At 32.6% G+C, this 72,089-nt stretch overlaps 3 protein-coding genes across 7 annotated transcripts; 1 reads left to right on the top strand and 2 right to left on the bottom strand.

Annotated features, from left to right (window-relative positions):
- Nucleotides 1-15,276: 15,276 nt before the first annotated feature.
- On the bottom strand, nucleotides 15,277-17,603 carry LOC127733461 (uncharacterized). The gene is made up of 2 exons (XM_052242818.1): nucleotides 16,536-17,603; nucleotides 15,277-15,693 (listed from the first exon to the last, which is right to left on the bottom strand). The coding sequence occupies exons 1-2, from the start codon at nucleotides 17,601-17,603 to the stop codon at nucleotides 15,436-15,438; spliced, it is 1,326 nt and encodes a 441-aa protein (XP_052098778.1). The 3' UTR covers nucleotides 15,277-15,435.
- A 6,305-nt stretch (nucleotides 17,604-23,908) lies between these two features.
- Nucleotides 23,909-35,732, top strand: LOC127734435 (uncharacterized). 2 transcript variants are annotated; one of them, XM_052244286.1, is made up of 5 exons: nucleotides 23,909-24,230; nucleotides 27,403-27,488; nucleotides 32,249-32,866; nucleotides 33,455-33,540; nucleotides 34,191-35,732. In XM_052244286.1, the coding sequence occupies exons 3-5, from the start codon at nucleotides 32,349-32,351 to the stop codon at nucleotides 34,412-34,414; spliced, it is 828 nt and encodes a 275-aa protein (XP_052100246.1). In that variant the 5' UTR covers nucleotides 23,909-24,230; nucleotides 27,403-27,488; nucleotides 32,249-32,348; the 3' UTR covers nucleotides 34,415-35,732. The 2 variants fall into 2 exon arrangements, with proteins under 2 accessions (XP_052100246.1, XP_052100247.1); XM_052244287.1 differs by lacking the exon at nucleotides 23,909-24,230 and adding an exon at nucleotides 24,413-24,453.
- Nucleotides 35,733-37,290: 1,558 nt separating this feature from the next.
- LOC127734434 (cubilin-like) lies at nucleotides 37,291-66,237 on the bottom strand. Of its 4 annotated transcripts, none has more exons than XM_052244285.1 (9): nucleotides 66,180-66,237; nucleotides 48,378-48,465; nucleotides 45,487-45,595; nucleotides 44,844-44,953; nucleotides 41,335-41,493; nucleotides 40,494-40,584; nucleotides 39,625-39,743; nucleotides 38,789-39,007; nucleotides 37,291-38,064 (listed from the first exon to the last, which is right to left on the bottom strand). In XM_052244285.1, exons 2-9 carry the CDS (start codon nucleotides 48,454-48,456, stop codon nucleotides 37,796-37,798), a joined length of 1,155 nt encoding a protein of 384 aa, XP_052100245.1. In that variant the 5' UTR covers nucleotides 48,457-48,465; nucleotides 66,180-66,237; the 3' UTR covers nucleotides 37,291-37,795. The 4 variants fall into 4 exon arrangements, with proteins under 4 accessions (XP_052100245.1, XP_052100243.1, XP_052100242.1 ...); XM_052244283.1 differs by lacking the exon at nucleotides 66,180-66,237 and adding an exon at nucleotides 54,419-54,510; XM_052244282.1 differs by lacking the exon at nucleotides 66,180-66,237 and adding an exon at nucleotides 53,922-54,271.
- Nucleotides 66,238-72,089: the final 5,852 nt, after the last annotated feature.

Raw genomic sequence — 72,089 nt, 5'->3', positions numbered from 1 at the left:
CCTTTTTTTAGATTTTTATCAGAATATTGGAAATTACTATTCTCACCAACCGCGGATCCAGTAATCTGAGTTTTTGAAAGAGTAGGCGCTAAAGATTTAGGTTTTATTTAATTTTAATACTTGTTTTTGCTTTTTTTTTTGCATTGCATTGCTTTGATCTTGGTTATTGTTTTTTTTAGTAATTTGAAGTTATTAATATTCTCATAATAACGTTAACGGTACAAATGTTACTGCACCTGTAAACTCATCTACTTTTGATATTTTTGTTTGTTTCAAAATTCAACTTTTAGTCAGTTTTAATCCCAAATTCTTTCAAGCTGATAACTGTGCTTCGGGGCATTTGTAACTCATTTAAAGAAACTCTTTGTTTTGAAATGTAAGTAGGCCTAAACAATAGGATAATCCCTTACTAAGAACATGATTTCATTCATTCTTCACAATTTAGAAACACCAAATCCTACAATTTCATTGGTCGAGAGCACTTTGCTATATTCTAATTATACACAGTGTTTACAATTTCACGGGTAATAAGGTCAGATCGATTGTATGTTTTACTTGAATTGTGAACGCAGTGATTCATATAAGACCCATAGAGATCGTTAGGATTAAAGATAATATAAACACTAACTGGATTCATTTGGATTGATTCAAATTTAGATCGATTCAAACAATTAAAGGGGTCTACGTCAATAAAACACATCATATTCTAGTCCCCTGTTACCATTAGAACACAGGGTTCTCACTGAGGTGAGTACCAGGAGTCCAGGACTTTTGAAAATCTGTCTGGATTCATCATATTTAAAAGATTGTAAAATGTTGTATCAACTGATCACACGTACCATCATTTCATATAAAAACATTACTGTGACTTAACTGACTGTAAGTGATGCTCTCCACCTATTGCAGTTCATTCAAAATTCTAACCCAATTTTATCAAACCAAACTGTTCAATAGATCATAAATTTTAACCAACTGCTGTAGAAAACCACAGTCAAGTCAACAAAGTGCAAGGTGATTAAGTGAAGCATACTTACAATCCTAAGAGACTTTTTTCCTCTTGGTATATTTATTAACACCTTATACAACATATCACTGACAGAGATACAATAGAAAACAATATTTTGGAACTATCTTGTAATTTGTTTTGAAATGTCAATCTTTATTTTCCTTCTGGACACATATTCTTAATGTTGTCAATGCAATTCTAATTAATGTATGCTGAAACACTTCTGCCCAAACGATTATCTGGTATATTTTCCACGTCCAACACTGCCGAAATGTAAAAGACGATGTGGCCGGTTAAGGCCATTTCACGTCAGTTTTGCCTTTCATATTCTGTAGGGTAAAAACGCGTAAACGCGAAAGCGCGAAGTCGAAAACGCAAAAACGCAAAGTCGAAAATGCGAAAACGCGAAATGGTTTCACTTTTCGTTTCGCGTTTTCGACTTCGCGTTTTCGCGTTGTCCACTATGTGATTTCGCGATTTCGCGTTTGTCAATCACTGCCAACTTCTGTCAATCATCTTGTATCTTTGATCCGATTGGATAATGATTAACAACTTGAAGATAACCTGACTGGATAGTATTATTTTCAAGTACTATTAGTTGTTACAACGAGTACTTACGTATGTACACTATTTTGTAATGATAACAGGTTGCACTTGTCGGTTTTATTTTATTACATGTGGGCTGTACGAAATTCCAACTCAAAATGATTTATAGGATAATAACTTTCGTAAACTAATTTCATTTACGATTTATAATATTTTCAATATATTTTACAGAGAAAAAGAATGATCATGATTTTTTTCTTTTATTTTTGACTATTTTATTAAATTAATACTGGTTTTTTTTCGTAAGACCATTGCGTAGGGACAAGTGCTGCAAATATTATTCACATTGCTATTTCAAAGATTATTTTATCAAGTTGAATTGAAACAAGAAATGCCAGTTGAAGATTCTTATACAACCATTTCGCGTTTTCGACTTCGTGTTTTCGTATTTTCGCCTTATAAAATATGAAAGGCGAAATGGCATTAACTGGCCTCCAATAAAAGACGAGTTTCGTTTAAAACTCTTAGTAAGACATAGACTGGGACCCTGGTCCCACCTGCTCCTCGCGTCAGTAAGTACTATTGACCAGTGAACATGGACCCCAGGCAAAATAATACGGGCGTATGACATTTGCGCCAATTTTGAAAATATCATTTTTTTCATTTGCGCCAAAACAAAGTTTTCATTTGCGCCAATTCAATTTGAACAGTTAAGATCTGGTACATTTCAGATAACTACCGTTACTTAGGTTATGAATAACCCAACGTATAGTACAGATTACAAGGAGAAGTCAAGTGAAACTGGGAAATACGATAGATAATGGAAATGGGAAATGTGTCAAAGAGACAACAACCTGACCAAAGAGCAGAAAACAGACCAAGGTCTCCCATGGGTCTTCAACACAGCGAAAAAATCCTGCAACCTCAGTTGGCCCCTAAACAATAATGTATATACTAGTTCAGCGAAATGGACGTCACACTTAACTCCGAAACATACAAATGAACTAAAATTAAAAAAAAACCACACACACAAGAATAACAAAGGCTAGACGTTCCTGACTTGGGGACAGGCGCAAAAATGAGGCGGGTTTAAAAGTTTTGTGAGATCTCTCTCCCCCAGCAGATCCACCTCCCTCTCAGATAGCAGACGGAAGCGATATTTTTGTTATTATATCAAAATATTCTGTACAACTTGTACATCTCATGACTTGTGGTCACCTCTAAATTGGCGCAAATGAAAAAAAAAGGAAAAAATTATTGGCGCAAATAAAAAAATGGCGTAATTGAAATAAAAAATTAGCGCAAATGGAGTGCTGCAGATTGGCGCAAATGCAAAACGCTGAATAATACATTTATTTAATAGTTATTGTTCGTTCGAGCTGCAGTCGTATGAGAGATCTATTTTTATTTCTTATTGTATTATACTTACAAACTATTGTACTTGTTTGACCGAAAAGACTACTGAATTTTTGTTGGATATACGTCTAATAATATTGATCTTGTAGCTTGGTTGATTTATTGATAATTATAATACTAAAATGGAATGTAGGGTATATCTCAACCACACAGCAATCCAACGACACAAAAAACCAAAATCATCTAAAGACAAATATATTGTTTTCAAAATTATAAAAATTTCAGAACAATATGTATCAAAGACCCTAGATGACAAAACGATACGATATATCTAAATATAATCAATGACGAAGTTCCTGACTTTTGGACAAGCACATGATCATGTAGCGGAATTAAACTACTAGGTATGGGAGGTCACAACTCCCTTTTTATATCTCAATTAGGGGAATGAAAAAGGACATATAAGAGAGAAATATAATAAATCTTCAGAAAAGAAAATAACTTTAACCAATGGTATAAGTATGGAATGTGTCCTCCGATGGACAATGAGCCCAAACAACGAAAATCATTAAACGGCTGCGTCTAAAACAAAGGTGTAAGAAACATCGGTAATATTTGTCTTCGTGTATTTATCAAGGTGAGTGCGTAAATCGACCAAGTTCACGATGATAAAGGAAGTATGCAGTTGATGTGTAATCTGTACATGATTATAAACAAACTGAACTAGTAGTAAAAGACCCCTTACACGTGTTCTACTGACATACGGAGCAAGAACAAACCTTGTGTTACTTTTGAATGAGTCAAGGCCCTCGAAATCATAAATAATTAAATTTCATAAATTCTAAGATTAATTATTATGCTATGTGGACTACAGGACTTTGAATTCAACCTAGGGAAGAATCGAAACAAGGAACCGTAAAATAAAATCACCATTCATTTAGAATATTCAAATTTTTTAGACAAAATATTTAACCGCATCGTAATTTCAATTTTCACCTAAAGTCTTTATTAACAAATAGCCTTAAAAATTGCAGAAAAAGTATTGGTGCTTTACATGTACACCTATTTACCAGTATAGTAAGTGCATGATCGATCATTTAAAATAATTCTGATTAAGAACTTTTGCAAAAGAAGCAACAGAAATCTTATTTATTTGGCTTATTGGTTTTTAATGAAGATTAATTTTATTTTAAATACAGACGACGCATACCTTTTGTACAGATAATTTCATTTTTGGATAATGTTAAACAAATCGCTCCAGCATTTCAAAATCAAGGATCGCAAATACCTTTCCTTATTTATAAAACACACACGCAATGCCCGTATATCTTTTATCAATTTTTTTATTAAATTTAATATATATTTGCAAATGTTATTTATTCAACTGTCATTCATACAAGTGAGAGGTTTTAGTTAGATATAAAACCAGGTTTACAATTTGGAGTTTAGTATGGCGTTCATTATCACTGAACTAGTATATATATTTGTTTAGGGGCCAGCTGAAGGACGCCTCCGGGTGCGGGAATTTCTCGCTGCATTGAAGACCTGTTGGTGGCCTTCTGCTGTTGTCTGTTCTGTGGTCGGGTTGTTGTCTCTTTGACACATTCCCCATTTCCATTCTCAATTTTATTAATCCACCATTTTCTACATAGGAAAATTTCTGTACCAAGTCAGGAAGATGACAGTTATTTTTCATTCGTTTGATGTGTTTGAGCTTTGGAATTTGCCTTTTGATAATGGACCTTCCGTTTTGAATTTTCCCTGGAGTTCGGTATTTTTGTTATTTTAATTTTAACTGTTGTATTTATTGTTGTGTTTGCTGTGGGTGTTTGTGTAATTGCGTGATTGTTTTTTTTCTTTTCTTTTTTCTGTTTTGCTGTTAAAGTAAATCGAAATTCCATGATGAACTCTGCCAACAGAACACTTAAAGATACTTAACCATGTAAAGTTATTTGAATATAAATAAGTAAAAACAGCTGATTGTTCAAAAATGTCCGACAAATAGAAAACAAATATTTTCGCGACTAATCTTTACTTAAACCCAATCCTCTACCCTCAAACTCAAAAGTATATCATCCACTACTGAAGAGGGATACGATTTTTCACATGAGCTTCGCCATTTATTTATAAGTTAAATGACAAGTTATACTAGGATAAAATATAGGATAGTTTGTGTTGTTATACTTCATTTTCAACTGCCAGATTTTGATTGGTTGATAAGATGGAAATATTTTACTCTATCCCATGGCTCAGCGGGAGACACTTTTTGGAATGTTACCCTCTCATGCAAATTTCTATCAATTATTTTAAAGACAATGTTAAAGTTCTAGCCTTTCATAGACTGTCAACATAAAAATACATTTGGTTTCACTTTTGTTACTTTTCTAATGACTGTTATAGTTACATGTAACGTCCAATTAAAAATCTAAAAGACAACAATGACAGAACATTCAGAATAATAAATACAATAACACATAGCTAAGAGGGTGATAGAGCCAATTGTTACCCCCCGAAAACACATTGTCAACCTTAGCTTTGCCTCGTGGAAACAATCTGCTATATCATACTATGATATAGTTACGATACTATTGTCAGGTCATTAAGGATTGCATATTTTGGTATTAATATTGATTCACTCATAGGGTCTTTGTATCGGAAATAAACACATTTATTCTAAAACCAGTTGTTGGCATGATACGGGTTATGTTCTTCTCATATATTTTATGATGGTATGATACTAAACCCCTAACGGGAGGAATTGTACTTGATTTTCATATGATGAAGACATAATCTTTCAATCAGTTTAATTGAGGTCTGGAGCTAGCATGTCAGTAACTGCTAGTAGTCCTTTGTTAATTTAATTACCATTGTCATTTTACTTAGTTTCTTTTGTTACCTATTCTGACATCTGACTCGGAATTCTTTTAAACAGAGTTTTACTGTGCGTATAGCTGTGTGCTTTGTTTATTCTACATTGGCTAGAGGTATAGGGGGAGGGTTGAGATCTCACAAAACATGTTTAACCCCGCCGCATTTTTTGCGCCTGTCCCAAGTCAGGAGCCTCTGGGCTTTGTTAGTCTTGTATGTTTTTTAGTTTTAGTTCATTTATATGTTTTAGAGTTTAGTGTGACGTCCATTTTCACTGAACTAGTACACAATTTTATTTAGGGGCCAGCTGAGGACCACCTCCGGGTGCGGGATTTTCTCGCTGCATTGAAGACCCATTGGTGGCCTTCGGCTGTTGTCTGCTCTTTAGTCGGTTGTTGTCTCTTTGACATATTCCCCATTTCCATTCTCAATTTTATCAGCTATGTTTTATTTATATAATGGCGACGTAAGTTGTAATATTATATGAAAATAAATGTTGGGCATACGTCAATGGTCAAGTAACCTAACAACACAACAAAAACATATATGTCATCTATAGATGATTGTTTTAAAGTTTTGAACAGTAGACTACCAAATATCTACAAAAAATATGATTGCACGGACTTCTCCAACCTACCAAAAAACTAGAGAGTGACGTCTCTTTAACTGTACATGATGAATAAATCAAAGCCTTACCAATCGAACTGGGTACATTTAATCTGATGCCTCGTTAAGGGATAGTGCCACGTTTTTATGGACTTCCTCTTTTTGTCGAACCTGCGAAAATTAAATTAAATTTCGCGAAAGCGAGACATAGCGATCCTAGATTCCGTCGTCAGCGTCGGCGTCGGGGCGTCAACATTTAGGTTCAGTCTGTGGTTAAAGTTTTTTATAGACATCAATTACTTTGTCAAACCTACATGGAATTTAATGAAATTTGACATAAGCTTGTTTATGACCAAAATACAGTATCCAGAGCAAAATTTTGAAAATATTTATTTTTATTTTTTCCGTATTTTACTGATAAATGGACTTAGTTTTTTTACAGTTAACACAGTCAGATTTAGTCTAAGTTAAACTTTTCAGTCATCTACAACTTTGTCAAACCTTCTTGAATTTTATGAAATTTGGACAGAAGCTTTTATAATTATGACCAAAATACAGTATCCAGAGCAAATTTTTGTAAATATTTATTTTCATTTTTCCGCTTATTACTGATAAGTGGACTTAGTTTTTTTACAGTTAACAAGTAGATATAAAAGTCTAGGGTTAAAGTTTGTTACACATCAATTACTTTGTCAAATTTCCATAAAGTGTTATAAACTTTGGCAGAAGCTTTTTAATGATTAAGAGATAATGTCTGAAGCAAACCTTTGAAAATATATATTTTTTTCATTTTTGTAATTTCCGATAGATGAACTTCATTTTTTACAGTTAACGTTTACAGACAATATGAGATTAAATTTTTTTGACATGATAAATTTGTAAACCTTCATGGATTGTTATGAAACTTGGACAGAAGCTAATATCTTCAAGACCAGGAAATAGCAACTAAAGAAAAAGTTTGATTTTTTTTTTAAATTCTGTATTTCACTGATAAATGGACTCACTTTTAAAGTCAACATTACACTTTTACACTGACAGCAGCAATCGCAGGCAGGCGAGACACAGGGTTCCGGGGAACTCTTACAGTGTTTTTCAATTCACCTTGGAGTTCGGTATTTTTTTGCTATATTTTTTTGTCCAGATACGGTTAACTTTCAAAGATCTACCACTCATACAAAATTCCCTAAATGACAAAAACATAGACTGAGATACAAAAAAGGTAAACCACTAACGAGGTTCCTGATTTGATATAGACATCAGGAATCTGATGTTCAGTAGTTGTCGTTTGTTGATGTGGTTCATAAGTGTTTCTCGTTTCTCGTTTTTTATATAGATTAGACCGTTGGTTTTCCCGTTTGAATGGTTTTACACTAGTAATTTTTGGGGCTTTATATAGCTTGCTGATCGGTGTGAGCCAAGGCTCCGTGTTGAAGACCGTACTTTGACCTATAATGGTTTACTTTTATAAATTTTTACTTGGATGGAGAGTTGTCTCATTGACACTCATACCACATCTTCTTATATCTAATCACTATGATTCATTAATATACTTCTTTTTAATATCAACTTCCCCTTTGTTATCTTGATAAGTTAAAAAAAAAGGCACGTTCTTTACGTACAATAAATATTAACTCGGGGAAAGTTAATATTTATACCAGTTGTATGCTTTTAACATGACGTTGCCACATGATATGACACTGGACGTTAAGAAACCATCAAACAGTCACATGATATGTCTTAGCCAGTTCGGATTAGTATATTCATTAAAGGAGAAAATATTTATAAGTAGATTATGACGATAGGAGACAAGACTTTTACGTGATGACATATATTGAAGGAGTTGTCTCCCTCGTCGTCTTCATTCATGTCCCCTTGTCGACTTTACAGTGATTCTGAGTATGGTAACTAGAACAATATAAGAGCGACAGAGAAAAGCTAAAATTTAAATAACATATCAGATCCAACGGCGATAAATTACACATATTCATGAAGTATACAAAAAAATTCTATAACAAATAGTACAACTCAAAAAGACCCTATAATCAGTATATGATGCCGAATAGATTCTATAAATGCAGTACTTGCTAGACATCACATATAATTGGTGTCTTCATGCAAGCCGTAAATTGTAAAATAGGAGGAATCATTAACTGATATAGGCCGTAAGGTGACTTATAGTTGCTTGCATGCGTTAGGACTCTGGTGTATAGTTGTCTCGTTGGCAAGTATACCGAATTTCCTTTTTTATATAGTACTATATTATCAGATTGAAAGGATCCAATTGGTATCATACTGATTTATCTACTTAATCGACCATTCGTGCATGATCACAATTGAAACACAACTTTGGTAAAATATGCACGTCAATTTAAATTGAGCTAAATTTCAAATAAAAGATAAACCGATGATGTTTAATGTCCGGTGGCAAATATTATATGCATATGCAGGACATAACATAACATGTCAATATATTATGTTTTTGAACATCGATTAACTACTGTATGGCATGGTATTGGTTGTAAAAATTTGATATTTTTCATTTATATGCAATATTTTTAATTTAATTGGTATATTTCTTCATTTAAATGCAATATTTTTTATTTGAAAGGTATATTTTTTTCATTTAAATGCAATATTTTTTATTCAAATGGTATAATTTGTTATTCAAATGCAATATTTTTTATTCAATTGGTATAGTAGATTTTTTATTTATATGCAATATTTGCATTATGGGTAATTTTTTGACGTCACAAGGTCAAATTTGCAACAACGTTTGTTTGGATTTCTCCCCTTTCTTTCTAAACATGAGTGACCAAGAATAAAAAAAAACGCGTCGGAATATCGCCCCTCTAACTAAATTTGGCGTTCGTGCTGTTAATGCCAATAATGGCCAGGTCGAGCAAAAAATGCGAGTGACAAGTAATAATAATTAATTTGACAAGTAATAATGATTAATTTGACACACAACCTGTTCATGGATAGAAACAGATGCCTGCGTGCATGGCAAAAATGCATCCAATGAAAACCCTTTCTGAAGAAACTCCCTTACAGTCTAACACATTGAAGTAAAAAAAAATACATAGATAGCCCCCCCCCCCCCCCCCCCTCTAAGTTCAGATACATGTAATTATGACGTGTTCTCTGATGCTATATCATTTTTTACTTTTCTTGATCCTCAGAGACGTTGCAGGAAGGCAAACATAAAAAAGAATAAAAAGCCTTCCAGGACGTTATAATTATTTAGACTAAGCCCCCTCTTTTTTGCTACTTGTAGAAAAAAAATCACCTAATTACGACAGCAGAACCAGAGACCCACAAGAAGAGACCTGAACTGTGATACTCCGGAACTAATTCTTTAATAAAGACAATTCGGGATATTTCAAAACATATTTTTTCTTCAGGACTTTTAATTGATTTACTTTTCAATGCTGCATTGGGAAGGGGGGGGGAGGCTATACAAGTTTATTTTGTGACACAGTATATAATATAATAAGATACAAATCTCTAATGATTTGTAATTTTGTATCCAACAAATTATAGAATTGTACGTTTAGCTATTATCTAGACCCGTACAAAAAGTATATAATATGATACATTTAACAGGGGCGGATCCAGAACCTCTGTGTCTATGGGGGGTGGGGGAGGGGGTTCAGATTTGATATTTGTATAGAGATGTATATATGCGAGTATTGGCAGTAATGGTTATGGTGTGTGTGTGAGGGGAAAGGGAGGGGGGTTCAGATCAAAGATCGTTTTTATAATTCTATATCTTTTAGTTTTTACCATTTCACGCTTTTCTTTATCCTTTGATCTCTATTATATTTGTCTTAAACATGCGTGAAATATTTGCCATTGGACATAAGGTAACCAAAAAACAATCAACGTATTCTTTATATTTCATCATTTTTTTTATTATGTTATCTTTAGGTTTGGTCCCGCCCCTTATCTATTTTTTGCACATTATTCTCTCTATGTAAACCCAATTCCTGTCCTGATAAATGGTGACTCATGCATAGCATCATATGCGGTTATTAAAACAAGAAACATATTCATATTATAATAATTTACTGTATGCTTGGACTTAGAGATAGATGTCATTAGTCCCAGATCATGTAATAAAGTAGGTCTTATGAAAATACAATAGCATTTTAATGATGATTATATATATGTATATATATTTAACAATGCCATTTTTTTGGAAAAAAGGGTAGGGGCAAGGCGTTTTTAAAACATATTAATAGGGCGCGTTTGTTTGTTCTTCGGTAGTGAGCCAGAAGAAGTCCATTTCTGTTTTTTACATCGAGATGACCGTGAGGGTATTCCGATGTATTGCTATCGCCTAGATTTGCACACATAACTTTTGTTTTGGGTTTGTAACCGATCTATAAACATGATAAATACGCGGAAATTAACTAGTGCAAACTAACATTCCTTATCGTTTGTTATAAATACATCTCTTCAATGAATACTGATAAAAATATTTTTGTTTAGAACATAAATTAATAATATGAAAATGTTTTGTCGTTAGATATATATATATTATATATAAGTAAAAAATCATTAATAATATCTATGCACACGTACCTAAAAATTGTGTTAAAGCATGCGGAAGAATATCTCAAGAACGTTTTTGCGACAATCCCGACAAGGACCGGTAACTCTGTAATTGTTTTTACGGGAAAATATGAATGCCTACTCATATCCAATCTTTTAGAAAAATCGAATTTTTACAGAAGAGTGTCCACCATGCAATTGCACTGCACTATTATTAGAATAGTTGAATAGAATGATATACAAACGGATGAAAATTATATATACATGTAACTGTTATATTAATATAATATATAACAACAAACCAGTGTATACTGATTTGTATCACCACAATATAATAGTTATTACTGTGCGGTTGAATTTCATGTCATTTATTCATCAATAACGCACGAACTTGTTTCAGAAAAAAATATATCTCTGTACATTTACCTCAGTTTCAGGTATAGAGATGTGATCTTTTTCTGTGACAAGTGCTTTTGACCACCCACAAGAACTTGCAGTCATCCGATGTTCAGTACTTCAGTACTTTGATTTGCATTGGGAAGATGTTCTGGCTCTCTTCCACCTCTTCTTTTTTTATAGGTTGTTTAGACGGCAGAGGCACATAACAAACATGGCGTCGTTTAGTCTAAATGACGTTAATAAATTTATGAATCCTAATATCGTCTTACGAATATAGTCCCTAGTGTGGACAGTGTGTTACTTGCTAATTTTTTTTATACCCCTTCCAAATTTATTTCTCCATGTTTTATGACTCAAATAGCAAGTAGGGGGGTGAAATGACACTGTAAAAAAATTTGGGTCATGAATTTTAAAGTAAAGTAGTGATTTGGTCCAGCTGAAAAATGTTAAAAATTAGCACTTCGGAAGCTGTCGAAAGATTTGAAGACCCCCTTAACATAAAATTGTCCATATTTTGAGTTAGAGCCGATGAAGTTTTCTATAATTTTGATATAATTTGTCCCAAAAGTAGTACAACACACTGTAAAAATATTATTGAGAAAGCGCAGGTGGGATTTTTTTAATTTTCATTTATTGTCTAAAAGAAATGCACTACGAAATAACTGTGTAATCGGACCATATATTAGAATGTGACCTGTGTTATAAACGTTTTTATTATATACTAGTCTTAGTAGTAAAAACATATAAATTGTATGAGTAATACAATCATTGGCAAGCGTGCTGTATCAGCCACCCGTGATGATATCGATATCAGCACGGTTGCAAAGGCTTTATCACACCTTTATTATGTATGACGTCACGTCATCGATTGCAGTCACTGTTGCAGAGGCTTTATCAAACCCCTAATCTGTATGACGTCATGTCAAACCTATAATCTGTATGACGTCATTTCAAACCTCCTTACCTGTATGACGTCATGTCACATAAAAAACATCTACGTGAGGTATATGTATATAATAAAATGTATATGATATGGCTTTTTCAATATCACACACCATATCAACCCTCAACCAATATAATCCCTCGAGCAGAGCTCTTGGGATTATATTGGTGTCTCGGGTTGATACGGATGTGATATTGAAAAAGCCATATGATATTCTCTATTTATGGTATGCCAGCCTTAGTATGATATTCCTATAGGACGATAAGCTGGATAAATATAAGAACTACACGAACAATAACAGTTAAGGGACGATTATTTGATATTCTAGGGAAGGGATTTTGATTAATTGGTGTTTAACACTACTTTCAACACTACTGGGCTATTCCGTGGTGGTCAGTTTAATTTATAGATGAAGGATGGGGAAGGGAAGAGAGGGCATTATTATTAATTTTAATCTGTCGCTAATCATGCCTATTTTCAGCTCTTTTACCAGGCAACCATATTCATATATTAAATCCTTCTGTCCCCCACCCCAACAAATAAATAAATATCAAATGGTTTTCCTCTTATTTAACACAAGTTTAAATTGATTGATTGTTTATTGCTTTTTAACGCCCAGTGACAAATATTTCATGCTTGTTCAGGAAAACACGAGTTTAGAAGTCATGTATATAATATAAAAACGAAGAGATTGGATATGATTACTAATAAGGTAACTATCCACCGGATTTCAAATATGAAGTGGATGTAAGCAATTATAGACAATCATAAGGCCTTCAACAATGACAAAAACCTATTACTGTAAAGTCGTCTATAAAAGGCCCGACATGAAAAGTGTGAACAATTCAAACGAAAAACTAACGGCATAATTATACATAACAAAACAATTTACAAAATATCAAATATGAGTCGAGACATGAACCAACGACAACCACTAAACTACAGGCTCCTGACCTGGGACAGGCAAATATAGAAGATGGCAGGGTTAATATAAAAACGAAGATGTGGTATGATTGCAAATGAGACAACTCTCCAAATTACACAGAAATCAACAGCTATAAGTCACCGTACAGCCTTCGACAATAAGCAAAGCCTACACCGCATAGTCAGCTATAAAAGGCCCCGAAATCACAAATGTAAAACAATTCAAACAAGAAAACTAACGGCCGAATTAATGTACAATAAAATGAACGAAACACAAATATGTATAACACAGCAACAAACGGCAACCACTGAATTACAGGCTCCTGACTTGGGACAAGCACATACATACGGAATGTGGAGGGGTTAAACTTGTTAGCGGGGTCCCAATCCTCCCCCTAACCTGGGACAGTAGTGCAACAGTACAACAACATGTTTGTGAGCACTCAACCCATCCCGAAGCTTGGACAGTGGTGTAACAGTCCAATAAAAAAACAACCTGCACTTATCAGTTGCAATTAGATTAACTCAAAAGATCGGTACGAGACACACACAAAAAACTTACATTAAGACAATAGACACAAAGCACCGACATAAGAGTATTTGCAATTACTGGAAGTTTGCTCAAAGCTAATTACAACTAGTACTGAAATAAATCTTGTTCTCCCAGACTGAAGTATCAATCAGTACACAACGCGCGGCAAAGGATTTATTAAAAAAGAAAACAGTCTGAGAAACGTCTGGTTTACGTTGTATATAGATATAAGAAGATGTGGTATGAGTGCCAATGAGATAACTCTCCATCCAAGTCATAATTTGTAAACCATTATAGGTCAAAGTACGGTTTTCAACACGGAGCCTTGGCTCACACCGAACAGCAAGCTATAAAGCCCCCCCCCCAAAAAAAAAATGACTAGTGTAAAACCATTCAAACGGGAAAACCAACGGTGCCGTCTAATCTCTTTAAAAAACACGATATACTTGCATATAGATCTATATACAATGAAAGTTTTTGAAAAGTTGTGGTCCGAACGTTTTGACTATCGAAATTTTGCAATAGAAATAATAGTTAGGACCAGAAGATTTTAACAGCCAGTGCAGAACTCGCACGAACGCCAGATTTAGTTTGAGGGGCGATATTCTGACGCGTTTTTTAATTCTTGGTCACTCATGTTTAGAAAGAAAGGGGAGAAATCCAAACAATTACCGACCAATCCCAAACGTTGTTGCAAATTTGACCTTATGACGTCAAAGAATTTCCCATAATGCAATTATTGCATATAAATAAAAAACTTACTATACCAATTGAATAAAAAATATTGCATTTGAATGACAAATTATACCATTTGAATAAAAAATATTGCATTTAAATGAAAAAATATACCATTCAAATTAAAATATTGCATTTGAATTACAAATTATACCATTTGAATAAAAAATATTGCATTTAAATGAAAAAATATACCATTCAAATAAAAAATATTGCATTTGAATGAAGAAATATACCAATTAAATTAAAAATATAGCATTTAAATGAAAAATATCAAATTTTTGCAACCAATACCATGCCATACTACTGCTGCTTATCATTTATGGAAATTGTGCACTTGAACGACACACTGCGTCGGATTTTTAAAATGCTAGCACTCACGGTAACAGATCTTAGGAAGACATGTCACCCTTTATCAGACTCATTGCCGAACAATCTTTATTCTTATTTCTTGATGTTATGCGCTTAGCGAAGAAGAAGCAAATACCAATTTTACAGACTTTGGTATAGAACCTATGACGCCCGCTAGCTACCATAACACTGCAAGCGGTTGAAAATAATAAAATGAATTATAAAGTGACACGCAAACAATGTCATACTCGAAAAATTATCTATTTGTTCGGTAAGCCGCATTGGAATATTATACTGCTTGAATTGATACAAATATAATATATTTAGCCTTATTAAAATAATCCTTTGGTTAACGAAGGCTGAATATAGAATTAATGTATATAAAAAAACAACTGAATTCGTAAAAGCAAATACTGCTTGAACCCTATCTCGCTGTCATAAGCATAAAATCCGATATCGTTTAAAACCCATTCTTTGAAAAATTTATTAACAAAAAACAATCTGTTTAAGTTAGCACTTTAGCTAGGAGAAGAAGCCTGAATTGTTCTCCAATTTAGCATAGTATTCATTGTGTATATTGTTCGATTATTGTATATATTGTTTGTTATAGATGGATTAACCACTTGGCGTTGTTGGGCACAGTTTGTTCACCTTTGATGAGAGAAGCGCAACTTGGGTAAGAAGTGTAGTAACCATGTTTTGGACTTGTTTGACATCGTTTTGAGCTTTCTGAATATCTGCTTGTGTTTGAATTTTAATGGTATTGACGAGGCTTTGAATGTTGACGGTTCCACCAGAACCTCCGGTAGATGGTCCTTTCAGTCCGGAAAGGTCAGATTTCACTGCCAACAATTCTCCTGCTTGAGCGGTAATCTGAAAAATAATACAATGTTAACAGGTGAAAAATATTGTAAATTGTCAATTCAATAAAGCAAAAAATACATATTTCTGAAAATAGGTTATCAATACACGACTAAACATTTGATGATATTTTTGTATATTTTAGTGTAATTAAAACCGACATAACGATACGGTTACCATACAGGGACGAAGTGAGAAATTCTGTAAAGTAATAAAATATTTGCAAATGCATTGAAAGTTAAAACACAGCTAACAAGGAATGTTTTTGTCAACAAATAAGGATTAATTTCAACTTTAGGGAGTTAAAGTTAAAACGTTGTATCGTATTTAAAAAAAAATACAAATTGATTGTTTCTTAAAGAACATCTATTTACTATTAAAATGTGTTCTGAAAAACTCTTAGAAAGGAATAATAGAACCACTACTGAAAGAGAAGATATCATCATGTAGTAATTCTAGTCATCATATTGAACACTTTTTGGTTATAATTTTATTAAAATCTTCCCAAAAACTTTTTGTTTTATCATATGTATTTACCCTTATCAGATATAGTTGTAAGAACTTCTTCTTAGGGAAAACTATTTCTTGGTGTTCTAATTGAGAAAAATCCTGACATCATGATATTTAAAGTAATTATTTCAATAAAGAAATACCCGAAATTTGTAACATTCAAAGTCTTTTAAAGGCGCAGAATAACTCATAATTCAGGTATTATTAAAACATTTTCAATGCAACAAACTACTATATCAAAGGGTAAGCTGTTATGTCTGTGTCCTCAAAGTAATATTTTTATGCAGCTTTATTGTAAATATATCTTTAAAAATTGCATTAAAATTATAAAAAAAAAAACTAACCTGGCTAGTCAGCTTGGTTATTTCTTGCAAAAGGCTATCAGCTTGTTTCTTTACTTTTACAACATCTCCCTTCATCTGCATAGAAGCCACCTGTCCATTGAGTAGTCTTATGCCAAGCTGCTGCAACTGTTTCTCAATACTGGTAAGATTATTAAGTAGTCCACTTGCTTCCTGTGAAAGGATCTTTATTTGGGGATCTGTTGCCTTCTTGAAATTATCAAAGTCTTGTTTGGTAGTTTGAATCAATTTCTCTGCAGCTGTCAGTCTGGCAACAGATTGATTGGTAGCCTGTGCAACGACATCGATGTCATGGGACTGGTTCAGTAACTGCGACATAATCCTATTGGTCTTGTCAGAGAGTCCTGTAAACTGTTGTTGTTGTAGCGAGTCAACAGATTTCAGATCATTTTCAAGTTGCTGGTATTTCTTCTCCAGAGTAATTATTTGGGCAATTGATGGACCCGTGGATGGTTGTGGCTGGGATCCGGAAGTTGGTGGTTTATAGTTTTTGATCATATTTTCCAGATTAAGTAGTTTCTGTTCAGCTGTTGCTAATTGTACAGCTTGTTTGTTGATTTGATTTTGAATTGCAGAATTAACTTTAGACTCCTCTATTGCATTCCGCTGAAATTCCAATGATAAATTGAATATTCTGCCGTTAATGTCACCCACAGTCTTGGTCAGTAAGTCTTTTGTGTCGTGAATTAACTGGTTAACTGTTCCGCTAGGCTGCCCAGGACTAACACCTTGTTTAATTTTCTGAAGCTCCCCGTTCAAATCATTCACTTTTGAAACATACATTTTTGTGTCTGACTGTAACTGAGCTAAAGTTCCTTGCACAATACTATTCTGAGAAACATATTGGATTCGAGTTCTGTCCAAATCTTGTTTAACATTGTCTATTTTCTGCTCCAGTGCTGTAGATGTTGCGGAACAGGCTCCCTTTGCATCAGGAACTGTAAATTCATATTTACAAGTTGGTTGTTTCTTACTAATACCGAGAGGAATATATTGTGCATCAACACAAAGAAGTCCGAAAAGAAATAGAAATTTGATAAATTGTGCCATTTTTCTATGTTACAATGTCGATGGCGTTATCCTGTCTACTACAAATTATGATATAAATGGAATTTATAGGTTACAGAGGCGGAGTACTTGTTTGGCCGTCAAGAAAAGTAAATTTTGAGGTGTTGTTTAAAAGCGATTGGCGGATTCAGAATTGATAACTCATCCATGTTTTCCCAATGTTTGTATCCTATGTTTGCACATTAGTTGTTTACCCCCAATGACGTTCGAATGGCCCGAAATGGCGATGTATAAATAAATTGGCAACAAAATATAGCTAGATAGAGCTAAACAAATAAAAGATTAAAAGAAATCTTGCAAAAATCTGTTCATAGATATTTTAATTACCATTTAATCAATTTTAAGTCCAACCCATCTTTTTGGAAGACGCCGATATTTATTTCAAATACTTAAATGCTCTTTTTAAGTACTTTGAGGGAAGATACACACAAACACCATTAAATGGAATTCTATATTTAAATAAAGGATTGGCAGGGTTTTGGGTTAAAAGTAATTAAATGATTATCTAGACTACATGGTCTTTTCCTTATACTTACTGTTATGTATTGTCTATCATTTGCTATCAACAAATTAAAATGCTATACTCAATGTGCATTGAAACGTGAATTATTTAATAATTGCTATTGAAATCGAAATAACAGAAAACTATTTATCAAATATATTTAAGAATCGCATATTCGTTCTTGAAATAAAAAAAAAAACACAACTTAACCTAATAAAGCCATATGCTATTAAAGCAACAGATAACAAAAATAATGACAAAAAACGTAAACAGTTACTGTAAACTATCAATAACGACAATAGCTCATCACGTGACTCTCAGCCATAATCAGATTTCTCAACATTATACCTTAAACATTTCTGTGTTAAGAACCCTTTTTTGGGAGGGGGTCAAAAATCAAAGCAATTTACTTTCACTTGTTATTTTTCATTTTGCTTTTCTTCACATATGGTAAAACGAAATGAAAAGAAAAATAATACAATATGTTTTATAATACATTAGTATATGTTTTTATTGTGAAATTTACTTTTTTACGGTTTGCGTATTTTAAAAAATTAATTCAAATTAAAGAATGTGACAGACAGACTTCATTAATTTCTTTATCATCGGAAGTCTAACTGCTATCGTTCGTATAATTCTAACGTGCAACCAAGTGGGAAGTTTGTTTCAAAGTTTTTGTAAATATTTAATGAACCATGCATTATATGACTGAGTTGACATGTCGCTAAAAAACATTGCCAAGCAAGAAAGAATTGTTTTACATCAAATATCGTTTTACTGTCAATTTAGATATTTTATTAAAAATACATATGATAGTTTATCATAATACATTGAGACAAATGGACAAAATATTTGAACTCTTAAGCTCTTTTCTGAAGAAAATGATCTTGTATAATACCATCTTCAAGACTGTTAAAATTCATGGGAAATAATTAATATCATGTAAAAATGAGCGAATGTTTAACACTTCATTCCATTTTCAGTTTGTTGCATGAGAAAATCGTGAATGTTTACAGTTCGTAATTTTTTAGTTGCTATATATCTGTTACTGATTCCGTACACGAATCTTGTGAATAGTTGTTTCCAAACTTTCCCTCCCTCAGACTTCATGAAATGGCAAACAAACAAACCCATTTGTTTATCTTTTCGAAAGAGAAAGGAATGTTCATGGCTTGTGTTTAATTGTTTGTTTCTATAAGTTTGGAACTTTCCGTCTGTTTGACAATAACAAAAATCAATAAACATACTCATCTTACTGAATTTATGTAGATTAGGAAATTTCCTTGTTGCTTCAGAGGGCAATGGGTCAGTATGTGAAGTGTTGATATTGACATTGTCGAAGTCCAAATCTAAATATAAGAGTGTCAGTCTATGGAAAGTGCAAATCAAGAAAACCATGTGGAGTAGCAATTTTTTTTTTTTGTAAACAAGATGCATTGTGGTAAAATCGCAGACGAATGTTTACCAACTACTTGTTTACATCGAGTAACTATAATCCTTAAGATTATTGTCATTTCTTACAGCACGTGTCAAATGGTACCTATCAAAATAGGTAAAATTGATAGGGACAATTTGGATAACCATTTTAACTTAGAAGGGACACCTCGTATATATATTAATATTAATACACATGCTACATCAATCTTTAAAGACCCAAATGTTGCTAAACACTTGTCCTACCTCCATGACAAATATGTCGTTGTCCCCGCAGATAAAACCCCAAACAACATCGTTTTTGTATGTAAATCACATTACATAAACTGCTTATTGACAATTCACTTGGAAACTCAACATATACCCCCACGACACTTACTAAAGAGGAAATCCTGGATAATCATAGGTCTGTTCTATGTTCCTTTGGAATTCCAACCAAAGATGAAGAACTGGGTCTTCCATCACTGTATTGGATACCTAAACTACATAAGTGTCCTTACAAACATGCAACGGTATGTTGCTGAGTCGTCCAAGTGCTCCACGAAACCTCTTTCTAAATTATTAACCTCAATTTTATCAGCAATCAAAGCCGGGCTTCAAAGTTATTGTGAAACTACCTATTCTAGAGGTGGCGTGAATCAGATGTGGATACTAAAAAATTCCAAATATCTTTTAGAGTACATACAATCTAAGACTCTTTCGCCTTGCAATAGTATTAAAACATTTGACTTTTCTACACTTTACACAAGTATTCCCAATTCCAAACTAAAAGACAAATTGAAAGAGTTGGTCCTGCTTTGTTTCATAAAAAAGAATGGCCAACGTAGATACAAGTATCTTGTCTTACGGAGGGATAAATCCTACTTTGTAAAAAATCACTCTGATTCTAACAAAAAATTCTCTGAAACTGACATTATCAAGATGCTTGATTTCTTGATTGACAACATATTTGTTACGTTTGGAGGACGTGTTTTTCAACAAACAATCGGCATTCTCATGGGAACCAACTGTGCCCCTCTTCTTGCCGACTTGTTCCTTTATTCATATGAGGCTGACTTCATACGGGAACTTTTCAGGAAGAAAGAAAAGAAGTTATCAGTATTCTTTAACTTAACTTTTCGCTACATATATGCTGTTCTCTCACTAAGTAATTCAAAATTTGGTGACTATGTTGAACGCATCTATCCCATCGAACTTGAGATAAAGGATACAACAGATACATTTAAGTCTGCCGCACATCTAGAAATTGACAATGAGGAACGGTTAACGTTGAAAACCAAACTTTATGACAAAAGAGATGATTTCCGCTTCCCAATTGTGAACTTTCCCTTTTTATGTAGCAACATTCCAGCAGCATACGGAGTATATATCTCCTAGTTGATACGATACGCCAGGGCTTGTAGTTCCTATCCTGATTTCCTTGATAGAGGGTTGCTGCTCACAAGGAAACTATTAAACCAAGAGTTCCAAGTGGTGAAGTTGAAATCATCCCTTCGTACATTTTACGGACGCCATCACGAGTTGGTTGACCGTCACGGAATATCCGTTTCACAGATGATAGCGGAAATGTTCATAATGTCGTAACTACAATCCCATCCCATTTTCCCGAAAGTGACCTACCGAATTAGACTTATTACCGGGTTTGTACTAACATGAGCAACACGACGGGTGCCACATGTGGAGCAGGATCTGCTTACCCTTCCGGAGCACCTGAGATCACCCCCAGTTTTTGGTGGGGTTCGTGTTGCTCAGTTTTAAGTTTTCTATGTTGTGTTTTGTGTACTATTGTTTGTCTGTTTGTCTTTTTCTTTTTTAGCCATGGCGTTGTCAGTTTATTTTCGACTTATGAGTTTGAATGTCCCTTTGGTATCTTTCGCCCCTCTTTTACAGTGAATTTATAAAATCAGGGATTTTGTAAAATCTCTGTTTTAATTAGTAATTTTGTAAATTAACTAAACAAATTGTAAGGATTTTATAAATCCCTAATTACAAGTTAAAACTTATTATTAGAAAGGAATTTTCCTTAATAGTTTTCTACACCAGAATAGATTACCATAGCTATTTTAAGAAAAACCTTTTGGAAATTTGGGTCTTAATGCTTTTCAACTTCGTACGTTTTTTGACCTTTTTAACTTTCTTGATTCAAGCGTCTAATGGGTATTTTTTAGACGAAACGCACGTCTGGCGTACTCAGTTGTAAACCTAAAAAGTTTATAGATAGACCATTAATTGTTTAAATATATTTTTTGAATAGACTACTGGTTTTCTCTTTTTTAAAGTGACTATGAATAAAAGACACATGTACAGATAAAAACTACAATTTACTTATTTTTTCATAATGAGTTTTGGGTGACATCTGCTCTTAAATAATTTCTTCGATTTTCGACAGGCACACCTATTTTTCACATCTCCACATTGTAGAACTAAACAAAATTTACTTTTTATTTGATTTTGATCCAAAGAGTGGAAAAGATATAGAAAATTATGTACTCCTATGTGATAGCATGAATGTATATCATGTATATCACAGTATCTTATTATATGACCAAAGCAAGTGAAGCACGAAGAATGGCCATGGTGACCTACTACTGCCTGGTTGTAATAAGAAAACACTTATTCGATTTTTCAATTTCCATTGTACTGATCAAACATGAAAAATCTGCGATGATTATATTTGACTTGTTTCCAGAGTTAGAGTCAGAATATTAATACGACAGGGTACTAGCTAGGATGGCATGTCTTCCTGTGGACGTTTACCATGTGAAGTAGCATGTTTATATTCTGTTGGATCAGCTTGTTGGTCTAGCACAAAAAAAGGTTCATGTTCACATCACATTAATATATTCTCGTTCTGATATGCATTTGATACTTGCCACTGGAAAACATGACCTAAACAAATCAATTTCTAACTTCTTGCATGCGTTTTTCTACTCTTACAAAGGTAATCAGTTTAATGTACTGCTTTAATATATTTGATTTTGAAAATAGATCATTTTTGTTTATACTTTTCAGAAATTACAGACTGAAGCATTAAACATTTATTTAACTAACTTTCAAACCAGGTAGTAACTATGAGCTTGCTTTGTATCTTATGTGGGTCTTTGGTAATATGTTCCACAATTTCCTCCTTTTTAAATTTTTTTCTCACCTTCTATTAACTTAAAAGGACATGTTCAGTGTTACTGTTGTAGGCTTTCGTCTTTTTTCAATGAATAATTTAAACAAAAAGATTAATTGTTTTATAAATTCCATGAATTAAATCAGTGAGTCTGTAAAAAAAAATTAATTATTTCAGGGATTTTGTCAAATCCCTAGCCAAAATCAAGGATTTAATAAACTCACAAATCAGTTCAGTGATTTTACAAAACTCCTGAAATTTCAGGGATTTTTTACTGTAACATATGTATAAACAGTGAGAACTTAATATGAACTCGAATTACCTTTGACCTTTAACACTTTTTGTTGTCTTTTCGGTGTTACTTTATGTATAAATGTTTAAATACATTTATTAGACTAATTTTGAAAGACAACTTGATGGTCGTACGGTGACCTATAGTTGCTTGCAACTACATTAGTTGGTCTTTGGTGGATAATTGTTTCATTAACATTCATACCACATGTTCAAGTTTACATTGAATTATATAAAGTCTCTATTAGCTAGTTTTCCTCCAAAGTACTGATTGCTTACAGTACGATACTGTTATACTACGGTAATAAATGTTTTTTAAAAAGAATTTTTTCAGTCGTCTAACATGCAAAAAGGTTCTTGAAATCACATACTTGTTAATTTTCTTGATAATTTTACTTGTGTGAAAAAGCATTAAGATATGATGTCCTTGATAACCTCAATTTCATCAGTTGACTGACAGCTGAATTTTAAACGTATATCGCCAACGTAGTTACCGAAACCAAGTTTTAGTATAAAATAGTATATTCTCTATCAACACGAGGGATTAAAGTATTAAGCAAATATCTACTTCAGCTGCAGGTACTTCCGTTTGTGAAACAATCACGCCCGTTTTCAATCCTCTTATGTTTTCTATGTTCCAAGACAACTTACAATGTTTTCTGTCATCCCACGAGGTATCCACGAATTAAAAAGAATGTACATTTTCATATTATATATTGAAATTCTATAATACCCTGCTCGTTAATTAAAAGAACATCGTATGAAATTACAGAATGTTATATAACTTGAAACGATAGAATGAATTTCTAATGCAAAATATTATAATATGTAATAAACAAGTTTTAAATGAAATATTTATCAATAGGGATGCGATAATAAAATTTGTACACACAGATGACATCTTTTGATATGTATGCACATTCGTTGCGCTTGAACAAGTATTAAAAGAATCACTTAAGACGCTAAAGGTAATATCAACCTGAAACCGAGATAATAAATGTTGCACACAATTCACATTTAGAAATCGATTATGTTGACTGAAAATACAATATAATAATAACTTGTTATTAAGGTGCACACGGTATGTGTCAACTATATCAGACATTTTTGTGGTGATAGCGTTACATAATTAACAGGTGTTTTGATGGTGATTTTTTAATATTGTTTTCAATCAATTAAGAAAATTTTGTGCGATTAATTTGGATGAACTGTTCAGAAACAAACGACTTCTGTGAGCAGTGCCGTCTGAACAGGAATTAAGACAGTAAGTATCACACGTTTTTCTTTATTTTGAAGTCTTTAGTTATACAAAAGACGTAAATATTAAAATACAGTTAATGGCGGAAATTTAAGCGTATTATCCTTTATGGTTGAGGATATTTTGCTTTTATGATAAAACGTTAACAATTAAACCGTGCACTATCGACCATTTATAACAACATCGATTTAACTGTACATGATGTGTTAACGACTGAGGCATTTTACAGGTAAATGACAGTTTACAAATTATTTATGTATTAATTTCGATATCTATGTTACACCATCATTGTTATAATCTTAATCAAGATATGTTAAAAATCTTTGTATAAAGTCCAAGTGTTTGGTGGCATTTATTTTCGGTGATGTTGAAATAGATGTCTAACAAGTAGCATGCACGATTTTGGCTAGCTGTAGATGTTATCCCAAAATTGGCGATGGATTTCCGGTTACTTTCTGACTGTATACATGTAGCAACCTTTTGATTTCCTGCCGCTTCTTCTGGGTTTTGTACTTTTAATTCGTTTGACAATTCTCAGATACTTGTACACCTGAGTCATTTGTTTCAAAATATTCGTCAATATAAATGTAATTGAATATTACATAATTTATATCTTTATTGTAAAATTACACCCATAAGGTTCAACCAATAAATAATAAAATGCATACATGTACTTGTACAAGAATACAACACATGAACATTAATTTTAACTAAACAGACAAATACAAGGGGATATTTACTACATTGCACTTGTATGAGTATCATGAGCCTGGCTGACATAGGTCTGTCGTCCTCAGTTCTAAAAACTGTCTTATAAAGACTCCAATATGACAAACAAGTTTTGGGGTGCGGCTAATTTATTAATTGGATCAAGAACTTGAAATGATGGAACGTTGTCTTTTTAATAAGCAAAACAATTGATATCACCAAAAAATATATTAATCATCTAGTAATTTACATTTCTTTCATACTCACTGTACTCTTGGGATGTTTATGTAACTACCCACTTCAATGCCTTGGTCTTAATCATGATCACAATTGTCCATATGTGAAATTATTGCAATTTAAATATTCCTTACTGACAATTAATTTCAGCTTTTCATAAAGACAAAGTTTAGATGAGGAATCATCTCAAGGCAATTTCTCATATTTGTCTGAAACAAAATTGTGTTGCATCGGAACGAAATCGACCTTATGCAAATGAATATCAATACATCTGTAAACTATTTCGGGTTGAAAAATATCTATACAAAGTCTGTAACTGTTTGAAAATTGAGTTGATATAAGAACCTACATAACATTATTTCGTATCTGAATGGACTCAATCAAAATATATTACATACATTGCTTACATCCACATCATTCTGGCATATCTCATTGACAATCATACCACATCTCCTTACTTTTATATGTATATGTGCACTTGCATAAAGTCTATTTCTATCCGACGCAGCTCAAATTATGCTTCATTTGTATTGATACAGATACATTACTATGAACTTTATTATTATTTTTCTTATATTAAAATTACTAATGCATATTTACACTAATTAAAAAAAATATATAAAAAAATGGTTCAGATATTACCATATACTAAACTGTGGTGTCACTGACGAAAAATCTCAAAGTAACAAGTACAAAAGTAAAACTGATAGTGGGAAAAAGCCTCCAACGAATAAGAATTACTAAAGGAGCAAAACGATTGAAACCCTGAACCTGAGAAATATATACAATTACACGTCAAATATGTAGTGTCAGTAATCTAATTTGTGTATAAAGTATTTATTGATTGTTGGTTACGTTAATACCATCCCGGTTAGACTTGCTACAATTCCCTTTCTTTTATTTATTTCTTACTAATTTATATGTTTACTGAAAACTGCCAGTATACTGATTGGCCTTGGAGAAAGAAAGCCTTCATGATACAGATGTCAGTATAATGGTAATCTCTTAGTTATAGCAGTAAAATTGTTAAGGGGCAAAATTGAAAAAAAATAAAAATAAGGAAGGGACATGTAGCAAGTCTACGTCCCGGTAGAAGGTCGGGAAAATTTTGACTGCCACTGGAAAATGAGGGTATATTGGATAAGGACAGAAATTGTGCCCTGCAACAGGCCACATGCGGACCACTCAAAGAGTTGTTGCAAGGTTTCTTAACGTGCAGAAAGTGTGGAACAATTTTTACACGAGGCTTCGGATTTAACGTCCTCATTCTGATCGGACGTGGCTGTTTACTTGTACATCCCGCAAAACCAAACGAACAACCGACTTTGGCAAGGGTTTTACTGCCGGTCGGAAGAAAACCAAGAGTGACCATATTTCTATTCCCCAGTCACAGTTGGGTTGTGTACAAAGTGAGATAACAGTGTCCTTGAAATTCTCAAAATAAATCCTAGAATTATAGCTGAGAGAAATTGTCTAAACTCTTGTGGTAATATGCATTAAAGTACAATATTTTACAGCAATTGGGATCATTTACGCTTGGGGAGTAATAACGGTCCATACGACACCATGCCCCGCTCGCACTATTATATTTCCATGTCATGTTAACCGCGAAATCACGATCAAAACCCTTATTTTTGGATATATTATAAAAAAAATCACAAATAATAATGAGTTCTAAGTTTCAAATCGATGTGAACACAACTTCGTGGTAGTAATCTTCCTTGAACCATGGAAGTATTATATTGACATATTACTTCCATGCTTGAAACAAAACAAAATAGTTTTGCCACATACTAGTGTTCTTTAATGTGCAGAGGAGCATGATATTCACTCTATTCGGGGCATCAAATTTAATGCCCCATTCGGACCGAACGTGGCTGTGTATTTATACATCCCGCATAGCCAAACGGACGCCCCACATTAGCAAGGGTTTTACTGCCGGAAGGGAGAAGTCCAGTGATAACCTTACCTATTTATTTAGCCCAGTCAGCCCTTGTGGTTTATGCAAGAAATATTTAGCACAATTAAATTTTTATATAGTTTTACTTTTCTCATTTTATTAACCTCCCACATGTTTCTTACATCTAAACCATTTCATTTAATGAGCTTTCGCATTTCTTCTTGAATAGTAGTTTGGAATTAAAAATCTATTTGACATTTCATGTCACATATTGAAAATCAATATAATAACGGAATCTGAGATAATTAAAGTGATGATATCTTATCTTTGCAGGAAATAAAAGGGTGCAAATAGTTTATGTATATATCTCTTCTACTGTCTTACCTAGACCAACGTTCATTTTATAAGTGGATTAAAAAGTAAGTACACGCATGTGTAATGAAATTATATCTATTTTATTATCATAGGAACTTCTATTTCGTTTTATATATATATTATCATTATGACGAATTTGAGTAAACAAAATGGGTAATCTCAAGCCAACGGCAGGAAAAACAATGGAAAGAACTTGGCTGACTGTTGTTTGCTTAAAACCTAGCGATTGATATCGCATACACATTTAGTATATAATCCTGGATAGTGTAACCTTGCAATTTCTTTTGATGAGACGTCGTTTTGAGGTGACATGTTATGGATATGTATTTATAGGAAATATGGATTGCGATTGAGACAACTATCCACCAGACTAGACTAGAGGCTCTGAAGAGCTTGTGTTGCTCACATTTGTCTGTGTGCATTTTCAACGATGGACATTGTGGACTAGAATAGAATTCATGACAAAAAATCTGTTTTTTGTCGATCTTGTATTGCTGATCATTTTTGCTGTGTACCGTTTCTCTCTATCTTCTTAGTTTTTGCCCAAAACATAGAAAAGGGTATACACATTTTTCATTTAACGGCAATCATCCTATCAAGAGTCTACTAACGATTCTGAAAAAATTGGTTTATTTGTAGATCTTGTGCTTATATTTTTTTTTCTATTTAAAATGTCTATCTATCTTTATAGTTTTCAAGTTGATAGACAAAATTAAACGCAAAAATTGGGAAAACTCTATGTAGATCTTATCGTACTGATCATTTTTGTTTTTAAAGTGTCTATCCATCTATTATAGTGTTCGTGTTCAAGATAATAGCCGATAACACTAGAAATGGATAAAAATTGTCACTAAAGGACCCTAACTCTAATAAGGAGTCAACTGAAAATTTCGGCCATTAGACTTCTTTGTAGATCTTGTCTTGCTGATCATTTTTGACAATGTAAGTTTCTATCTATCTATATAATTTAAGATATAAGGCAAAAACGCAAAATATTGGTAAAAATCGTCGTTAAGGGCAAAAGTTCCAATAAAGAGTTGTCCGACGATTTCAGCAATGTTTAACTTAATTGTGGATTTTGTCTTGCTTGTCATTTTTGCTGGTTAAAGTTTCTCTCTATTTATTATAATTTTGAAGATATTAGGCAAAAATGCAAAAAATGTTAAAAATCGTCATTTAAGGGCAATGACTCCTATAAGAAGTCGTCTGACAGTTTTGATGTTACAGTATATAGGTAGATCTCAGCATGTTGAACATTTCTGCCCTCGTCAGAGTTTGTCTACATGATTCTATAGCGGTTTTTAAGATAATAGACAAAACTTGCATTTTACCCCTATTTTCTATTTTTAGCCATGACAGCCAAGTTGGTTGGCAAGCGGGTCATCGAACACATTTTTTTAAAATGACTTTATAAGGACATTCCATTCAGTGTTTCTCTAAAAAAAGACATTTGTATGTATTGTCCATTAGGTCCTATATTAAACGAAGTCCCCCGCTGGCTGCCATCTTGGATGATGGATCCCCTACAAAGTTACAACACTTGGTCAGCACCTCATAAGGAACATTCATGCCATGTTTTATTTCATTCCATTGAGTGGTTCTCTCAAAGAAGACATTTTTATGTATTTTCCATAGGGTCCTATGTTAAATTAAGTCCCTCTCTGGCGACCATCTTGGATGATGGATCGGCTTCAAAGTAACAACACTTGGTCAGCACCTCATAAGGAACATTCATGCCATGTTTGGTTTCATTCCATTCAGTGGTTCTCTAAAAGAAAACATTTGTACGTATTGTCCATAGGGTCCTATGTTAAACGAAGTCCCTCTCTGACGACCATCTTGGATGATGGATCGCCTACAAAGGAACAACACTTGGTCAGCACCTCATAAGGAACATTCATGCCATGTTTTATTACATTCCATTTAGTGGTTCTCTAAAAGAAGACATTTGTATGTATTGTCCATAGGGTCCTATGTTAAACAAAGTTCCCCGCTAGTGGCCATCTTGGATGATGGTCCATTGGATCGGCTTCAAAGTTACAACACTTGGTCAGCACCTCACAAGGAACATTCATGCCATGTTTGGTTTCATTCCATTCAGTGTTTCTCTAAAATAAGAATTTGTATGCATTGTCCATAGGGTCCTATGTTAAACGAAATCCCCCGCTGGCGGCCATCTTGGATGATGGATCGGCTTCAAAGTAACAACACTTGGTCAGCACCTCATAAGGAACATTCATGCCTTGTTTGGTCTCATTTCATTCAGTGGTTCTCTAGAAAAAGTTCAAAATGTAAAAATTTAACGACGACGACGACGGACGACAAGTGATGAGAAAAGCTCACTTGGCCCTTTGGGCCGGGTGAGCTAAAAATGAGGATGCAAACAACAACAGGGCACTAACTACGTTTCATGCCGGCTTGATACGATGTTTCTTCATAGAGTGACTTTAATTTGGTCAGTGGTTTGGTATTGACATGATTTATAACATTTCCCATTGATAAAATAAGAAATTTTTTAAGAAACTAAGATTCCAACACCCTCAGGCAAACTTGACCTAAGATACATTTGGCTATTCATTTATGTCCTTTTGGTCATATGGCTTCTAACGTTTCTACGTATTTTTGATCCTTGTCTTTCAAATGTTTAGATTTTAGAGTTTCTGACGAAGGTACTAGTATATTAAAAAAACCTCTTCGAACACAATCGGTATTCATAACGTGTTATTTTCATTCACTAATATAGACGACAAAAGATAAACTAATAATTCTACACAAAATATTGTTGACCAAAGACATGTTTATCAAACTACAGTTTTGATAGGGAAATACATAAACATGTACATTTGAATAATGCTACAAAAAAAATCAATAGCGAAGTTTTTATTTCCTTTTAATAATAATAACTTAAAACTAAAAAACTCATAAAACGACTTTAAACATACCATAAATACCAAAACCAAATGTGTTACATTATGGACTGTTAAGTACCAGAAAGGTTCTATAGCATATTTTATAAATTCATTTTATGCAAGATTTTTCTTAAAATTGCCAAAAAAGGTGTTTCGTATAAGGAAAGAAAATTAATAACACTGTTACCACTACTCTAAAAAACTAAAGGCTTTATTAGTTTCTCTTCGATTCGTGAGGTCTGAATATCCCCTTGGTAACTTCCGCCTCTCTTTAATTTTTTAATTCTTTTAATAAGTAAATAATACATCTTCAAAGAAAAAGGAAATTTCTACAAAGGGAGTCCACCGGAATGAAAGTCGGGAAATATAGACTACCATTAAAAATTGTATGTTGGATATGACAAACATTTGTCTGGCAACAGGCCACCTTTTGTACCCCTCAAAGATTTTTTAGCAAGGGTTCTTTATCGTGTAGGTAGTAAAATATAAACTTGTTCATAAACGTTGGCATGAAGACTTCCTGGAGACATATTAGAGTAGGTTATAACAAATGTACTAATCTTTTAGTGGCTGAAAGACGAATCATTTGATTCCTTCAAATGCTTTTATTTCGAAAAAAAAAACAACAACCCGTGGCATATAAAAGTAACCTTATTAACCAACACTTGAATGAATGAATGAATGAATGAATATTGTTTCGCATTGTTCGTGTACTTCGTGCAAACAATTATTAATTTCCAAATATCGCAAATCTTGTTCATTTGAAAAAAGAAGCTGACAGTATATATTGTTCATATCGAAAATTGATATAAATATATAACAATAAATCGGTATCGTAAGATGATATATATAGATTATAACATGGCCTTTTTTCATATCAGACCCCTTATCAGCCCTAGGTCATGTTATCAGCCCGAGAGCCGACAGGCTCGAGGGATGATTTTGACCATGGGCTGATAAGTGGTCCGATATGAAAAACGATATGTTATGTTCTTTTTATCATATACTTCAGCAGAATACATACAGACAAAACTATTTTTAAAACTTTGAAACAATGCATTTGTTGTAATATTTGTTTTGTATTTTTTAATAATATATTTTCCTGATAATTGTTGTCATCTCCACTTGATTGGGTATTAGTACACCCTTCACATTCAAACAGACGACACGTTCCTCATCAGGAGTGGTTGCAAGACACACTACATTTTTACAAAGGATAGTCGAAAGATACCAAAGGGATATTCAAAACTCATAAATCGAAAAAAAAACTAACAATGCCATGGCAAAAAACAAAAACGATCAAAATTTTAAGACAAATAACAGTATACAAAACATAACATAAGAAACTAAAGACTGAGCAACACAAACCCCACCAAAACCCGAGTGCGATCTCAGGTGCTCCGGAAGAGTAAGCAGACTCTGCTCCACATGTGGCACCCGTCTTGTTGTAAATTCAGTAGACCACATTCGAGGGGAACAGGACAGGATTGTGGTTATTGACTTTGCAATAACACTGAGCACCTTACCGATCCACCCTAAAAATAAATGAATAAAAAAAACCAAACCCCTCTAAAAAAAAACTAAAAACAAAAACTTAAAAAAACAAACAAAATTTCATGCAAACAACAACAAATCAAGAGAGACAATAAACAAACACCAAAGATATACGTAAAACTGTATTCATCTTGCAATTCAAATTACATGTAGTACCGGTAAATACATTGTAGTTAGTATACGTGTAATGAGATTAATACAATGGAAAGGTAGATGCAAGATGAACAACATAGATCACTTGGCCTCCGAGGCCCTAAAAAAAACGGATTAGAAAATAAAAGTACTACATTGGTGTAGTTATGTGACATTTAAATTGTATATTGTTTTGAATTTATTTTCAGGAAGAATACAATTCATGTCAAACAGTGTCAATGTCAAAACATAAAATGTAAGACGATAAACGGCATGTAATGGTTGGCCAATCATAAACAAAGTGTTAAAATGGAGGAAATCATTCGATCAGACAGCCGTAGAAACCGTGACCTCCTTGAGGTCGTGATACAAAAGAATGAAGAAAAAAGTGGAGATGATAGTCGTCATCGTCTACCTGGCCTGTTGTCGACAGCTACTGATGAAATTAGTGGACCACCTAGCTTTGCATCTAAAAGGAGTGGCGATATATCAAAAGACAGATTCAGTAATGAGGTCGAGGACTTGAAAATTAATCAAAGTATTTCCTATATTCATAAAATGATAAACAGTCTAGGAATTCTCTGTATTGCCAATTTGGTGCTTTGTGGTTTAACATTACAGGTTATACTCAATATTACTGAAAATGATGTTGGTCATCCTAGAAACACTTCCCTTTTGTCATCACCTAAGTCATATGCTGATCTCCTGGAAGTGACGTCAGCTTTTGCATCGTTTGTGTTCGCGCTTGATATGTGTTCTATGATGATTTGTTGTATGCAGTTTTTCTTTGCATCTAAAATACTCACCGTTCAAAATGGGAAGGAAAGGTAATTATGGATGGTGTTTTTAGGTTTCAATAATTTGTAGTTATACTTTTGTATCATATGACAATGATCGCCAATTAAATACGCATTTTCAGGCAAAACAAAATCATTGGTATAAATAATAAGAATGATAATTATTATCAATATCCATTATTATTTAACACTACATGTACGTGCGTACATTAATTAACCAGATGGAGTCTTGGTATCACACGATTCTTACTTCCAAAAGTTCGGGGATATAGTGTTATTATTTAATGTAGGTGTGCTTGATTTTGATTTATGTACAAAAATATCAATAAGGTAAACAATAGATAGATGAGCATTCGTGGGATTGAACTAATAGAAAAGGTCAATCAAAATGACGATGCAGTTGAAAGAAACTAATTATATATATTTCGTCTTGAATTTGTAAAAAAGATGGAAAATCACACAAATGACACTAAAACTAAAACTGATATATACGGGACAACATAGTATATATTACAGTCCTCAACAAAGATAAATGAAGTAGAAATAATGTTATTGTCGTAAACTAGATTTATAAATTATTATATTGCGTTGAAAAAGAAAATCTATATCTCTTTTCAGGGCAGCAAAATATTTAACAGATTGTTCCAGTAGTCGTTTTGTAGCAATTTTAGGTTTCTTCATATCCGTCCCAGCTTTTCTGATTAGTAAGTTGAATATCATAACTGAAACATATATATTTACTGAACTAAAGACTTAAATAGTATCGAGTAAGTACACACTAGTGTAACATAATGAATTAAAGAAATACATTGTTGACCCAATCGTTCCTGATTGTACATGTCAGCTACAATTGTACAAAGCTAAATATATAGAAGTATATATTCCGATAAGTAACTTTAATTATATGGTAATTTCACATTCTTAGTCATTTTGATAGAAGAGACGCCGAAAATGCGTTCACTAATTATTCACAGAATCGTAGACACTGATTTCTTACAGAATCGCAGAAACTATTATACAAGAGAAAAATGCCAATTTTACTGCGCACGCCACTCGTTCAAGTATGATCATTCTGTTTTACACGCCCTAAATAATTCTGTATCGGATGATACCCGTTTCCGGACTTCACCATGCAGGCATGTCACTGATAAAAACAAAAGCAAAACATCCACGGTCAAAATGCATGAAAATGCCAAACCCATATTGTCAAAATGCCTGGAAATACACGACGAATGCCAGTACCCAATATCAACATAATATGTATTCATAGTGTGAACTGAATATAACCGTATATTTATATTGCTTTCTAAGCGAGATCACTCTGATTTAAAATTGAATATTTAATTTGTTTCAGCAATGATGTGTTATGTACTTATGAAAATGAGAACAACCCCAGCGATCACAGCGGCCGTTATATTATCTATTGGAGTAGTTTTGAGTGGACTGAGTATATTTCAAAATGTTTATCATTGGCAGGATGAAATCGCACGAGCCAATGATGGGCTTCCGGTCTATGAAGATTCTAAAATACATACGAATAATCAAAGACCAAAACATGAATTGAATACTTTAGTATAATAAACTTCGAGTTTTACTTTTAGAGTGTTTGAACAGGGAAAAGGCAGTGGGTGGACGAACACGAGATATCAACTTCTTTGAATAATTAAACAAGCACTGGATAGATAAAACAACACAACGAAGGCACAACCTACTATTTTAAAAGCAATAATTGTTTGTAAAGAAGTGCAAAATGTGCTATTGAAAAAAAACACATGCGATCGTAGACTTGAACAGCAAGATGATGTTAATTGATTTTACTCTGCAGTTTTGCACAAAAGATATATTTGAACTTCACGTTAAAATGGCAGATATTGATTGATTATTATTGAGGACGACATTCTACTCTACCCTATGGTTATCAGTATTCTTTTACCCTTCATACAAATGCTTTACATGTATCACTGATGCGCTTTATTTACTACATGTACATGACGTCAAAGTTTATTACTTTTAATTTAAAATAAAAAAAAGAAAACAGAAAATTCAGTATAAGTTGAATTACACATAGCTGAGAGGTTGATATAGCAGATAGTTGCCTCTTGAAAAAAACATTGTTAACCTTTGACGTCGCCTCGGTTGACAATCATGTTTTCGCGGGGTAAGAATTTGCTCTATCACCCTCTCAGCTATGTGTTATTTATATAAAGATAGATAGATATTATGTAAATCTAAAGTATCACCATGAAAGCAAGCACAGGTACATGTACAATGATAAACGTACGAACATGCTCCTTAGGTAACTCAATCCGGTAAGATCACTGCCAACTGTTTTAATAAAGCAATTGTGGATGGAATGTAGTCATTGAGAACGCATACATAAAAAGAAACCACACAGATCAGCTTAAAACGACAAGCGTGGTACTCACTCTTTCTACACGATTTAACGTCCTTATTCAGACTGGACGTGATTGCGTATTTATACATCCCACACAACCAAACGGACGCCCCACTTTGGCAAGGGGTTTACTTTATAAAGAAAAAAAAACAAAAGTTAACACATTTCTATACCCCAGTCACCTTTGGGGTGAAGAAAATTTGGAATTTGAAGAACAGTTTCTCGTTGTAAGGGAAAATGTCCAGTCTGCAATATACTCTCCGAAACGGTCAAAACTGAAAAGATTTCATTTACAATATAAAAAAAAACTTATTTTATCCAAGAATGTTGGTTTCTATTTACACCGAATTTGAATTTAAAGATCGAAAAACTTTATAAAAAAATGAAAGTCAAAATATCCATAGTAAAATTGTTCAATCGATACTATTTGGTTCTTTATTAAATACTTTATTAAGATTGTTAAACTCAATAAAAACGGATGGCATTTGCCGTCAGAATGGACTTACAGTGAATATTACTGCTTCCAAATTACCGCCCTTCATTCTGGTTGACCCCTACTACTGGACTTACCTATTGTTTTTATTGTTAATTAGTTCTTATCCTGAACATCCATGAAACATTTGCCACTGGACGTAAAGCAAACAACAATCAATTAATATAGTTCTTTCTTTAACTTCTCTGCTCAAGCTTCATACATATGAGGAGTATTGGCATGTTGCTATGACAATTACAGTTATTAAAGAAATATAAATAGTGGTTTCCGTGTCCGTTTGGATCTGAATATTTTTCATACTAAAAACCATACTGATTTTATACAATACTCTAATAACCTTATGATCTCATCGACTGTCATGTCGAGGAAAGTTATGAAATTATTTATATATGATAAACCTTACACCAGGACATATTTTGAAAACTGTTATAGTCAATAGATTCCTAACGGCGAACGCGTCAAAAACTGAAGAGTATTACTTGGATGGGAGATAATCATTGAACCAGTGTATCCACTGTTTGAAAAAGAGCGAAATTACAGCAGAACAATTCAACACAAGTGTTCTGTCCCCTAGTCCTCTTTCCTTAATATTAATGCCCTTATAGACAGAGTAAACTGGTGTTTCTTCTTCAAATACTAGTAATGGCATTACTGTTATATTTTAGCTCCCCTTTCAAAAAATTAATTAAATTAGAGTTTTAGTTGAGTTAACTGCTATTTCTTTTTTCGCTAGAGTTATACCAGAAAAACGTGTTCGTTTATTCACTCAAACCATATTCACATATTTAATCGTGTAAGTAGCAAAGCTTCATTGTTTCCTTTATTTTCTTACTGTGTCACTTTTAATCTGTATCTCTGAGATAGTGTATCCAGAGATATTTAAGCAATTCGTCATATCTTAACAAAGTAAGTTGTGCTTTTAGTTAGTGGTGATAAAATTCTGCTACTCTAGTACTAATACATTAACCTAGTTTGCATCGCCTGTTCCCATGAAGGACAATATCCTCTTCTTAATATTGAAATAACCTTTTATTTGCCTTTCTGATATAAATGTAACTGCATTTTTTTCGATGTTGGACTAATGGAATGTCGAACTGTTGGGTGTCGGACAAATAGGGTGTCGGACAAATAGGGTGTCGGACTATTGGGGTGTCAGACCATTGGGGCGTCGGACTAACGGGGTGTCGGTATAAGAAAAGGGAACATTTTCTTGAATATTCATTCATTGACAATTAAAACCGAATGCTACAAAAGTAGATAAAAGTATTGACGCAGTCTTTAATGATATGCAGTGGTGTATTGGAAGACAAAATTGAAAAAAAAACCAGACAAACCACGCCAAGTGAGGCAGCAGATACCAAAGGGGTATCAAAACTTATAAGCCGAAGACTAACTGACAACGCCATAGCAAACAAAGGGAAAAAAACAAACAAACTGACAACGCCATGGCTAAGAAAGGGAAAAAACAAACAAACTGACAACGTAATGGCAAACAAAGGAAAAAACAAACAAACGACAATAAAAGTTTTTGAAATACAAATCCGAAGTGCCAACTCTGACAAGATATAGTATAAAATTCTTTAATAACAAACTTGAAAATTTACAATGTACATAAATAAATAAATAGGAATTGATATAACAACAAATATAAATATACAAAATGGCAATACAAAACAGTACAAAAAATACGTGTAATACATACATAGAAAAGTGTATAAATCATATCATTTATTTTCCAAATTATTTAAAAAAAAAAGGTAAACTTTCGTATTGTTTTAAAATTTGCTATAAAAGTCATTGCATGCTTGAAAGGCAATTTATAAAAATGTGTTATCGACAACTACAATGTTTAATGTGCTGCATGGAATATTGCATCTATGGACGAAAGACACAAAGACGACAGAGTCCAGTTTCGTCTTCGACTGTTATTTAAAATATGTCACCTTTCATCGTCTGGAATGTACAGTCGGAGTGTTTTCTAACACAAGTTCATCAGATATCTCAATAATTTGTGAAATTACGCTTTATGATAAACCAAATATCTTTGATTTTTTGGAGGAGAGTTGTAAAGCTACCAAGCTACTATTCTCCTTGAAACCCCATTAGTTACCGCTTTGTTATTCATTATTGCTGGTTTAGTATGAGTATTGTTATTATATCTACTGATTGTCTGAATAGTTGGTTTTGATTTTACAGATTTGATTGGAGTTGTTGAAATAGTCTTTTCTAAAGGCACTCTCAGTTTCATCACAATGCATACTGTGGTTATTACAGTGAATGATATAAGTCCTAGAGATCCAAATACTAGACCTAATAATATTTCTGCAGTAATTACAAAATCTGAAATAAACAAGACACAGGCAATTACATACTAAGTCTTGTTCGTGCAAAAATTAGAATGCAAATATAGTTATAAATGAAAGGACTCTTATACTGTTGTAATTCTCCCCCCCCCCCCCACCAAGGGTGACTGGGGAATAGAAATATGGTCACTACAGGTCTTCTTCCGACCAGCAGTAAAACCCTTGCTAAAGTGGGGCGTCCGTTTGGCTGTGCGGGATGTGCAAGTACGCAGCCACGTCCGGTTAAAACGGGGACGCTAAATCCGATGCCTCGTGTAGAGAGAGGGCCACACTTTCTGCACGTTTAGAACCATTGTAACAAATCTTTTAGGGGTCCATAGGTGGCCTGTTGCAAGGAAAAAGTTCTGTCTCTATCCAATATACCCTCATTTTCCAGTGGCAGTCTAAATTTCCCCGACCTTAATCCCAGACGGCCTCTATTGCAGGATCTACCTATTGTATTGTATTTTGTTCTCGTCCTGAACATGCATGAAATATTTGCCACTGGACGTTAAGCAACCAACAATCAATTAATCAATCAATCAATCAATACTGTTGTAATTAGAAAATATTATGCTGCCCGAGTTTGTATTGACAACTTATATTCCGAAATTCTAGTTTGAATTATCTCTCTTTGTTTATTCAGATCAGCTGACATCACTAGTCGGGTACAATATACATTATATGAAGATCAGAACCATTTACTGATATATAGTACTAACCTTTTGAATTACTCTCAGTTGTATTTGATGACGTCATTGTTGTGGTAGTAGGATTTGGTATTCCTCTATACCTCAACAAAAAGCCTCGTCTATTGACAGAACCATCACTTTCAAATGCTACAACAACTGATGTACTATTAGATGTATAGTTGTATGGTATTGTATCAGGATATTCATTACACACAACTGACATTCTGTTATAATCACATCGATGTTCGCCTGAAAGGAAATAACTTGGATTAAATTATCACTGTGAAATGTTTACAATAATTGAATAACATTAACATATCGCCAAATTAAAGTATTGTACACTGCAGATGTTGAACTGGAAGTAGAAAGAAATATACAGTTTACATGTACATTGTATGGTATGTACATTGTCGGCAAATATCAAATTCATTTGATCGAGCTTGAGATGCGATAGAAAAGCTAGGCTCGCCGAGCTTTTCTCATGTTTCGTAACAAATACAAATGAATTCAATATTTTGAGGCAATGCACACATATCATGTTTATCCCGCAATTTAAGATTGGTGCAGTATGTTTATTTTTTTTTTAATTCTCAACTGTTGTCTTTGACTCTTATAGTAATCGACATGGCTATAACGCGGACCGTGTTGAGGACCTCAAAATAAACTGTGACGTAAACAGTTATTTTATCATTACAGTTTCCTCAACATATAGAAGCAGAATATCAGGCTTTATTTGTAGGAAACATTTATTTGTACAATAGATGCCCGATTGCAGGGTAAAGCTTTTTGCATGCACTGTACTATGTGGAGTTTATTATCATTGTACTTGTTTAATATCTTCTTTAGTACAGTTATATAAAACATACCATCGTATATTTGATATTTGTCATAATCGCACGACGTTCCATCTTCGATATCTCCAAGTATAACATTTATTTCTATTGCACCAAATTCGTAAGCTAAATTCCATCGACAATCGCTTTTACTAAAAACAAAAGCAAAAAAGTCATATGCAATGTGTATTCAAATTTCGATAGAATACACAATGTATGTATAAATGCTATTAAATGTAAACTAAAAGATTTGTTACTTAATGGGAAGGATTATTCGGCTGATTGTTGTAAATACAAAGTGTTGAAATATACTTGGTATAATTTAATAAGATAAGTAAAGCGACTTAGGACACTTTCGATGCTATCAGATTTTTACTACAAAGTTGGTATTCGATATGTCCGATTTGTCTTAGCCAGAATCACGTTCTCCTTTTCATTTATAACTTATTATCAAATGCGAATTACTAAAGTATCACCGGATTTGTACCTGTTATGAGTGCAGCACGACGGTTGTCACAAGTGGAAAAACGAACTGCTTACTTTCAGGAGCACACAAGTTCACTTTCGGTCTTTTAATTAGGTTTGTGTAGCCCAAAATTGAGTGTGGTGTTTTTATAAGATGTTGGTCGTCTTTACTTTTTCTCTTAATCATAATCATCCTTTCTTCCAATTTCTATTTATAGTATTTTTCTTTCTTTTTTCACTCGTAAAAGAACATCTACCAACACTATAGTCACAAGATTATGTTGGTAAATCACACGGAATGAAGATTTGTGGTACAGATATGCTATATAAGCATAAAAATACCATCATTTGTTGAATTTTAATTTGTAAGAAAACTGAGCAAGAGGATTTCAAGAGTTTGAGTAAGTAGTTTACTGTTTTTTTTTACAAATACTAACCTTGGATATGTTTCTGGAAAACTAGGACTAGATAAAAACTGGAAATTTTCAGTTAAAATTATATCTTCTCGGTTTTGACAACCTGTTCCTTCTGAAATTATATGATAGAATTTTAGAAGCTACGACATGTTTCTTTGGAGTTGTCGTGTGTTTTTGAAAACACAAGCTTTACACCTACAAATTTCACTGTAAGTAGAATCCATGCTAATTGCTCTGTTGATTTTGCACTTATGATAGCAAACCTATATGTATAAATCTAAAATTTCTTCATTTAGGAATACGAATGCTCGATTAAATCTGAATAATTCTTCAGATTTATGTTTCTGTATGTGTGCAGATAACTTAAAATATCTTTAGATCGTTCTGTCTAGGGATATCGTTTCTTTCAAAATATATTTTGTTTTTTTTATATATAAAATGGATGTGCGCAGAACTATGTAACTATCAAGACCGAGAAAACGAATGTACAAATACCGTTCTTCATCGTGTTGATATATTTTATTGCACAATTAATGTATACATGTAATAACGTTATAATTAAGGTGGTACATAACACTACAGTGAGATAACTCTGTAAAAATCAGCTGAACGTTTTAATCACGTTCTATTGTTAAGGAAATATTAAGCTTCTCAATGATCAAAATTAGTGTTTGTCAAACTGCTATACATCCGATGAAATTTTTCCGATAAAGTGTGTGGTTCAAATTTTTTGAAACTTTTATATTTTTTTCAAAGGGTCAAAGTAAATATTTTGTCAAAATTTTATGAAAATTAAACGAGCCAAATTAATTTTAGTCAATGTGTTTGGTACCACCTTAAAAGAAGTTTCATATGTATATACCATAATTTTTAGCAGCTAAATAGTCTAATTTGAATCCAGATTTTACTGTAGCTGAATCTGTGTGCATCTCCACTCGTAAATAACGTTGTGATGTGGAATAATGAACAGGCGATGATGGTGCACCACACGATGAAAATAACGTGGAAGTTTGATCTTCAGCTGTAAATAGAAAGAGGTGGAATTAATTTGAATAACAAGAGAATATCATTTCGGATATTTTTCCAATATTCATTAGAATATACTTCATCCTATTATAGGGATTTTTTTCATGTAGTCTACAGTAACAGAGTTTCTTAGTCTGCCCAAAACCTTAAACTTTGCTGTGTCTTTTAAAATGTATTACCAATTTTATCGGTTTCAGTTTGTAACATCAGATCCAAAATGTTTACTGCACATGCACTCCAGTTTGTATAGCTCATTTGTTCTAATATTTTAAAAAGAAAAGTTTGGACTAACATGGTTTTTAATGTTAACTGTAATGAGTAAACGAAGAAGGACAATTATTTGACCACCATGTTTATGTGTCACCACATAGCCTTCAAATATTAAAAAAAACCTTTCACAATGCGTAACAATCTTTTAACGTCCCCAGGTCTGGACAAGATGTGAACAAATTCTACAAAACAACCAAACACATGAATGTATTACGCCCCCCCCCCCCCCCCAAAAAAAAAAAAAAAAATTAAAATAAAAAAAAAAAACTATAAATTAAAAGAGAAAGTAACAGCTTTTGACTTTGGAAAGGCATATGCACTAGCGAACTCAACATTTATTAATACAGTGTCATCTTTTATTAACAGAAAGAAATAATATGTTTTATAAAAAAAGTGGATGATCTATCGATCCAAAAGTTTGTGGATAGTTTTAAATCTAGACGACGATGTATAAATAAATAAATAATGAATGTGTCCATGTCCATGGGACACAGATGCCCCTTTGGAAATATACGGCAAAATTTTCAATTTACAAAGGGACATAACTTAAAAACAGCGAAAGAGACGCCACCCAAATTCGAACTTGATCTGTGTTTGGTGGTATTAAGCATTGTATTAAAGTTTCATAACATTTGGTGGAGGCGAACAAAGTTAGAGTGCGGAAACGGCAAATTTAGCAATTTTCCATTTATAAAGGGAAATAGCTCTAAAACGGTGTAAGAGACGCCACCCAAATTCAAACTTGATCTTAGTTTTGTAGTAATTGGCATTGTGTATACGTTTCATAACATTTGGTTGAGGCAAAGTAATGTTAAATTGCGGAAATTGCAAATTTTGTCAATTTTTCCATTCATAATAGGACATAACTCAAGAACAGTGAAAGTGATGCCACCCAAATTCAAACTTGATCTGTGTTTGGTAGTAATAAGCACTGTATATAAGTTTCATAACATTTGGTTGAGGAAAACTAAAGTTAGAAAACGGAAACTAATTTTGTGACGTACGGACAGAGGAATGGACGTACAGACGGACAAGAGTAAAACTTGATGCCCCCTCCGCCGCGGCAGGGGCATAACAATTCAGAAAACATTAATTTAGATTTTTTGTTTTCAAAATCTTCAAATACATTGAGGAATAAAGGTGAATTCATTCATTAATTCAATACATTCATCGCTTTACTTAATTTCGTTTTTTTCCTCGAAATTTTATCAAAATCTTTTAAAATTGTAAGTTTAATGTTTTTTGGGGATCTTTAAACGGTGCTGGCTGTCCAGAAATGCGACATAATGTTTCTGCAGTAATAAAGAATACATCACCATATATGAAGCGGGGATTCTTTATTTTAGGTTTGATTGAAGAACTTCTTAAAAATGGACAAAGTGTAAAATAAATTGTGGGTAAATTTGCCTTATCTACGCAATGTCATTTATTTTAAGTCATTTATTGACCTACTAATGTGCAATATATAAATGACAGTGCAATACATTTGTTGCATAATTTTTCAATTATTGCTAATAAAATGGACCGATTTTTTTTTTTTTTATCTAATTGTTATGACAAGGTTCTATCCTTGTATATTATCATAATTATACTTTTTAAGAAACAAATGACACTGTTACAGTACCGGTACATAAACATAATTTATTTGAAGCAATAAATATGGTTATTACAGTAACTTAAATATCACATGAATACCGATTGTCCAATTCTCATTGAACTTTTGTAGTTAAAATCTATACCATCATTTAAATCTTGATACAATTATAAATATGAATGTTCAAACAAACGGTTCGTACTAAAAGTCACGCTAACTTGTATTTGTCATGAAAAGAGGAATAATTTACAGGGTATATAATTGTTTTGGATTGAGTCATGCACCCTCATTTTTTTCAAATAAATTGGATTAACGACAATGGTAACATCCCCTTTGATTTCAACTTTAGCCTGTTGTTCATCTAGAACTGTTGAGGTCAGCAAAAAGCTGCCCTTCTTACAAAAGAGACAAAACTAAAGTAGACATCGACCTCATACAGTAAACTTAATAGTACACTTGATTTGTCGTATTAATGATTGTGTACATTTTTGTAAATGGCAAATAGAAGAAAAACACGAGTTTCTATCATGTAAAATTTAATTTGACCTCTCAATCATTGACAGATAAGTAAACTGTTAACAAATTCAATTTACTAATTTTCAGACCAAATCTTTGTGATTTTTTTTTTTTTTTCGCATTCGTTACATCATATATACATATATACACTTTGTCTCAAATGTAGCCTAATGGGCTTTGCTCATTGTTGAAGGCCGTACGGTGACTCATAGTTGTTAATTTCTGTGTCATTTGGTCTCTTGTGGAGAGTTTTTCATTGGCAATCATACCACATCTTCTTATTTTTATAAGAATGTTAGATATGCAAATTCGCATTAGCAAAATTTTGTTCTTCCCTCAACGGGATTCGAACCCCTGCAACTGTAACATCGTGGCACACCGCCTGCACTGTGTTCAGCTCCCTAGACAACTCGACCAACTAGGCTATATTGTAATATAGTTTTCGTTAATAGAGTAATGCCTTTCCTCGTCGGCTTAATCTAGGGTTGTAACACAGTACATGATGATATTGTGGCAAGCAGATGTTGTACCTTACAGAACAGTTATGTTTTGTCTGTCGTAAAGGATGATAATGTTACTTACCATGCCGTCACATCAAATTTAAATATATATATATATTTATTTCAATATAAGTTATATCTATCCTTTTCCCCGAATGTGACCTACCATATTAGACTTATCACCGGTTTTGTACTCATGAGCAACACGACGCGTGCCACATGTGGAGCAGAATCTGCTTACCCTTCCGGAGCACCTGATATTACCTCTGGTTTTGAGTGGGGTTTGTGTTGCTCAGTCTTTAGTTTTCTATGTTCTGTTTGTATTCTGTTGTTTGTCTTTTGGACTTTTTCTTTTTTTTTGCCATGGTGTTGTCAGTTTATTTTCGACTTATGAGTTTGACTGTTTCTTTGGTATTTTTTGCATCTCTTTTATAGTTATATAATATTACAATATATATAACTTACCATTATATAATGCTATAGTATCGCCAGGACAAGATATGTCATAGGTAAGAAATATTAATAACTGTAAATCATCAGATCCTGAATCTATAATCCACCAACAATCCATATCACTGAAATAAATTAGAAACATCTTTAAATTTTAAACAAGATAGTGAGCTATGATTGAGAATGACAGATTGTTCAAATTTACCGTGAAACATGTACTGAAGATAACCATATGTGTAGAATATTATATGTGAAAAAACCCTAGATGTATCATATACAATAGGCCCTACTGTACATGATACAACTACAGTACATTTATGCAAAGACGATATACACGATTTTACAATAAATGTATTTTTCCAGAAAAGTTTGACCTCACAAAGCAAACACCTTCATGTCACAATGTCCTATGATGCGGTTTCTCCAAATGACCACAGGTCAACTAGGACCGTTCATTCAAAAAACTGAAATTGGAAAGTCGTCTTTCACCTTCTGGTGTTTCACTAGCGCTGTGTGTCATTTCCTCGTTGTTTTGAAATGGTAAGACAGTTCTGTTGATATGTCATCTGTTTAACAGAATATATCATTTATTTTACATATACTTAGTATGTTTCAGTTTAGTAAAGTCTAGTGTTCTATAGTTAGTATTGATATTTACTTTTCGTATGTTCCAGTTCCTCCATTATATCCTGGTGACGTCAGAGATATCATTTCTATTGTGCTGGCAGTAAAATTTCGTTCAACAACACTACAGGTCTGGCCCTCAACTGAAAGATAAGATTAAACACTGATACTACTTTTTATACTTCCATTATTTGCCGGTTCCAAAAAAAAAAAATAAAGATTTTAAAATTATATAAGTTATAAGATTGGATAGTTTTCGATTAAAGAATTTCGTGCAAGATTTATTTCCCTTTTGTTCCCGTGTTGGTTTTTTAAGGAGGGAAAAAAAGGGGGGGGGGGGGGGGTTAACGTGCATAAAAGCCAAATTCAAATGACTGTTAGAATTTAGAAAAAGTAGCTTTCTGAAAACAGTTAAAATTTCTTTAAGCCTTGCATAGTTCATCACGATACGATCTAGTAAGGGTCTCTCATCAGACTTTTTTTGTAACACATGGTTATTCAAATAAGAAAAGCAACCTGTTACATCTCCAACATGGTAACTGAAATGTTATATCGAAGCCTATCTAAAGTCTATTTGCCGATTACCGGTTTGACTTTAATTACACACTTTTAACACAAGTTATTCCCCTTTGTCAGTTATTGACTGGTTCGCCACCATACAAAATGTGCTACTGTCCATGCAAATGCATAATATGTTGAAAGTAACATATATCGCATTTTAACCAACTTTTTATGAAAGATAATCATTGCTATCAAAATGTTTCACTTAAAGATTAACACAACCTAAGTATGTAGTATAACGTAGTATAACGAAATAAGAGATCTATATTTTAATTAGATTGAGATTAACAATAATTAAAGATTTGAAAAACTAAAGGAATAGACTCATAACGCATAGATAAATTTGTTCTTTCCGCGAGCTCTTCATTTTTAATGACAATGTATGGCTTCCCTAAAGGAAACAACTTGTACAAATGGATAATTAATTACATGCCTGGGTCAATTACAAAATTCAAATAGACTATCATTTTAGTAACGTTTCTCTAATATGAATTTTGTTTGAATAAGATATAAGTCAACGATTAAAAAAATCGTTTCATCAAAATGTTCTGTGCCAGCAGAGAATATCTTTGTCGTTCCACTATATTTAAGTTTCGCTGATTAAAGAGTGCAGAGGCGGATTTTGTGTAGCTTAAAATATGGTTAATTCATAGAGATTTTACATATCCCATTCCTAATTAACGTTGCATAGTTCCCCCCTTTTCTTTTCAAAATCATTGATCCGCATCTGAAGTGTAATACAGTTTAATATGTGCAGAGCATCCGTAGAGACACAAAAAGAGCTTCAATTCGGTAATTCTCCAATTTTATCAATAACTCTAAGGATATGTTCTAGCTTCAGCAATTATTTTCAAAAAAATGACATATAAAAATATGACCATTTCATATCTACAATTCTTATTTTTGGTTTTAAAATTCGAAACTAAACAAAATTTATCATTTTGTACTTCACTAAATCATAAATGAAAAATTGTTACATAAATGTACACAAGTACAGCTGAAAAGTATAACATGTCGCTCAATTCACTGCGTGTTCTTACATGTATTTGCGGTCTTCATTTTTTGGCCTAAACATATATTAGTGTATGGTTTTGAAAGAAGAAATTTCATTAGTACTGATATCCTTTATATGTTGTATAAATGTTAAACGTCATGTTTTATACAAACACGCATATATATATATATATATATATATATATATATATATATATAGTCTGAATATGTGACAACTTTGCGACAGACGTTCTCCATCTGATAACATGTGGCTATACAGGGCTAACACCATAATTTATTATTATATACTTCGTCTCAAATTTATCCCAACAATGTTAGATCTGCAAATTTGCGTTTGAAAATTTGCGTTTGAAAATTCTTGTTCTTCCCTAAGCGAGATTCGAACCCCTGCATTTGAGACATCGTGGCAACACCGCCTGCACTGTGTCAAGCGCCCTAGACCATTCGACCTCTAGCGCGCTGGACACGGTGCAGGCGGCCGTGTTGCCACGATGTCTCAGATGCAGGGGTTCAAATCCCGCTGAGGGAAGAACAAAAATTTGCTAACGCCAATTTGCATATCTAACATTGTTGGGCTAAATTTGATGTATATATATTTAAATAAAGTATAACGAATGCTAGAAAATATACAAATTCACAAAGATTTGGTCTCAAAATGGGTAAATTAAATTCGTATATATATATATATATATATATATATATATATATATATATATATATATATACTTTTTTATTAAAACAGATTCTTTTGTACTGTTTTAGATAGTGATGTCAATTATAGAAAGGAAATACATGTAGCACCATCAAAAGCGTGTAATGTATCGTCTATATCCTGATCCTGTTCGTTATAAGGTTCTAGGGTCAATGGCCTGATTCTTTTATTTACTTAAAACGTTCAGATGAATAATAATACATATTTGTTCTACTAGGTTTTAGTCAGAAAATAGCACAGTACACATTTTCATCCGGACAATCTTGGTGCTTTTATCTTAGAGTATGATTCAATAGTTGCAATACTAATATGCTTTTTTACTTTGGAAACTAAGAATTTGTACATGTCACATTTATTTTTAAATCTATTTATATCCTAATTTTCCCCCGAATTTGATGCATTAAATCATAATATATTTTGAATACGGAAATATCAAAATAAGAAGATGTGGTATGATTGCCAATGTGACAACTCTCCACCAGAAACCATATGACGTAGAAGTAAACAACTATAGATCATCGTACGGCCTTCAACAATGAACAAAAACCATACCGCAAAGTAAGCCTACATTTCCCCCACTAACACAATATAACACAACACTATCTTGCTAAAACTAAAGACATAACTTATTGTCTTACCGAAAACGATGTTCCTAAGTATGTAAGCAATAATGAACTCAGCTATTATTACTGTGTAGTCAGCAAACAATATTCTCATTCTTTAAAGCTGAAAAAAATTAAATTTGAGAATATTTTAAATGAATAATAAAATATGTTTTGCAGAAATTGTCAACTCTTTTAAACTATTAATAGGAAAGTGCGTATATGTGTATTTGGACATTTTGAAAGATTTCATAGCATAATGCCGTTCAGCATTTGTATACATTAATAATTACGTCGTGTGTATAAAAGAGTATGAAACAGGCCTAATTAAAATTGTCTTACCCTTCGTAATAAGGAAATATGTCTTATTCACATTTTTACCGTCTTCATATCATTTGATCGTTACAATCAGAATAAATAATCTAATTATGAAATACGTTCATGCCTTTTATTACCGACAAAATATTAAATGTTTTGATCCATAAATGTAGATTTTGTCAATCAAACTTCTGATAAATGTGAGAACTATTGATAACGATCATATCTAAGATCAAAATCGGCAAAACATTCTGATAGACACAATCGCCATTGTTTAATATGGTCCTCTGGGTCGCTCATTCAAACACCTGCGTGAATGAAAGCCATTAAAAGTTACCTTGTTTGTGGGACCGTATGAGGTCCATCATCTAATCTATCAAAATCAATCGGAAAACATAATCTGCACATTTGATGATTGATTGAACCTCGATGAAGAATTGCAATATAAATTAGCTTTCACACATCTCCGAAGTGTTCTAATATATTACCACATGCAATGCAGAAAACTGAATGTAATAATTGAATAGTCTGCATTCATATTCAAAATGAAGTATATTGGAAAGCAACCTGATGAAATTGGAGATTTATCTTGAAATGAGGAAAACGATCATAGGCTCCAAGTTACCAAGTCGGTATCCGGATCATTTGTTGCTGAATCAAATATTAAAACTTATACCGTTTTGTCCACTGGGAAAATTAACATACCATGGCATTTTCCCTTGTTTACTAGTTCCATCCGTATCCCATTCAAAGATTTTTAACAAGTGCAATTTGTATTTTGTTTATTCAGATTTATGGATTGGTTCTTTCCTGTGTGCAATGACATATTTAAATATGTATAAATAAAAAAAAATGTTTTTCTGTTACAAATCATGATGTATTGTTTTATGTGTATATGTCATGCTGCCCATCAAGGGCCCTTGATTGGAATAATAAATATTCTTATTCTTATTTTTATTATTTAACTTAGGAAATGTGGTATAAGAGCCAATGAGATAACCACCAGAGACGTAATCAATTATAGATAACCGTAAGGTCTTTCTCAATGAGCAAACCACATACCGTATACTAAGCTATAATAAGCATGACAACATGTAAAATATTTCAAACAAATATAAGCAACGGCCTGATTCATTCTAAAACAATAACCGAAAAACAAATACGACAGACCATTGAATTGAAAGCTGTTGACTGGGGACACATGTTTGAGAGCGCTCAGTCCTCACCCTACACTGAGATAACGATGAGTGTAACATCACAACCAAAGAACAAGCTAAACATCAGTTCGGAAGGGTTTGATTCCTCATTTCGACACGAAGCACAAAATTCAAACTAACAAAAAGACATTATACACGAAGTGCCAGTCTAAGAGTGCGGACAGTTACTGAAAGCTAGTTCAAAGCCATTTTCAATTTAAAAATAAATCATGTTTTTTCAGACTAAAGTATCAATAAATACAATACACATCCAACAGAGTTAGCGTAAATTCGTCAAAATCAGTCTGCATTAATCATGACCTTGTCCAAATATGACTATCGACAGGTTACATATATCCACATGAGCACCAATTGTGATCCCTTAATAGCAGTTCGACGCGTTCCTGTATTCTATGAATCATAGTTTATGGCCAAACTCAGTAAAGATCTATCTAAATTCCATCTAAGTGAACAATAAAATATCAATTACCGCTACCCTTGATGGTATTTTTGCTTTAGAAAGGAACATCAAAAACACCAAAAGAGTTTTTACACTCCAAAATTAGTTAATTGAACTATCAGTACCATTAACAGTGACAGGAGTTGTTCTTAATATGCAAAAAATATTTACCACTGTACCCAAAACAAACAACAATGTGCTCATTACTAAAGTTATAGTTGCTTCAACAGTGTAAAGGCAAGTCAATCGATCAGTATATTTATTGTATCAATTTGTTAATATTTATGTAAAATTTGGTTAGGATATAAACGTGATATATTTACTCTATGAGATACTTGTGTTTATGAATGAACCGAAATTGTATCATTTAATCCGGTGAAGGTCATTGACATATATTGGTGTATTCAAATTGAATGCATTTTAACATAAGAAGTACTTGTTTGAGGTTTACACAGTCGCTGAGCATTATATGTATTACTTCATTTAACACAAAATCAAATTTCAATAATCACTCATTTATAAACAAATTACCTTTGATTGAAAATTTAAAATTTGCACATGCAACTTAAAACTTCACATTCAAGCCACTTCTTTGTCGCGTTTCTAGTGGTTTAATAACTGAAGTTAATTGTGTGTGCATCCTATAATTATTCTTACAATGTTTTCTTAATATGGCGACAATTTTGCATGCCCCGTTATGATCGTTTTGTTTAGCGGAATGATAAGGATTGTTTATGTTAATATCTTGATGGTCATTCATGTATTGACCTTCAAATTATTATTTATTCTGCTCTGTTTCACTTTTTACAATACCAACTGTTATCTTTTTATCTGAATAAAGAAGGAAGTCGGGGACGTTTGAACTGACTGTTTCATATCACTGCTGCGCTGTATGTACCAAGAAGTGATTGACAAATTGTATTACTGTTTGTTACCAAGCATTAATATTCAGCTAGTTCTTCATTTCCATTCCATCAATATAAAACCAAGGAATCTAAATATACATGCGCAAGTACCAAAAGTGTTTATCCATGTGTACCTGGGATATTAGAATAAAATTAAATTCCGGTGGATATTATAATCTGATTAGCAATTTGCTTAGGAGGAAAATCTAGATTTTGAAACTTCTGGTATGAATAAAAGTAATAATTCTGTCATGAAATATCAAGAAGCTCTCAAGTAAAGCTAAGATGAAGGAAACCATTTTAAAAATAAGCTATGTTTTCCTCAATGGGATTGGCCTTCTGAGGCTATTGATTTGTCATTTCTTTTACTTTTCGATTGTTTTTCGATTGTTATTAGCTTTATTTATCGAAAGTTATACCAAGGGGAAAGTAAAACATATCGTTATAAGGCGAAGAAAAACCATGGTCAACAGAAAAAAGACAAACAGATATGCAAATAACTCTCCATAAATCACAACAGAGAAACCCAAAAGATAAAGCAACACACACCCTATTAGAAACCGCTGATAGACTCCTATACATGCTCTGGACAGATCATCAATGCCGTTGATAAGGCGAATAAATCATCAAATGCATCACAGACATTCTATGCTGTCAGTTGATTCTTACATTCTCCACATTTAATTTACATTTTTTGTTGATAGAGTATCATATGTATGTGTTGATAGTTGAAGACCGTACAGTAAGCACTTTGGATTTTTTTCTTGTCGATTGGTCGGTATTTAGTTATATTGTTTTCAGTAACAATTACATCCCATGTCCTTATTTTAAAAAAGATGCGGAAGATACCAAAGGGAAAATAAAAACTCAAAATCATGGCAAAAAAAACCCCCAAAACGACGAAAGACATTCAACAGCCCACACAACACTACATAAAATAAACCTAATGACTAAGCAACAATAAACCCACCAGAAACCGGGGGTGATATCAGGTGCTCCTGAAGATGACAACAAAATTTAAATTGAGATTCAACAGTTTTTGTTTTTAATTTAGTAGAAATGTTACAACAAGTTTATCATTCAACATGATTATATGAGAAACTTGTATCACTAGATGTATTTCATCCAAAAACAACTACGTATTTATTCGTGGACATACATCTTGAATCATTGATATTCCTATTCCATTTTGTATCATAACCATTAAAATACAACACTTTATAATCGTCACCGGTATTTTTAAGACCAAAAGCATCCGGTTAATAAAATCATGATAGTATAAGCCTTTACTTTTTGTTTAGGAATTGTCGGTTTTGATTTATTCTGTGGTTGCTACTACTTATGGCTTGTTTTTTTTATTGTTTCGCTTTTTCTTTTAATTTTTACCTCACTTTGATATTTATATGCGAGTGTGTCTTTTGTTAAAATTAAAAGTTTTTTTTCTGGTATCATTGTGTATTAATTTTGGTGTGGTAAGTGCGTGTTTATCCCGCTAATGTACGTCATGTTGTTGTAGATATGAAAACTTTTAAAACTTTAGTAATAGTACATGCAAAAAAACGGCTACAAGTTACGTTACAAGCCTGTATAATAAGCCATGTGCAAGCACGGCCACTATCTGACATATATAAATAAAAAGGTCTGGTCAATGTATATATGACTGCATTTGTTTGGTTTACAGATAATAATTTTAAATTGACAAAATTCTATGATTAGTACATTGTAACTAAGAATTCTGCTTCAACATCCTATAGATGACTCATCGAAAAGTTATATTTAGTATCATGATTTAGTTTCTGCTGAGTCGTTTATTGTGATGTGTGATCACAACGAATAGAACAAACGCTGTAAGACGACGCATATCGCTTGGTACGGAAAATTGTTCTGCAACGCAGGAAAACCCAAGAAGGCTTTGACAGGTCGTACCCGAATCTGAATTTTTAATCATTTTCTGTAGATATTTGTTCTCATATTTTGAGATTTCGCTTTTGCTTGTTGTAAGTAAAAATAATTGCCATGCGTCCAAAGCGCTTTTTGTATTAACCTTCATTGGGAACGTTCAAAACCTAAACATTTCATGGTTTTGACAAACATTAACATTTTAATTATACTGTAACTACTTATTACTTTTTTAAGTATTTTTATGATTTTGCCGGTCATATCCAAATGCATGCGTTCACTAAAGAAGAAGAAAATCATTCCATTTACAATGTTTCGAAATAGTTCTGATATAGCATTTGCTGTCCTTGTAAATCATGATTTTAACCGGAAACTCAAAATCAGGAAATTATATACTCCCTTTAAAGGAAAATCTTCAAGACTGTACAGCCATAGCATTGTTTATATTTCAAATGTGAACTGACATATAATAATTATTCACTTTTTCTGGTAGACTTCTACGTACCATTTAACATTTTAAAATTGCATCTCGTTGGTTTTTTTTTTACAAAAGTTTCAGTTTATCGGTCAATGTCAACTTAAAAGAGCAAATTAATATAAATTAGTTTCAAGTACATATATTGTGAAGACATTTATATGAAAAGGAAATAAGCAATTATATGTTAGGTAACAAATTTGACGAATTGAGGAAAAAAACTTTTTCAAATTGTTTACTTCAGGAGCAATACAGATTAACCATGTTGACATTTTGTTACAACCAAAATGTGTTCTAATTAGACAATAAATAGATTTACTATCTTACCTTAAGAATTCGAAATGACATACATCATTTTCAGTCTTCGCCTTTATGGAATGTTACACGCAATTATTTTTGTCAATATGTGATTTCATTTTTTAACAACTGTCGCTTGCAATGTTTATTATATTCGAGTCACAACAATTATTGAAAGAGGTTCCTTATAACTAAAGCAATATGAGAAACACCCGTGTCCACTTACAACGAATGTGTCATATACAAAGTCAACTTCGCCCAATGTAAGAAAATCATATTAATGCCGATTTAAAAACACAGTGTTTATATGTACTATTTTAACATTGCCTATTATCGCGACATCCTCTCCGCTAAGTAGTTAAGCTTCAATTAAGATAACAGTTTAAACGAATTTGAAACCAGACTTATTGAATGCTACCATAAATTTATCTATAACGACAAAGCCCATTACATCTTTTTTTAACAACGTCTGTGGTCTATTATAATTGCTTACAGAATACTATCAGTCGATATAATCTATTGCTTACCTTCCACAAAATCAAATATCAATTATCTCCTTGTATAGTACCCATGCTTTTGTCAGAATATATTGTTAGAGCGTATTATATACCATTAAATTTACTTCATAACACCTGGTTGGTAGGGTTATGCCTCAATGCGTACTTCAACATCACATTATTTCTACTAAATTAAATTTTCTTCCCATCTATTTCACAACTGTCATTTATACATTTGATGTCTTTATCGTTCTTTGGTTATATTTGCATAAGCGATGCACCTTTTAACTTTTTTGGCAGAATTTAGGAAAGATATATTGGATTACTAATGACTGTATCAGTGTATACCATTCTCAGTTTGATAATGGGTACTGTGACTATGATACGTACTACATGACAACCTGATAAAGCGACTTAAGTCAATAGCAGATAACTGTATAAATGAAATACAACAGAAGTTGATACGGACAGGAATTAGTCATAAAATGCAAGCACAATAGGTGGTCCAATTAACCTTTTCCTAAACGAAAAACATATGTCAATTAGGGCATGAAATGGTCAGAATAAAGCTTTCGCATTTCTCCAATAATAAATTCAGGACTGACCTAAATGCATACGGCTAGCTTTCTCCTCCAAAGGTATCATAATAAACAACAAAACACAGTTGAAAACCAATATAACATATTAAGTTAACAACAAAAATTATCCCCCAAAAAAACACGAAATAGAACAACAAAACACATAAAACAAACAAACAAACAAACACCAAAACACGACCTACAACGATCAACACCAAAACAACATTGGCGCAAGTAATCATTTACCGGAAAAGGAGGCAAAGATAACTTTTGTATAGAAGATTCCTTGTACCATTTTTCCGTTGTGTTTTGTCCTTGCTTTTACGTATGTTTGGTTAGAGGAGCCGGTTGTTGGTGGCTAGGGTTGTCTGTTGTATTGTCCAATATTTTTAGTTATTTTTGTCATACTTTTTATGTTTTGTCTCATTAAAAACTTTTGGGAAAATCAGAACAAACAAAACTCCAACAGAACAACAACAAAAAAACATTACCTCATAAGATTGATAAATGACATTAACAATTAACATCAAAACAAACCTTATCATAAATCCAACTAGAAACTTTTCTGAAAACAGTCTATTAATACAATTTTTTGAACATCAGTTAATGAAAATGTTGGTAAATATTACACTATAAATCCATCGTTTGGTTTCTTAAATCCACATCATTAGGACTTTGGCGGATAGTTGTCTTAATGGCAATCATACTGCAGTAACTTATTTTATACTGTCAGTTTATTGCATTCGTATGTACATGCAGATCGATTTGTTTTTAATTTGTCAAAGGGGTAATGAAAACGAAAGTTTTATTTTGATTTGTAACAGACAAAATTATTTCATTTTTAAGTTTTTGATATGGCCGGTTAACTGGTAAAAAATCATCAGATATACTAGGCTTAAAATTTGCTACGCCAGACGCGCGTTTCGTTCACATAAAAGACTCATCAGTGACTTGATCAAAACAGTTGGAAAGCAAAACCAACACGAAGTTGAAGAGCATACAAAACAAAAATTCCGAAAAGTTGTGCCAATTACAGCTAAAGCAATCTATTCCTGGCGGTTAAAAACCTTAGTGCTTCAAATAATTCAACATTTTATAAGCAGTAAACGGTACACACATATCACTTAATATAACAGGAATATTCAAAACGTTAACAAGTTTATCCACACATACACATTCACAAAAACGCACACAGGGGGCGCTTGAACACTAGATTAGGCTGAGTGTCTAAATTACTATTCCAACAAATATTCATAAAAGTTAACTTTCATAAGTCTATTTGAGCCTGGTCAAAGTACCAAGCGTTAACTACATATTTAAGTATAAAACAATGGTACCGAGGTTGTCAATGGAAAATAAGAACAAAATTGATAATTAAGAAAACAATGAAAAAAAAATAAATAAAAAAGCAACAACCAAAAGATTACTCATAAAAAATACCAGGATACTTGAGTAAAAGAGAGGCGAAAGATGCCAAATAGGCATTCAAATTCATAAATTGAAAAAGAGCTGACAATCCCATGGCAAATCCAGAAAACGGCATAAGACAAACATCATTATTTTATGTCTATTGGGGATAATACTGTGACGGATGAAACATCTCGTAGAACTTAAATGGTCAACGTGTTTCATGTCAGCTTAGTGTGAGTTTAATGAAAAACCAAACTATGTCTGATATCTTTTGAAATGAGCATCACTGATGAAATTTTGCCAGTAGACGAAACGTGCGTCTGGCGTATGACATTTTAATCCTGGTATTTATAATTAGTTTATTTATCATACATTCTAAAAATCTGCCTTAGACTTAAGACTGTAATTTGTGGATGATGCAATTCTTTCCAATTCTTTTTTAAAATATTTTAAAAGTATTTGGAACAAACTTTATTCATAGAAGTAAACTGACTGGTTTTTCTGTTACTGAGCATGTCACCAATATTTTGACATTTTTGTACGAAGTCAAAAACAATGAAATCTTGATATTTATGAAGTATTTTGCACCTACCAACCGTTTAATGATAAAATCAATAAGATTGTGGTTTGATTAATCCGAATACATGTCACCTCTATGTTAAGTATAAACACATTCAAGTAAAAATGTAAGCACCCTTAGATCAAGATAACTTATTTAGTTTCAGTCAGCATGACCGTCAATGAAGGTAGCGGCATTGATCTCAGCAGGGCTGGTAAAATGAATGAAACTCACCTTTTGGAAAAAGTTCATGTTTGTATATGTCTAGGAGAGTTCATTGATTAAAGCTCGTACAAATGTCAGGACTAATAGTTTTCATTCATGAAAGGTTATATATGCTTTATAAGTCTATTGACAAAAATAGATTTTGATACGAGCAAATTCAATTATTTTTTACAAATATTAATAATATTGACGCGTAAACATACACAATGATGCCCAATTCTCTCGGAAAAAGATATTTGGACATCTACATAATAATTCAACTTTTAAGTTTAAATCAAATAAGAAAAACGAAGATATGTATTTAAAACAGTATTCAACATCCATGTGATATACAATGGAAGCGATTAATTGCAGATAGCGGGAAAGTGGTCTCGAGTAAAGTCGATCATTTGCAACAACAATTTTTACTGGGGGAAATATACACCAAAAGAGAAAAAGACCATTAAATTACCAGGGACTCAACGATGAAGGGAGTAAATTCGCCGAAATTGTATCTAAGAAAATAAGAAAACCTAGTATAAATGACAACCATTAAAAACAAAGAAGTCATTATATAGAAGATAAAGAAAGTCATGCCAAGCCGATGCGAAAAGAGTATATACTGAAAACATCATACATGCATTGCCAAATAAAATGAGGAAGTCTTGTATTGAACGAACATGCCATAAATGTAGCAATTTATCAATACAGCGTATGTTGCCAACTACTAACGTCCTATTATTACAATACATAAGCGACGAACTTAGAAAAATAATTTATATACTTCTGAAAAAATGGCTGTTTAGGTTTGAACTGGATATCTAGTTATCTATATTGCAAATCTTGTAAAAGACTTTAGCAGACGCAGACGTATAATATACATGTACACTTATTTATCCGTATGCCTTAATAAAATCAAAATATATTCAGTGCGAAATGAAGAATATAAAGACGGTCGTTAATCATACAGTAAGTTAAAAGTAAAAACACCTTTGGGTGTGATTATCTGACCTTTACATTTACTTGATTGTATATTTGTCATCTGAGGCGGTATAATTTAAAACATTAAAGTATTTATAAAAGTGTGTGCATTTATAGTTACTGTTTTATACTTATTCATTAAAGAAGGTGGAGTAGTAATGGTATACTTTCCTTTCTATTTATAGACATAAAAGTGGGATAGGAACTGCAGATCGGAGGTGATTATTTAAACCAAAAAAGAGTTTCAAATTTGAGACCGAAAGGATGTGTCAATTTTAAGACGAATTTTAAATGAGGAAAAGGAAACGGTATTCAACAACTTCGTGATAAAAAATTATTTGTTACTTTAAACATAATAAGCATATGAAAGGCGTAAGGTTACTCTTATAGTACGGATGTTTGTTATAAAATAAACACCTCTCAGTGCCCCCTGTATACAGAAGTATCTCTTATGACCCACGCATCTCGTTATTCAATGGTAAGAGTATTACGGATGTTGTTGAAATGAAAAAGGAAATCCGCATTAGATTACCATAAGTATTGTTCATTCTTTAAAAATAGATTCCCGAAACATAACTCTGCCGATACCAAATCAATCTATGATTAATCGACATGTTGAACGGGGAGTACTGGTCTCCATATGCACTGGAGTCACCCTACCCCGATATTAGTGGGTATCCGCGTCCTCAATCGTTGATTTTTGGTGGAATTTTTCTTTGACTATTGTTGGGTTTTTAGTCGTCTTTTTATCTTTTGACTTTTCATCGATTTAAGATCTTCAAACACCAAATTGGTAACTTTATTCTGTACTATCAAAATGACCTTTCAATTAGATTTAAGAAAAAAACAGACCAGCATACGTGTTAAAACAGCCATTCAGTAGAAGTGGCGATGAAAAAAATATTAACAAAAATACTGAACTCCAAGGTAAAAAAACCTGACAAAATCAAACGCTCGACTATATCAATCAACGGAACGATAGGAAAACAACCGTCATGTTCCTCACTTCGTACCGAGGCATTTTCTGAAGGAAATGGTGGGTTATGATGAAGAGTTTGCAATTGAAAGTTAGATATAGATATACTTAAAAGGCAGAAGATACAATTTTCTTATCTGTGACCAGCCTGAACTACGATGGAATGGGTTGAAGTGATTGTAAACAATAATCATATAACATAGAACACTATGCCGTGCCTAGACTGTAACATTATCATGTACAGCGAACCCTGAAATCTAGACCGAAATCCCAACTTGGCATAAACATTAAACAGTTCACTTAATTCAGAACATGTGTACCAAGTTTCAAGTTGAAATAACATCAAACTCCTTAAATCAAATGTGTCGTCCTGTTTACAACAAGTAGAGAAAAACGCTTCGTACGCATTCAAATATATAGCGTTATTTTTTTCCATTCTACTGGGGAATAACAAATAATACCCCAGTTTTCAAAACAGGATCGCAGAAAATGTTATTCAATAAAGACTTTCTTTCTGTTATCTCATTGATAAAACAATGGAAAAATGTATTTTCAAATATTTTTTTTTAATTTTACTATCTCGCTAGAAGATAATAACTTCACTGCAGTCGAGATTTAAGAGCTGATATGATCGCCTTATTTTTATATAGTATTATTTATCAACTTATTAATATTACCGACGACATTTTGGAAGCTCTAAGTCTACACATTTTTTTCTAAATATAAATAAAGCGTTTGACTGTGTTTGACAACAAGTACTGATACACCTAGAAACAAATAGAATACGTACTTTTCTCGTAGAATAGTTAAAATAGCTAATAGTGATTGAATCGGTAGTTGTAATTGAAGGACAGAATTCGTTTTTATAAATGATTTATACCATGAAATTGAATGCTATTATAAGTACTGCATTTATCATGATTTATATTTAAGGAATGACTGTAATATTTTTTTCTGTCTATGAGGAAATAACATAAAAAATGTGGTGCATACTGAATAAACCGGGTAGAAGGTTATTTTAAAGTGTGCACCACATCTTTTAGGTTATTTCGAATAGACAACAAATATTACAGTCATTCCTTATAACTTAATTCTAAATTCCATTTTTTAGGAGTAAATCATGAAAAAAACGTTGCTAACGTAATGGTCACATGACAAAACTATGTCTATGAGCTAATAGACAAAAACTTTCAGCCAATCAGAAGAAGTGTTAAATCCAAAATTAAATTATTGTAAATTCACGAAGACCCCGACCCTCTCCTATAAATGGTTGTAAACTATCATCTTGCATTAAACATAGTATCATGGTATATTGAATACATACAGCATCGGGTCAAATCCATCATTTGTATTTACCTTATATCTAATAGAAATATTTGACATATTTTGCTCAAATAGACGTTTTGCTGCTTCATAGTTCATAGTTTTTTGTATGAGTATGCTACAGTTGGAATAATGAACTGTTTTAATTCGAGCGTCACTGGTGAGTCTTATGTAGACGAATCGCGCGTCTTGTGTACCAAATTATACGCCTGGTATCTTTGATAAGTTTGTATACAGAAAGAAAAAAAAAAACACCAATGGCCAACACATAGGCTCTTTAATCTAAAAATAAAGGAAAATTGAAATCATGACTATATCCAGGAAAACCGTAAAACGCCATAACCAACGGCTGAATAGAACGGTTATTGGGAAAGTCATCTGAATTGCATCATTGATAAAACCACAACATGCTTGAATCTTATGAGAGTCATTAAATTGAATTTTTCCCAAAACTGATACAAACAATTTGTTCATGTATTATCAGACCTACTCTGGAATAAACAGATACTGTAAGGAACAATAAATATTGGGAGGCCAAACCAAAATATTCAAACTTCGGCGGCTCGTATTTTACGGGTGCCATCAAGCTTTGTTTGAAACCAAACATTATTATAATAGTGACTATGAAACCTTGTTAAATTCCACGAAAAGGTTAGCTTACAAGCTCATGATTGTTTGTGCAGACTCGTGCCTCAACAACCTTTTAGTTTATAACCATTTCATTAGAAAAGCTAATAGTGTACAAATTATAAGTTATATAACTTTTTTTATCAAAATGTCCTTCTAATCCTTTAGATATGTTATCTTGTAAGGAACAGCATAGCACAAGATGTAAGATATATTGACAATGAGGGTCGGTTGAAAACAAAACTTTATGACAAAAGAGATAATTTCAGCTTCCCAATTGTGAACTTTCCATTTTTATGTAGCAACATTCCAACAGCGCCTGCATACGGAGTATACATCTCCCAGTTGGTACGATACTCAAAGGCTTGTATTTCTTATCATGATTTCCTTGATAGAGGGTTGCTGCTCACAAGGAAGCTATTAAACCAAGAGTTCCAAGTAGTGAAGTTGAAATCATCCCTTCGTAAATTTTACGGACGCCATCACGATTTGGTTGACCGTTACGGAATATCCGTTTCACAGATGATAGCGGATATGTTCCTAGTGTCGTAACTACAATCCCGTCCCCTTTTCCCGAATTTGACCTACCGATTTAGACTTAATACCGGGTTTGTACTAACATCAGCAACACGACTGGTGCCACATGTGGAGCAAGATCTGCTTATACCTTTCCAGAGCACCTGAGATCACCCCTAGTGTTTGGTGGTGTTCGTGTTGCTAAGTCTTTAGTTTTCTATGTTGTGTTTTGTGTACTATTGTTTGTCTGTTTGTCTTTTTCGTTTTTAGCCATGGAGTGTCAGTTTATTTTCGACTTATGAGTTTGAATGTCCCTTTGGTACCTTTCGCCTCTCTTTCTAATCAATTAAAAGTTCACTATGTTTTCACCATTGAATCGTGATATTCTTTCATAACATTATAATACTGGTTGTAGAAAAGACAAAGGGTTTCATTTCAGATTGAGTTTAAGCTTCAGAGGTTGAAATGACGACTTTTTTTCAGAACAATATTGTTTATTATAACACTTGTAAATTTGAACACGTTAAGAACAGCAACAAGTTATAATAATCATCGGTCGGGTAGTACACTCTTCAATGATGAGAGAAATGAAAATGTTTTTGAAGTTGTACGAAAATTAAATGTGAAATAAGGAGATTTTTGTTTATTATTATGCTTCTTGATATTAATTTATATTTTGTTAAGTTAAAAGAGCCATATCCAGGCACAATTCATATATGTTAACAGCTATGAGCAACATTCGGACGGTGTTTATCTCGTCATCTGCTTGCGCTGACCTCAGAGATGAATTGACAAAAAAACTGACAAGCATATAAATTGTATTTTAGAATGTTTCTTTATACTGATTTTTAACATTGTCATCTTGTTCGTGGAGGAGGATTACAATATTTTTTTTGCATTTAAATCCCTATGATTGTCATTTGTCAACTCCTGGTGAAATAAAATATTGTTAATAATAACATGACCTATCACTATGCACGAACGTATATTATTATAAAATGACGTAATTAATACTTATCTTAAGGAATTGACATTAAGGTGGTGCCAGTTTTCTTACTAAAAAATGTTGTAATCTTAAATAATTGTTAATAATTACTTAATCAATTTTAATTTACTTGCACTAAGATAACCCTTCATAACAGTACCAAACAATATGACATCAATTGCATATTTTTTGCAATTATATAAATTTATCTATACGTGTACGTGTTAGTTTTATATTTTTTTCTTTTTTATAATTATTAGATTACAGTGAATCTTGGTTATATATAAAACACAAGTTTGAACACTTCACACGTATGGGCACTAATCTACTTGAAGTAATTACATCAAACCAATTAAATTAAATTGTACATATTTCCTTGATGAAATTAATTAACTTTTTAATATACATATTTGTTTCAAATTTGAACACATTTAAATTCAAAGTACTAACTACTGGACCAACCCAATTTCAACTTTTTGTATAAGAACATAATTGTTCTGCTGATTAACACATCGCACTTTAATCTTAAGGGACTCGGTGGTCGAGTTGTCTAAGTAGTCGAACTACAGCATCACTAGCCTTTCAGCACTGAGATTGTGAGTTCGAATCCCGCACGTGGCAGGTGCACTCGACTCCAGTCTTAATTGAGCAGGATTGTCAGTTTTCCTACCGAAGGTCGGAGGTTCTCTCCGGGTACTCCTGTTTCCCCCACCAATTAAAACTGACCATCACGAAATATCACAAAAGTGTAGAATGTGGCGTTAAACACCAATCAATCAATCTTTAATCTGAACATGCGTTTTGTTACATATGCATGTCATAGTATATCAAAGAGCTTGATAGATCACAATGGATTAGGTCGACTTTATTGCATCGTCTCCGTGCATTCTGTCATACGGTATAATATTTTTTTGCTGTACAAATTTTTTTATTATACCGTTATTTTAGGATTAATGTTTTTTCTGTACTAATTTATATTTTATGTTATTGCATGTTTCTTTAATTAATTTACAGAACGAGATTAAAAGGGGAGAGAATTTAGATCACAAAAAGTGTAGCCCTGGCATATATCCATCTGCCCTTTACAAGTTAGAAACCTAGCTAGTACGTTTGTTATACTTAGCATTTTTCTGAAGTTTTTACTACTATTCTTTCGATGGCTTCTAGAAACATTGAGATGAGGTGTTTTCAACTAGCAGTGTCAGTCAGATGGGGTTTCAAAAAATTATAAAGATTTATTCAAAAATCTCAGAATCTTTACAATTTGACAGTTATGTCAAAGTTTACTTTTCATTTCATAGGCTTTACACTACCATTCCCCATGCTCAATTCGGAAAGGTTTAGTACAGCGTCTTATCAAACAGAATTTTTCTACAAAAATGTGAAAAGAAGATACAATTTCATTGTTGGAGGTCATTAAAATGTATTAAGATATTAACAGGAGTGTGCTCCTTAAGCAAGAACTGTTCAAACAGAGTTAGGAGGACGAACGAATGAAACCGACATTATTTAAGTCACAATCACGGATATGTTGACCGATACAATATATTTATGTCAAAATTCACTTGCGACATGATTACTCGGTCTTAGAACTTTAGGTACCAGAATAATCGTCTGATTTGTAATTTTACCGAGTGAGAAAGAGAGGAGAAAGATACCAAAGGGATATTCAAAATCATAAGTCGAAAACAATCTAACAATGCAATGGCAATAAAAGAAAAACGATCAAAAGACAAAACACAACATAAAAAAACTAAAGAATATGCAACACGAACCCGGCCTAAACTAGAGGTCGATCTCCAGTGACTCTGAAGGATAAGTAGATTCTGCGCCAAATATTGCATCCGTCTTGTTGCTCATGTAAGTTCAAACCTGATGATAAGTCTTATACGACAGGTCAAATTCGAGTAAGATGGACGGAATTGTTGTTACGACAATTGGAACACATTGAGTCTAATTCCCGATTATGACATTTTGACTGAATGTGGATTCACATGGTGGGTAATGCGTGTTAAGCAGGAAACGCTTACACTTTCGACAAATCAGGCCTCATTCCTTTTGGAGGTAATCGAGATTCCCTCAGTTGTGTGTGATCTTGATTAGTATCTTCTCCGTCAATCGAGATTCCCTCAGTTGTTGTGTGTGTGATCTTGATTAGTATCTTCTCCATCAATCAAGATTCCCTCAGTTGTTGTGTGTGATCTTGATTAGTATCTTCTTAGTCAATATATGAGATAACTATTGCTGTCTAAATTCATACCTGAGTTTACCTGATTGACATTTTGACATTACACAATCCTATGTAATAATAGATACGTGGTGAAGTATTATTATTTTAAGTTGGTCTACGTTAATAACAAAAGTCCATGAAATTATGAACAAAAATATTGACAATTTAAAAAGATGATCAACTTTACCTAATAATCATTAAAAGTAATAACAATATCTTAGAATACTTTGTTTGAAATAATTAAGGGTAAATTGGAGGGAAAAAAAATAATAAAAAGAAAAAGAAAAAAGAAATTTGAAAAATTGATTAAATAGTTAATACTTTTAATTTTGTATAAATAGAAAAAGCTGTTCAAAGCTGTTCTAAAAAAAAAAGAACTATCACAATGTGGTTCAGGGAAGAACAACTAAATACTGTTTAGGGCAGAACTGTTAGAATCTGCTCTAGGACAGAACAGCTTCTGTCATAAGGCGAACAGTTCTAGAGACTGTCTGAGAACGGGTCATGTGAAAAGTTTAAAGAATATTAGAACAGTACAGTCAAATGAAATATAGTAGTCTTTCCCAGAAATGTTTTATCCAGTCTAATATAAATAATCAATATATCGTTGGTTTACTTCATGTTCATATGCAGGATAATAAAATAATATTGATCTAATTGAAAACACAATTATCCAAGTGTTCCGTAATATTTACATATATCGTCAGAGAAATTTTGAATGCACATAATTACAGGTTTCATATGGTTGCTTTGAAAAGTTACGTGTCTTCTATAGTGTAACTAAGTATGATCGAACAAAACATTTAAAGATGCCAAAATTGATGTGTGAAAACTTGCAAAAGTATTTTTTTTTTGTGTTCATGAAACAATGATCTCAATTACGTTTACTGGCGAGCAAATGAATTATTACATCGAAGCGTAAATTTACGTACAATGTATAATTGTAGGTTAAAGAAGTCAAAACTCATCAAATATACTAGTCTTATGATTTGTTAAGCCAGACGGACGCGCGTTTCGTCCCCGTTAGGCTCATCATTACTTTATGTCTAAATAGATGGATATCGAAAATTTCTACCCTTGATCATGATATTTTCTACAGTTAATTGTATTGAACATTTTAGATACACTAAATATCACAAGAATATACAGATACCCAAGTTGAACTACAAATTTGAAATCCAAATCAACATAGATCTCAGGAAAGAGTTTAGTAATTATTTTATATTCTGCTAAAGTTTTGGCCAACGGATAAACAAATGCCAAGCAAGGAAACTAATAACTTATTTTCGAGTTGCACATAATATCAATGGAATAATGTTTCAAAGAACACCAAATTAACAAAAAACAAAAATCATAAAATCATAAGAAAGAATCACCAATTAATATAGTGTAAGATACTTACATTACTGCAGACAAAAACAGAATGCAATAATTGATTTACCAGTATTCTGTACCTAATATACCATACAATGTCTAATAAATTATTTCATATAATATTTACAAAGGTGACAACAAAAGTAATTAATGTTAAAAGAAAATTAACTATTTTTGGCATGAAGTAGACATTTAATTTAAACGTAAGAATTATGTTATTCAATTTTAAATAATACTAACAACTAAAACATAAACAAAACTGAAATTATTGTATAGGTTGAATTCTCTAGCAATAAAGCGTTTAATGCTTCGAGTTCAAATTCATCATTACTGTCACGAGTTTTATCAATTGTGCAATGTCATACTCGATTCCTTTCATAGCCGATGTCGAAGAATATGCATTAAAAGCATAGAACTATGTTTCTCCCTTTATTAAGACTATTTGTAATTACCCTAACCAAGTATTTAGTATAATAGTTATATTGGTAAATATTAGAATTGGTATCATAATATATTGTTTATAAACAATATATCAACCCGTATATACTAAGAGGCGACAGTAGTTTACCGTAAATCGATTTAAAAGCGACCAATCAAGGTAACAAATATAAATTGAGGGAATCACATACAATCCAAAAGGAGCGAGACCGGCTGCGTATGATCTGTGTAGCTATGTAAGCATCGTATCTTTCACTTGTATTAACATATAATATGTTTAACGTTTGAATATAAGATACACATCAGTTATCAAATATCACATTTTCTATTGTATTTAAAAGTAAGCTTAAAAAAAAGATAAAATATAAGATAAATACCAAAATAATAAACAATTTAAATGTAACCGAATATATGAATTAAGGCAACAATGGTTTGCCGCTGTTAAAATCTTATAAATCGATTAAGACATATCAAGGAAACAAACAAAAACTCAGGGAATCGTACGCACTCCAAAAGGAGTAACTAAAATAACTTTCCGATACTGAAAATACTTTCTCAAAACATATTTTTTTCACAAAGTTTTCTATTTGTATTTGAAAATTTTTAGTTATTTTGAAATATCTATACTTATTATATGACTATAAAAATTCTCATTTCTCATTGGCTAAAACAGAGGGAATCATATATTATGAAACATTATATTCACCGCGGGAAAAATTATGAAAGGTAAATATAACATTTGGAACAGCTAACGTGTATCTACAGATAGTTTTTGTTTCAATTTTTCCAAGGCAACGTCAATGACGTAGGTTTATGACGTCATGTACATTCTCGTTTCTTTTTTTGTTTTTTTGTTTTTTTTGGGTGTTTTTCAGTTGGAAAGCAAGTCCTTGGAAACGTCCGTTGTCGTCAAGCTCTATCAGCAACAATAGCAGGGGGGATTAATTAGGTGGCGCTACAGTCGTCCGTGACGTCAAAAAGTCGGCCAAAACAATCGGCTAAAAAATTGACGTTTAAACTATTTGTCTCAACTTGTCATGCCTTTATTATAATTGATTTTTAAAATTTGTAGGTTTTGCCTAACTTTTGGCTTATGGCTTATGAACAAAAAAGATGGCTGATTATTTTTGGAACGGACAGGATAAAGAAATAGCAAATAAAAGCTATTTTGGATAATGTTTGTATGTCGTATTGAAACTATATTGGTCGCAAATAAAGGCAACAGTAGTATACCGCTATTCGAAATTCATAAATCGATTGAGAGAGAAAAAAACAAATCCGGTTACAAACAGCGGCAAACCATTGTTGCCTTAATTCGTATATTCGGTTACATTTAAATTGTTTATCTAAAATTTGTAGGTTTTTGTTAACTTTTTGGAAATTTTGGTCCTCAATGCTATTCAACTTTGTACTTGTTTTGGCTTTCGAACTTTTTTGATCTGAGTGTCACTGATGCGTCTTATGTAGACGAAACGCGCGTCTGGCGTATTAAATTATAAGCCTGGTACTTTTTTTGCTAGCTATTATTTGTGTGTGTCTCTGTCCTGTATGTTCTCCCATTTATTTGTATTGTAGTCCTGTCATGTAATCTTGTCATTTTAATGTTATATTTAACATTGCCATAAAAGCGGGAGGTTTGGCTAGCCACAAAACCAGGTTCAACCAACCATTTTTTCTTAAAATGTCCTGTACCAAGTCAGAAAAATGGCCATTGTTATATTATAGCTCTTTTCTGTGTGTGTTGCATTTAAGTGTTGAGTTTCTGTTGTGTCGTTGTTCTCATCTTATATTTGATGTGTTTCCCTCAGTTTTAGTTTGTAACCCGGATTTGTTTTTTTCTCAATCGATTTATGAATTTCGAATAGCGGCATACTACTGTTGCCTTTATTTGCGACCAATATAGTTTCAATACGACATACACACATTATCCAAAATAGCTTTTATTTGCTATTTCTTTATCCTGTCCGTTCCAAAAATTATCAGCCATCTTTTTTGTTCGTCAAAAACATCGAATTTTAATAACTTGACGTTTGCGTATCCAAAAACGGAAAAGAACGGTTATAATCTTAAATAAAACCGGGTACCCTATTTCAAATTTATACACAATTTTTAAGCCATCATTTTTTACTGTAATACATCAATTTTAGTGACCACCAGTCATGTCAATTTGTACCTGGTTTTGGCTGCGTATCTAATTCAAAACAGTGAAGTTCAACTTCTTTTCATTGAACCTGTTTCCAAAGTACTCTAAAACACTGATTTTATTAAAGATTTGATTGTAATTGTGATTGATAATTGTTGTTTTTCACAATTCCATACGATACATCCATTTCAAAGTAATCAAAACCCTTCTTGATCCCCTACACAAATTGACGGTGACATTGTTTTCTTTTTACAACATACGTCATATAACGTAAATGTTGATGCTGTTTTTATTGTGTATGTTTGATATGTATGTATATATGCTTATTGTGTTAATACATGTTGGTCACAAACTGTAAAGTTTATACGACAATAAAATATTTGATTTGATTTAATTTGTTAACAAAATATGTGTTAGGGTCATGTGCATAGTGAAAGTTTACACATTGGAAAAGTGAAACAAAGATCATCTTTATTGCGTTTGAAAGTATACGTCTTTGAAAATTTCATTCTTACTGGAAATAAATCTGACAAATTAATGATAGCCTATGGACGGACAAAAGCACAAAAAATAGCAATAGAATATGCCTTGTAAAGAAAATTTCTGGAAGAGAAAACATATGAAAAAAGGAAATGAAGGTCAGTTAATTATTTTTATAAGTTTAAAATCTTGCTTATTTAATTATCTCTTTACTAAGTAAGCTACATTGATAAGACTTTATAAGAGCAAAAACTAGCTTATCAAGTTAAACAAGAAGTTAATTCATAGATATGTTTTCTTACAAAATTGAATTTATTCAAATGACAAATTCTTGTCAAATTTAACTATCCATTGATAATTAAGTAAAATGCACAAAATTTGTCCCACCAACTTTCATTTGTGATATAAATATCCAATTATATTAAGGTAAAATATACAAGACTTCGTTTATAAATATGTATACCAGCCGATACAGCAACCTGAAGAGTAGAAGCCCCATTTCTTTTCAAAAAGTTTACTTTCATTATTATCTATAAAATACCCTGAAAAATTAGGCATGAGCTACTAGCTGTGCTAGCTAATCTAATAATTGAATTTTACAATAGTAATGATTTTAAAATTCAAAATTATGTCACTTTCAGTTATAATTTTAAGTATTATTTTTTACAGAAATTCTGTCAATATCTTTGGTAAACTTATCCTTTTTTCTGTAGGATATTTTTTAGGCAGTACTGTAATGTTCAACTAAGAAACATAGGCTTGAGTTTAAATGAAGTGGATGTAAGCAATCATAGGCAACCGTACGGCCTTCAAAAATGAGAAAACCCCATACCGTATAGTGGATTTTAAAAGGCCCCAACATGAAAAATATGAAACAATTCAATTGAGAAAACTAACGGCCTAACTTATAACATAACAATTTACGAAAAACATATATGACAGACATGAACCAACGATAACCACTGAACTACAGGCACGTAAAGATTGTGGCAGGGTTAAACATTTTTGTGAGCGCTCAGCCCTTCCCTTACCTGGGACAGTGGTGTTACAGCACAACAAAAGAACAAACTACAAAAATCAGTTGAAAATGGCTTAACTCATCATATCGATACAAAGCAGAAAAACATCTAACAAAAACACAGACCGGACTTGGCAGCTTATTCATACACTGCTAACAACAAAAAAGACACAAAGTACTATTTTGTAATTAGTAATTATTCACTGTTACGTGTAAGTTGATAAAAAAGATAATTGCACGAAATATGCATTGTCTATTTTATCTATAATAACAATTTTCATTTTGATTATCAAAATTAATCTTAAAAGTTGGTAATTCTTTTTTTCCTGATTGCCTCTCTGACGAAATAATATCAAATTTTCAATTCCGGTTTATTCAACTACCGTAGACCGTATATACATAAACAATTTGGTGCATAATATAATATCACTTAATCAGAAATATACATTTCTTACCTAGTTAGCTGTTTAATGTTCAGTTAAAATATGTTAAGTTAAGTTACGCAAGTATTGCTTCATAAAGCAATCTCTTAGCCAATGAAATAATTTGAAATCGTGGGCATTGGAAATCTTTCTGTAAATATATTACTTGCGGACTAACTACCAATAAGGTATACAGGATTTCCTGTATAAAGGCGTGTTGTGTTATTTTTATTAATTAATTTCAAATTTCAGAAAAAATACAAATACACGCCTACATTTGGAAATTTGGAATGCATTTCGATATTTTATACACACAAGAAGTTTTATATATAGGAGGATTATAATTCAGTACGCCAGACGCGCGTTTCGTCTACGAAAGATTCATCAGTGACGCTCGAATCAAAAAGGTAAAAAAGGCCAAATAAGGTACGAAGTTGAAGAGCATTGAGGACCCAAAATTCCGAAAGGTTATGCCAAATACAGCTATGGTAATCTATTCCAGGGCTAGAAAATCCATAGAATTAGTAAACAGTTATAGGTATGATCATATCAATGATAATCTATTCCAGGGCTAGAAAATCCATAGTATTTAGTAAACAGTTATAGGTATGATCATATCAATGATAATCCAAAAGAGAAGCACTGACTACTGAGCTGGTGACAAATATTTGTCTGAAAATCATCTAATTTCGAGTCCATATATTTTTCTAAAAAGATATATGTTGTCGATACGTAAACTGTTTTAATTATTTAAAATACACATATGGTGACCGACTTTGTTTTTGGTGTTTTAATTAATCTGTTACCTAGTTAGTAGTTAAAAACGTCGATTTTACGCTTCTTTCGACGTTTTTGGTATTTTTCAACTAGAGCACCACTTTGAATATGAATAATGTATAGGGGCCTACCGTAAAAACAAAGTCAGTTACTCTATGATTCTTGTGCATCATTAAAACGAAAGTTTATAGGTCAACAACATATAATACTTTTTAAAAAATCTTTCGACTTGAAATAGGAGAATTGATGTTTTTGAGACAAAACGTTTTTCGCCGATGTTATGTGCTTTCCATTCAATTGTTCACCTTTTTGAAAGAATTTAATCAATAATATTTCAGAAAATAAAACATAAATGCATTATTTTCTCGATTTACATTTATAGTTAAACGAGCCAAAGTTGTATGCAATATTTTACCATAATCTGTGAATAAGTCCGTAAAGTGTACCCAGTTTTTGGTGTTGTGTATTGTTGTTTGTCTGTTTGTCGTTTTCTTTTTCAGCCATGGCGTTATCAGTTTATTTTATGACTTATGAGTTTGAATGGCCCTTTTGGTATCTTTCGCCTCTCTTTTACCTTAACAGAACTTAAAAACTTTTCAAAATTACACACACCAACTTTATGAAAAACCAGGTTTCACAGCTATTGGAAAACTACGTATT

This window comes from Mytilus californianus, unplaced genomic scaffold (genome assembly GCF_021869535.1).
Source record: "Mytilus californianus isolate M0D057914Y unplaced genomic scaffold, xbMytCali1.0.p SCAF_3, whole genome shotgun sequence".
Lineage (NCBI taxonomy): Eukaryota > Metazoa > Mollusca > Bivalvia > Mytilida > Mytilidae > Mytilus > Mytilus californianus.
The sequence above is the reverse complement of the archived record's forward strand: the minus strand, read 5'-3'. Positions and strand labels throughout refer to the sequence as shown.

Bases quoted from the DNA above. Each gene is read 5' to 3' on its own strand.
- LOC127733461 (XM_052242818.1), bottom strand. From the start codon at position 17,603: ATGGCACAATTTATCAAATTTCTATTTCTTTTCGGACTTCTTTGTGTT. The intron at 15,694-16,535 runs GTTAGTTTTTTT...ATTATTTTTCAG, and splicing joins TAACCAAGCTGACTAGCCAG to ATTACCGCTCAAGCAGGAGA.
- LOC127734435 (XM_052244286.1), top strand. From the start codon at position 32,349: ATGGAGGAAATCATTCGATCAGACAGCCGTAGAAACCGTGACCTCCTT. The intron at 32,867-33,454 runs GTAATTATGGAT...ATCTCTTTTCAG, and splicing joins GTTCAAAATGGGAAGGAAAG to GGCAGCAAAATATTTAACAG. The intron at 33,541-34,190 runs GTAAGTTGAATA...AATTTGTTTCAG, and splicing joins CGTCCCAGCTTTTCTGATTA to CAATGATGTGTTATGTACTT.
- LOC127734434 (XM_052244285.1), bottom strand. From the start codon at position 48,456: ATGAGAATATTGTTTGCTGACTACACAGTAATAATAGCTGAGTTCATT. The intron at 39,008-39,624 runs GTATGTTTTATA...ATTTCCTTTCAG, and splicing joins CAAATATCAAATATACGATG to GCGAACATCGATGTGATTAT. The intron at 38,065-38,788 runs GTTAGTACTATA...TGTTTATTTCAG, and splicing joins AACTGAGAGTAATTCAAAAG to ATTTTGTAATTACTGCAGAA.